The sequence below is a fragment of the Mobula birostris genome, chromosome 13 (assembly GCF_030028105.1).
Source record: "Mobula birostris isolate sMobBir1 chromosome 13, sMobBir1.hap1, whole genome shotgun sequence".
In the NCBI taxonomy this organism is placed as follows: domain Eukaryota; kingdom Metazoa; phylum Chordata; class Chondrichthyes; order Myliobatiformes; family Myliobatidae; genus Mobula; species Mobula birostris.
The window spans coordinates 78,008,284-78,077,287 of record NC_092382.1 but is presented as its reverse complement, the minus strand read 5'-3'; the positions used below and the strand labels follow the sequence as shown (position 1 = coordinate 78,077,287).

At 42.7% G+C, this 69,004-nt stretch overlaps 1 protein-coding gene across 1 annotated transcript; it reads left to right on the top strand.

Moving 5' to 3' along the window:
• Positions 1-15,762: 15,762 nt before the first annotated feature.
• On the top strand, positions 15,763-43,077 carry LOC140208013 (scavenger receptor cysteine-rich type 1 protein M130-like). The gene is made up of 6 exons (XM_072276545.1): positions 15,763-16,147; positions 20,933-21,247; positions 36,189-36,287; positions 37,671-37,982; positions 41,829-42,143; positions 42,755-43,077. The coding sequence occupies exons 1-6, from the start codon at positions 15,763-15,765 to the stop codon at positions 43,075-43,077; spliced, it is 1,749 nt and encodes a 582-aa protein (XP_072132646.1).
• Positions 43,078-69,004: the final 25,927 nt, after the last annotated feature.

Sequence of the window (69,004 nt, the reverse complement as noted above, 5' to 3'; positions counted from 1 at the left end):
GCAGGAGGTCAGTGAACAAGTGGACCGAGTTTCCACTTCCTTTTCTCCACCCCCACCTAGAACCCAAGATGCCCAAACCGCACCGCTCGGAATGGCCTCGCCCCGGGAATCAGCAACACCATCCCCTCGAGAGCCGTATGTACCCGAGCCTGAACCCTATGCCGGGGACCTAGGTAGGTGCCGGGCCTTCCTGTTACAATGCTCCCTCGTCTTTGAGCTGCAGATACGTACTTACACTTCCGATAAATCAAAGATTGCGACATCATGGGGCTGCTACGAGGGGGTGCCTTGGCTTGGGCAACCGCGATATGGGATAACCGGCCAGAGGTTTGTTCCTCCTACTCCTCCTTTGTGGCTGAAACTAGGAAAGTCTTCGAACAATCCATTCGCGGTAAGGACGCCGCGAAACGGTTGCTTACTCTTCGTCAAGCTTCCCGAAGTGTGGCCAGGTATTCCATTGAGTTCCGGACCTTAGCCGCAGACTCCGGGTGGAATGACGAGGCCCTACGGGGGGGGGAATTCGACAGGGTCTCTCGGACAGGATAAAGGATGAGCTGGCCGCGAGGGACGACAGATTGTCTGGACTCTCTGATCTCTTTAGCCATTCAATTAGATTATCGATTTCAGGAACGTCAGAGAGAGAACTAGTCGCCCCGCTCCTCGGGGAAGTCCACACTCCAACTTACCAGTCTCAGCCAGCTCCCCTTCCCCAGCCGCTCAGTGTGGCTCCTGGAACAGACTGACCCTTACCATACTGGGAAAGTATAAAACCTGAACAGTGCGCAAGGATTGATTTGTGTTTTTACACCGATCAAAAGAAAAAGCGAAGTCACTTTCGAGTCAAAGTTAAAACAGATCGCTACAATGTGATCAAAGTCCATTACAAATGTGAAATACAAGATAACTGGTTACCTAAGTATACACTTACCCCCTTCAATATAACACAGAGTCATCACTGGTGCAGCCAATCGGTTTCATAAGGTACATAATCAGTTAAACGGAAATCACCGTCTGCAGTCAAGGTTTTTTTTTAGTTGAATGTAGTAAAAATACAACCGGAGCTGGAAGGTCCAACCACTGGTGAGTCAGTATCCTGGAGGGAAATAAAGGTACACCATGAAGACAAAAGAACACTTCATGCAACTCCGCAAAAAAAACTTTACTGAAAAGCAACAGTCAGGAGATGGATTTAGGGTAATTTCCAAATCACTGTATATCCCTTTGAGTACAGTTAAGTAAATCATCAAGAGATGGGCAGAGCATGACACAGTTGTAAATCTGGCTACAGCCGGGGCTGTCCTGAATATCTGCGTGAGCGTGCAAGTCGGGAACTAGTGAGGGGGACCACCAAGAGATCTTTGACAACACTGGAGGAGTTACAAGCTCCAGTGTCTGAGATGGTAGCGACTGTGCATACAACAGCTGTTGTCCGAGTGTTTCACCAGTCGCATCAGTGGCAAAGAGAAAACCATTTTTGAACAAAAAACTAACATGAAATCTCCGCTGGAGTGTGTCAAAAGGCACGTGGGAGACTCTGATGTTAGCGGGAATAAAGTTCTATGGTCTGATAAAAATAAAAATGAGTTTTTTTTTGCCCACAGACTAAAGGTTATATGTTGCCCGCATCGTGCCGTTCGGATGCTTCACTGCAGTCGGCGCTGGAGAGCTGGTGAATGTAGAGGGTAAAATGATTGTACAGTAATAGAGGGAAATCTTGCAGGAAAACCTGACAAAGTCTGCAAAAGAAATGCAACTTGGGAGAAGATATGTCTTCCAGCTAGACAATGACCCCAAGAATAAAGCCAAAGCTGTACAGGAATGGCTTAAAATAACAGAATTAATGTCTTACAGTGGCCAAGTCTGAGCCCACACCTCAGTCCAATTGAAAATTTCTGGATGGACTTGCAAAGGGATGTTCGCTCACGAGCCCCATGCAGTATGACAGAGCCTCAGTGGTTCTTCAAAAGAGGAATGTGGGAAATTGCAGTGTCCATATGTGCAAAGCCGTTAGAGATCTACTGTATCCACAGAGAATGGAGGCTGCAATTGCTGCCAAAGGTGCATCTACTAAATACGGACTTTAATGTGGTGAATACTTAAGCATTAAAAATCTATGCTTTCCTGGGCTATCTCTACTCCCTTTCTTGAATAAGGGAACAACATTCGCAACCCTCCAACCCTCCATCTCGTCCGTCCCGGTGACTTATCCAACGGTTCTTGTTTCAGTCGAAGCAAGTAGCTGAAGAAGTGAGCGGAAGAATTTCGGGTCGAAAAAGCCGTTTTTTTTTTTAAACACTGCTCGGGGAGAAGGGTCTGCACTGCGCAGGCGCGTGACGTAGCGCGCCAGAGTTTAAAAAGCAGACCACCATATACTGCGGCCATCGTCGGAGTGGACTGAGTCAGAGTGAGACGGCTTTGGCTCAAACAGGCTCCAGCGAGAACAGGCAGAGGCCAGGGTAGGTTCTGGTAAGTTTTTTGTTCAGATTCTTTAGAGTAGAGAGAATGCCAGGCAGGATGTGGGAAGTCAGGGAGCACTCCGGTATCCCTGACAACGACTCCTGCAAGAAGTGCATCCACCTGCAGCTCCTGACAAACCGCATTAGGGAACTGGAGCAGGAGCTGGAGGACCTGCGGATCATTCGGGAGAATGAGGAGATTATAGATCATAGCTACAGGGAGGTAGTTACACCGAAGGAGCAGAGGACATGAAATTGGGTCACTGTCAGGCTAGGGAAGAGGAAAGGGCAGGCAGAGCAGGGTTCCCCTGTGGCCATTCACCTCAACAAAAAGTATACTGCACTGGATACTGTTGGGGGGGATGACTTACCTACGACTAGCTGCAGTAGCCGGATCTCTGGCACTGAGTCTGGCTCTGCAGTGCAGAAGGGAGGGGGGAGAAAGAGGAGAGTGGTAGTGATAGGGGACTCGATAGTTAGAGGTGCAGATAGAAGGTTCTGTTGTCGTGACAGAGAATCCAGGATGGTTTATTGCCTCCCGGGTGCCAGGGTCAAGGATGTCTCTGATCGATTGCATGACATTCTGAAGTGGGAGGGTGACCAGCCAGATGTCGTGGTGCACATCGGTACCAATGACATAACAAGGAAGAGTGAAGAGGTCCTGGACAGTGAGTATAGAGAGCTTGGTAGGAAGTTGAAAAGCAGGACCTCGAGGGTGGTAATCTCAGGATTGCTACCTGTGCTAGGTGCCAGTGAGGGTAGGAATAGGATGCTCTGGAGGAGGAACAAGTGGCAGAGGAACTGGTGTAGGGGGCAGGGTTTCAGATTTCAGGATCATTGGGACCTCTTCTGGGGCAGGTGGGACCTGCACAAGAGAGACGGGTTACACTTGAACCACAGGGGGACTAATATCCTTTCAGGGAGGTTTGTTAGTGCTATTGGGGAGGCTTTAAACTAGATTTGCAGGGGTATGGGAACCAGAGTGCCAGAGCTGACAGTGTGGCTGGGGTGAAAATAAATGAAGATTTAAGCAAATCCGCTGATAGAAAGGTTGTGAGTGGTGGTAAAAATCTTCTGAGGTGTATATATTTCAATGCTAGGAGTATTGCGGGGAAGGCGGATGAATTGAGGGCGTGGATTGACACGTGGAATTATGATGTTGTAGCAATTAGTGAAACTTGGCTACAGGAGGGGCAGAACTGGCAGTTTAATATTCCAGGGTTCCGATGTTTCAGATGTGATCGAGGCAGAGGAATGAAAGGTGGGTGAGTAGCATTGCTTGTTAGGGAAAATATTACAGCAGTGCTCAGGCAGGACAGATTAGAGGGCTTGTCTACTGAGCCCTTATGGGTGGAGCTGAGAAACAGGAAAGGTATGGCCACATTAGTGGGATTGTATTACAGACCACCCAATAGTCAACGAGACTTGGAAGAACAAATCTGCAGAGAGATAGCAGGCAACTGCAGGAAACATAAAGTTGTGGTGGTAGGGGTTTTTAATTTTCCATACATTGATTGGGACTCCCATACTGTTAGGGGTCTAGATGGTTTAGAGTTTGTAAAATGTGTTCAGGAAAGTTTTCTAAATCAATATATAGAGGGACCAACTAGAGGGGATGCAATATTGGATCTCCTGTTAGGTAACGAATTAGGGCAAGTGACGGAAGTCTGTGTAGGGAAGCACTTTGGTTCCAGTGATCATAACACCATTAGTTTCAATTTGATCATGGGCAAGGATAGATCTGGTCCTAGGGTTGAGGTTCTGAACTGGAAGAAGGCCAAATTTGAAGAAATGAGAAAGGATCTAAAAAGCGTGGATTGGGACAGGTTGTTCTCTGGCAAAGATGAGATTGGTAGGTGGGAAGCCTTCAAAGGGGAAATTTTGAGAGTGCAGAGTTTGTATGTTCCTGTCAGGATTAAAGGCAAATTGAATAAGAATAAGGAACCATGGTTCTCGAGATATTGCAACTCTGGTAGAGAAGAAGAGGGAGTTGTATGAAATGTATAGGAAACGGGGGTAAATCAGGTGCTTGAGGAGCATAAGTGCAAGAAAATACTTAAGAAAGAAATCAGGAGGGCTGAAAGAAGACATGAGGTTGCCTTGGCAGTCAAAGTGAAGGATAATCCAAAGAGCCTTTACAAGTATATTAAGAGCAAAAGGATTGTAAGGGATAAAATTGGTCCTCTTGAAGATCAGAGTGGTCGGCTTTGTGCGGAACCAAAGGAAATGGAAGAGATCTTAAATAGTTTTTTTGCGTCTGTATTTACTAAGAAAGCTGGCATGAAATCCATGGAATTGAGGGAATCAAATAGTGAGACCATGAAAACTATACACATTGAAAAGGAGGAGGTGCTTGCTGTCTTGAGGAAATTTAAAGTGGATAAATCCCCGGGACCTGACAGAGTGTTCCCTCGGACCTTGAAGGAGACTAGTGTTGAAATTGAGGGGGCCCTGGCAGAAATATTTAAAATGTCGCTGTCTACGGGTGAAGTGCCGGAGGTTTGGAGAGTGGCTGATGTTGTTCCGTTGTTTAAAAAAGGATCAAAAAGTAAACCGGGAAATTATAGGCCAGTGAGTTTAACGTCAGTAGTAGGTAAGTTATTGGAAGGAGTACTAAGAGACAGAATCTACAAGCATTTGGATAGACAGGGGCTTATTAGGTAGAGTCAACATGGCTTTTTGCGTGGTAGGTCATGTTTGACCAATCTGTTGGAGTTTTTTGAGGAGGTTACCAGGAAAGTGGATGAAGGGAAGGCAGTGGATATTCTCTGCATGAACTTCAGTAAGGCCTTTGACAAGGTCCCGCATGGGAGGTTAGTTAGGAAAATTCAGTCGCTAGGTATACATGGAGAGGCGGTAAATTGGATTAGATATTGGCTCGATGGAAGAAGCCAGAGAGTGGTGGTAGAGAATTGCTTCTCTGAGTGGAGGCCTGTGACTAGTGGTGTGCCACAGGGATCAGTGCTGGATCCATTGTTATTTGTCATCTATATCAATGATCTGGATGATAATGTGGTAAATTGGATCAGCAAGTTTGCTGATGATACAAAGATTGGAGGTGTAGTAGACAGTGAGGAAGGTTTTCAGAGCCTGCAGAGGGACTTGGACCAGCTGGAAAAATGGGCTGAGAAATGGCAGATGGAGTTTAATACTGACAAGTGTGAGGTATTGCACGTTGGAAGGACAAACCAACGTAGAGCATACAGGGTTAATGGTAAGGCACTGAGGAGTGCAGTGGAACAGAGGGATCTGGGAATACAGGTACAAAATTCCCTAAAAGTGGCGTCACAGGTAGATAGGGTCGTAAAGAGAGCTTTTGGTACATTGGCCTTTATTAATCGAAGTATTGAGTATAAGAGCTGGAATGTTATGATGCGGTTGTATAAGGCATTGGTGAGGCCGAATCTGGAGTATTGTGTTCAGTTTTGATCACCAAATTACAGGAAGGATATGAATAAGGTTGAAAGAGTGCAGAGAAGGTTTACAAGGATGTTGCCGAGACTTGAGAAACTCGGTTACAGAGAAAGGTTGAATAGGTTAGGACTTTATTCCTTGAGGCGTAGAAGAATGAGGGGAGATTTGATAGAGGTATATAAAATTATGATGGGTATAGATAGAGTGAATGCAAGCAGGCTTTTTCCACCGAGGCAAGGGGAGGAAAAAAAAACAGAGGACGTGGGTTAAGGATGAGGGGGGAGAAAGTTTAAAGGGAACATTGGGGAGGCTTCTTCACACAGAGAGTGGTGGGAGTATGGAATGAGCTGCCAGACGAGGTGGTAAATGCGGGTTCTTTTTTAACATTTAAGAATAAATTGGACAGATACATGAGTGGGAGGTGCATGGAGGGATATGGTCCGTGTGCAGGTCAGTGGGACTAGGCAGAAAATGGTTTGGCACAGACAAGGACCAAAAGGCCTGTTTCTGTGCTGTAGTTTCTATGGATGATTTCCAACTTTTCCAGCATATCCTCTTTCTAATATCCTTAATATCTATATGCTCAAGATTTTCAGTCCGCTTTAAGTCATCCCCACAATCGCCAAGATCCTTTTCTGTAGTGAGGTGGGTTTCATCAACAGTATATTTGTTTCAAAATTCTCCTGAGTAACTTTAGGTTTTCATTCAATAATTATATGATTACCTGAATTAGCATTGCCCAGTTGCACCAATAGAACAATGTTGCAGGCCTTTAGACACTGGCAATATAATTTAACTCTTGAAACAATATGACTGCCAATGACTTGTATAACCAAGATTCGTACCATTTCAGAATTGAATTATCCGTACTTGCTATGTAGCTCCGCGGCCAGATCAGTAAGTTCTGCTCAATAACTATTCAGAACTCAAGCTAAACATTCGCACAGTGATGGAGAGTCTGGAACAAAAAATAGGCCCATAAACATTTGAGTCAGAATGCAATTACAAAATAAATATAGAAACCGCATATCAGTGTTTCAGAGGAGATGTATTCAAGATATGTGCAACAACAGGTGTTTCCTGTGAGCTCAACAGAAAAGCACTTTTTAGAGACGTTGCTGCAGAATGTGACAAGACGGTTTCTCTACACAGAGAATGAACGAATGAATATTAGGCACTATATTCAATTATTACTGTGCAAATATTCTTTCTGGACGTTCCTAGGGACATGAAGATTCATGACACATATTGAAATGCTATTATTAAAATAGGAGCGGCTACATTACCTTAAAGTCGTGGCAAGATGCCACGAAAAGAGAACACACATGTTCTTACTCTGAAGCAGTTCTTTGTGTCAACAGTGTTAGGGGGAGGGAGAGGAGAAATTGATTACATTGGCACATTTTGAAATCAATGCAATCTTTGCTAACAGCTAGAACAGAAAGTAACTCGAGTGCAGGATCTACCAATAAACTATTAGCTCAAACTGCATGGACAAATGCAGCAGAATTTTTCAAATTGTGAATGTAAATTAACAGATCAATGAGATTAACCTTAAAGATATGACTGAAGACATAAACAGCTGCTGCATTATTTGAATTTTTGTATAGCTCGTTGCCGTCCCAAAGCTGTACTCAGGATTGACAGGTGCGAGAAATACAAGACTATGGTTAAGGATATAACACCAAGAATGTTTTGAAATTGGGGAGAATGCATTTGGTGATCTGGGTTTGGAGTAGCAAAACAATATTCATTGGAATCAGTGGTGACCTATTCCAGATAGATAATACATGTTATGGAAATTCAGTTTTCGAAATCAGTCGAAGACGAGGCCATTGTCATATGTTGTGTGTCCTTAATTCTCAGGGTTATTTTATGATACAGTAGCATCGTGTATACCGGTATGTCAATAGGCTTCATTGTCCATCGATGCACTGCATCCAATCGAGGAGTAAATATGATAAAATCATTATCAAAGAAACTTTGGCATAGGGAAAACACAGCTTGAGTCAGCGTCCAATCCAGCTGGACATTCATCTTTCGTTCTGCACAAACTACTTCCAATTTTCTCGGACTTCCCGGCAGTTTCAGTTTCTAAAAATAGAATGCTAAAGTTTGTAACAAAAAACTCTGTTCTGTTTTTTTTTTCTCTCCACTCTTCACTGCCTTTCTTTAGTATTCTGTACTGTTTTATCTTTTCACTTGGTGCATTGGATCCTTATGCAACTCAGCATTGAGTTCACCGTGCTTAGTCACAGCCCAATCTTTCACATAAAAGATGGTGATATTCATTCTGCGATTTCAGATATGTCTTTCTTTTCCAAATTCCACAATGTTCCTTCGCATTTCCATTTTCATTTCGCATATTCTTCATAAAAATGTACTGACTGACTCAGAAATTTTCACGTTGATCGCAATTTATTTCTAGAAACAGGAATTCGACAGATAAATGCAAGATTGGTTCATAGACTACAAGTTTCGTCGGGTCTGTTGAATGTTTCCAGCTTTTCGCATGTGACTTGTTCTCCTTTGCCTTGCAATAGCGTTTAGTTGCTCATCTTAGCTTTGACTTTGTATTTATTTATGTATTTATGTATGTATGTATTTATTTATTTTGCTGTATTAGAACATACAGCATAGAACAGTACAGCACAGGTCCTTCGGTCCACAATGTTGTGCCGACCCTTAAACCACACCTCCAATATAACCACCCACCACCATTTGAAATTCCTCCATATGCCTGTCTAGTAGTCTCCTAAAGTTCACTAGTGTATCTGCCTCCACCACTGACTCAGGCAGTACCACACTCTGAGTAAAAAACCTTCCTCTAATATCCCCCTTGAACTTCCCATTCCTTATCTTAAAGCCATTTCCTCTTGTATTGAGCAGCGGTGCCCTGGGGAAGAGGTGCTGGCTGTCCACTCTATGTATTCCTCATAATATCTTGTATACCTCTATCATGTCTCCTCTCATCCTCATTTTCTCCAGAGAGTAAAACCGTAGCTCCCTTAATCACTGATCATAATTCATACTCTCTAAACCAGGCAGCATCCTGGTAAACCTCCTCTGTACCTGTTCCAATGCTTCCAGATCCTTTCTATAATGAGGCGATCAGAACTGGACACAGTATTCCAAGTGTGGCCTAACCAGAGTTTCATAGAACTGCATCATTACCCCGCGTCTCTTAAACTCTATCACTCGACTTATGAAAGCCAACAACCCATAAGCTTTCTGAACTACCCTATCTACCTGCAAGGGAACTGTCAGTGATCTGCGGACATGTACCCCCAGATCCCTCTGCTCCTCCACACTTCCTGTGCACCTAACGTCCAAGTGAGATTGCTGCTATCAATATGATTCCAGGACATGGGGAGGATCGGCCATCTTCCAGTAAATAGTTTCCCACTATACTCTGGAGACCACTTTAAATTACGAAACGTGGAAACATACAAAAAAAAATCTTGAGATACATGCATGTCATTATGTCTCATTAAAAACACACTCTGATGAGGGCATAGAAAACAGCAAAAACTTTAAAAAACGAGAATAGCAAGTGCCTTAGCCGGAGAAAATAGAACCTAAACTCGTAGACAGTAGGAACAGATTCTTGCGCCAATGATATCTCTACTGAAATCCCCACAAAATAGCACACACCATATCTACCAGCATATTTACAGTCAAACCAGCCGCATCATGTTCCTGATCCCATCTGAAAGTCTACGGAACGCAACTATCGTATCTGCTTCTAGCGGTAGATTTAGCAACCTGTTAGACGTACCTCTCTTTGTTAATTAAACAGCTTCCCCTGCACATTCACTGTAAACGTTTCTTCCTTTCAGACTAAAGTTTAGCTGCTGTGGTCTTGACCTTTTTAATGTGGGCGTTCATGATGGTGGTCTTGTCATGGCTTTGTACAAAGCGGAGAGGGAGAGAGAGAGAGAGTGAGAGAGAGAGTGGGGGGGGGGAGAGAGCGAGAGAGAGCGAGCGACTGTGACTGTGTGGCGCGCCACTCCTCACACAGACATTTTCGCAGTATTTTCGCTTTATTTTACGAGGTCAACCTTGCATGTACGCGGGAGCGGAGCCGACTGCTTTCTAACCCGGGAAGCTCCGCTCCCGGGTCCGGCGGCGATGTCATTGCGCCACCAGCCGACCCGAGATGCCCTTTTCCACAAAGAAACCATACCGGTTTGCCACTCCCATCCTATGTGTATTGCAGACTGTAATTAATCCTAGCCCTCACAATCCACCCACAAAGTTCAGATCACTGATCAGAGTCTCATTTGTCTCCTTGATTTCTTAGTCAAGGGATAAACATTGTGCTCCAGTTCACTGGCAGCTTAGCTGTCTGGACAGTAAATACAGCAATCTTCGTCTATTCCCCAGCAATCTGCCCACGTTCATCTCCTAAAGGTCGGATAAATCCTATCAGGTCATGGGAATTCAGCCATCTCACCACCATCTCTCCTTTCAGCCTAAAGTTAAGCTGCCCTGTCTCTCATCTTTCTAACAAGCAACACATTTCTGTTTCGGGATACTAGTGTCTTCCCTGGGTACACTATCTCAATTTTTTCCCGGTTGAACCATATTTAAAATCCCTTCAGCCATCACTTTTAATGATATTCTATTGAATGTTTTGAAGATCTTTCTCATTTTTCAGACATTCGCCATTTTGTATCATCCACAAATTTAACCACAATGTTTATGTTATTTCAAAGGAACAAACGGCCTAACACAGCCCCTTGCAGAACACCACTAGGCACGGTCTCCAAGCCAGAATTTCACGCTGCAACCTCCATAGTCTGTCGAGTTCTACACCCAAACTTCCAAGTGGCTCGACATCCTGTGTATCTAAATCTTCATGTTCAACCCACCATAGAAAGCATTAACAGATGCAACGCCAATCAGCATGCCGAAGTCACCCAAGACGAATACATTAAATCACTGAACTCGCTTTCTACAGTTCTAAATTCACTTTTTTCCCTGCGATCACCTCTTCCACACAAAACAAACATGCTGATTGCCACTCCTACCCTATGTTGTTGTTTTTTTTTTCTGTAATCAATCTTATCCTTGGCAATCTACCCCACTAATTTCACAACACTCATTGGGGACTCAATTGTCTGTTCGCATTTGTAGTCACGGGAACAACATTGAGATCCAACCCACTGGTAGCTTGGCTGAATGGACAGTAAGTACAGAAATCTTCATCGATTCCACAACATTCTTCCCACTTGTATCTCCATTAGGTAGGATAAGTCCTATCAGACCATGGGAATGTGTCCATCTTAATGTCCTTCAAAGCATTTAATAAAATCGACCTCTTTGCTTCACAATTCAGCTGCTTATTCTAATAGCACACTTTGATCTCACTTTCCCTGTATCCTTCTCCTTCGTGAATTTAAATGCAGAAAACTGATTTAGTACTTTGCCGACATCCTCTGACTCCTGACACAAATTAACTCCATGCTCCTTCAGCAGTAATAGCTCCTCCATAGTCTGTCTCTTGTTCTGAAACTGCGGCATATGTAGTTAGGATTCTTCTTGAGCAAGCTGTTAAGATCGTTCTGAAACCTTTGGAGTTTCTCTTCCTTGATAAAGTTCTCTATATATCTCTAAATACCTTGTCCGATTTCATGAGCTATGTTTTCCTTTCTCTCCCTTTAGTGACTAGAACTACAACTTCTTCTGTCACTTAAGGCCCCTTCCTTTACCATCTTTATATTTCAATCTCACTGAACGTGCCTTATCTGACCTCTGGACTAAGTCAGTGAACTGGGGCATATGAGAAACTTGAATCGGGTGAGTGACTGATTGAGCGAGACCATATCCGTGAAATAAACTACCGGGAAATTACGCACCTTGATGAAAAGGAGGGAAATTGAGAACTCAATGTCATGGGACTCACAATCATTTTAAGACGTGAGAAAAAGCCTGATAAGTTCTGGAGTGCGTTCTAATATTCCTGGAGATTTATGAATTCCTGGAGAGATATGTTTCAGATAATTCGATGTATCATCAGAGAATGGTATACAGCACTCTTTTGTTATTTCTTTGCTGATTTTGCGTGGAAAGAACATAAACTATTCTGCCTGAAATCGAGAGACATAGATGGACAAATTGACGACAGCATGAAGCATTTTTGTATTGCAAACCCCTACCCGCATTTCCGCACCGAAAGCTGATCAGCAAGGACCATGAATTAAAGGAGCATTCAACAAGGCGCGATACTATCATGCTACTAATGATAGTGTGAGTCGGGACAGGGTCGCTGAGCAAATTATCAATGAGCCGAACAGCATGATGTTGGGAAAATGGAAGTTGAGTAATCTGGTCTCAGAGAAAGCTCACCAGATCTTAAACAAAGTTACAAGATAGGATATGTTTCGATGCACACATCGGGTCGGTGATTCATGGCCTTTCCAGTTTCTAACCGCTCATTGGTTTCTCACAGCCAATGAGAGAAGATGGCCCCATCATGTCCATTAAAGGGCAAAGTTTATCTCATTGGTGCGTTTCAGTGAATTGCAGTTCACAACTCAATATGCTGAATTTGACAGTTCAGAGAGAAATATTGAGTACTCGGGGAAAAGAAAAAAAGTTCAGATCAAGTGGAGCGTGAGAAGGTTTTGGAGAGATTCTTAGCTGTCTGCAGTACCGGCTCCTTTAACATTCTGGAGAAACCTTTCTAAATGACCACCGCTACAATGCTGCACACTGTCGTGGCACTGACGATGATGCATATCTGGACCAGTGAGTATATTAAGAATATGGAAATTATTGGGCAAAGAACAGAAATTATCAATAACCTGTTCATTTGCGCACGTTTATAGCAATCTTGCTGAATATTACAATCTTATTGGAAAGAAGAACACAGAAATAACATTATGATTAGACAATATTGAAACATATATTTCCCCTCCGAATTTTCCGTGTAAAGGAAAGCTTAATTTGTTTGTATGATTAGAGTATAGTGGCTGAATTGATTAGGAATCAGGCAGATTTGTTCGCAACTCATGACGATGAAAATAGAACACTGAGATTTGTTTACTTTGCAGTTTCATTGAAAATGTTTTTTTTTATTCCATTGCTTAAGCAAGTTCTCGTTTGAATCGCTGACGTTAGAGAACTGTTTCCATTAATTACATGGACTTACACGTTTGAACGTCCTATTGAGGTCTTTGTGAAATGGCTCACTCTGAATTTGCACCTACACTAAGGGAGGTGTCTCGTCTCAGAAATTATCCCTCTGCAAACCAGCGGCTGTTGTCAAATTATATTCCAAACAGATTATAAATTGGGATTGACTAGAACTGGAGATAAATTGATGTTAGGAATCTACGCATCGGGGTCCGGAATGAATATCTCAGTGAATGTGCGTAGCTGCCAAAGCTGCAGTTGCTCCTGGCTGAAGGCTTGTGCACAACTTTCTTGCTGTTACGTATTAGCTACAGCTCTTTCTGCCACCATGTGGCATATTCAAGTGAAGGAATTTGAAAAATGTACTTCGATTTTGTAAACGTTTCACATCTTTGAATGTCATTCTGCAATACAGTGAATACATCATTCTGGAATCATTCTGCAATACAGTGAATACTTACTAATAATTTTGGTTTTATTCTTCAATCATTCGAAGATTTTTAGTTTTAATCCACCATACAGTGATGGAATGAGATTCGTTATCTACGATCTTATATTACATTATATATCAAATTTTACATTTAACTTTCACTTTATTGCGCGTCAGGAGAAATGCAACTAAACATTTTGTTTTGCAGTCCATATTCCTGTGTTCCAGTGCATGGATGCGACGAATCACAGCTGGTGACATGTTGAAATTTATATTCTTATTCCCTGTCTTGGTTTAAATTATGATTTAGATTCTCAAGGAAAATGCGACGATTTTTTTTTATCTCCTTTGAAGTATCTGGATAAAATGTTTAATACTTGGCTGCCGTATGAAATGGAAACATCCAGGGAATCAGGGACACCAAAGAAATGGGAAATTCACTTAACATTTAGGCAGAATGTGCAATATCTATGAAAATTAAAAAAAAAAATACAAATAGCTCCCGTCCGCAGATACAGCTTAATCCGTCTTGCGATTTTTGACTTTATTTCTCTTCTGTTGAATATCCCGCCTAACATCCTATGACCACACAACCTAATCCCACTACTTCACAAACAAATCTAATTCTGCATTTCTCATTTCAGGTCGCTTCGGGGATTGTCAGCCAGAACCGTCAGGTAACTTTGCTAACTTCTCACTGCGCGGGGGGCTGGGCAATTACAACTAATTGCTATTGAAACTCCAGCTGATAGGTGACTGCACCATTAGACTTCAGAGCAGAATTAGTTCATTTAACCTATCGAGCCTGCTCTGCCGTTCCATCATATCTGATTCTAGATCACACTCGACCCCATACACCTGCCTTCTCGCTATAACCTTTGATGCCCTGACCAAACTGGAAACTATCGGATTCCGCTTCAGATATACCCATGATCGGCCACTGCCGAAGTCTGTGGCAGAGCATTGCAGAGATCTACTACTGTCTGGCTAAAAAGATCCCCCTTACCTCTCTTTTAAAACGTCACCCCTCAATATTTGAGGCTGCGTGCTCTAGTTCTGGAAATCTCACTACAGCAGCCAACCTCTCCTCGTCCATCTTAGCCCATTCAACATTCGGTAGGAATCAAAGAGATTCTGCCCCTCCGCATTCCTCTCAATTCCAGTCAGTACAGACAGAAATCAACCAAACGCTCCTCATATGTTAACCCCGTCATTCGTGGGGAGTCACCCTCGTGAACCTCATCTGAACTCTCCCTAATGACAATACGTATTTTCTGAGGTATGCGGCCCAAACTGTTGACAATACCCCAAATGCGGCATGATTAGTGTGTTGTAAAAACTCAGTATTATTATTTTTTTTTAATTCTAATCCCCTTGAAATAAAGGCCTATTTGCATTCTATACCGCAGACTGGGTCTGTAATTTAATCTTCTGGGAATCTTGCACGAGTCTTGCAAAAACCACTGAGTTTTGAGTTATCTCACCATTTAGATAATAATTTGCACCATTGTTCATTTTACCAAAATGCATTTTCATAAAATAATGTCTCATCAGCCACTTTTTTTTTTTGCCCGATTTTCCAATTTGTTTGCGTTCTTCTGCAATCGCATTGCTTTCTCGGCACTAACTGCTCCTCATACTATCTTCCGATCATCGGCAGACTTTGCCGCAAAGTCATAAGTTCTATTACCTAATTCTTTGCCAAACAATGTGAAAAGTAGCGGCCCCAATACTGACCGACGAGGATCACCAATGGTCACTGGCAGCCAAAAGAAATGGCACCTTTTATTCCAAGACGTTGCCTCCTGCCTGTCAGCCATTCTTCTGCCCATGCCGGTATCTTTCCGGTAAGGAAATAGGATTTTATTTCTACTTGGAATGATAATCAGTCATCTTTAGGCAGGGCAGTTAGCAGATAAGGTATTCTCCCTGACCTTATTTTCCCCAAGCTTAAATAAGCTTTCATTATTAAATTCATCCTCTTACTGCTGATGCTGACGACACGTGAAGTCTCAGTTCGACTCTTTCCAACAAATTTTGGTTTCGATATCCCAATAAATGAGGACTGTGTGCAGTAGGACAATGACAGAATGGCAGATCTGCCGCTCTCCGAAGAATGCATATGACCTTATCTTCTGAGGAGCTGCCCAATTCTTCTCCTGGGACGACAGGCTTCCTCTAGTTCTCAGCCGTCCACTAGTTTCTTGTCTTTTTGTCACGTTAAGCAGCTCAAAAGGGATTTCCCTATCCTGACCTCCCGCTTAATCAAACGTTTTGCATGAAGAATTTTGAATTTTCAGGCGTCGTTTGGTAGCGTACGCGATGCGCCGAGCACTAATGGCCTCCAGCTTAAACCGCTGTTTACCGAGGATCGTTATTTTCTGTTATTTTCCAGAAAGCCTGAAGTTGAGGTTGGTGAATGGCGGCGGTCGATGCGACGGGAGATTGGAGATTCAGTACAAAGGAAACTGGGGGACTGTGAATGCTCGTTCTTGGAATATGCCGAAATCGAATGTAGTGTGTCGACAGCTGGGCTGTGGCGCTGTATATAAAGCCTTAGCTGGTGGCTATGGGGAAGGATCCGGACCTGTTTTCACGCCGAATGTTAAGTGCGGTGGGAGCGAGGCCGCTCTCCAGGAGTGTAAATCAGAGCCATGGGGTGACACTGGCTATTCACACAGTGAGGATGTTGGCGTTGTTTGTAAAGGTAAAAGTCAGGTTTTTATATCTGCGGTGCCGCGAGTTTGATGTCCTCCTGCATATCACTAATGCCAATACTCGAACAGAACGCCCTCGGCGTCAAACTAAATCCAATTTGTGTCGGGATTATTTTCGTCATGTTGGAATTACTATTCATGTTATCGTATCTTGTACTGATGATAACCAACGTAAAAATACTTGTCAGTCTGCACAACTACTCAGTCATATGACCAGGTCGAACAGCATCTATGTTGGGAGAGAGATTCTCCGTAAGACAATGAGATATCGGAGCATAATTAGACTATTTGATCCAATGAGTCTGCTACGCTTTCAGTCACGCTGATCATTTCCCCCTTCCTCAACTCCACTCCCAGGACTTCCCTCTGTAAATTTTCTTGCCGTACCCATCAAGAGCTTATCAAGTTCTTCGTTAAATATCCCCAACGACCTGGCTTTCAGCGCAGTCTTTCGTAATAAATTCACAAATTTACCTCTCTCTGGCAAAAAAAAAAAAAAATCTCAGCATCCCTGTTCTATATGGACGTCCCCCTTTCGTGAGGCTGTTCCCTCTTGTCCAAGAATCCTCCTACACGGGAAACATCCTTTTCACATGTTTTCTGACTAGGCTTTCAACATCCGAAATTTTCTCTGAGATCCCCTCCCCATCCTTCTAAATAACAGAGCGAACAGATCCGTGGTATTAAACCTTCTTCTGTGAGAATCCTTTCATTCGTGGACTCATCGTTGTAACTTCCTCTGAACCTTTCTTAATACCAGCGAATGTTTTTCTTAGAATGGGAGCACAAATCTGTTAACAATGCTCAAGGTGACGCCTCACCAGTAGCGTATAAATCCTCCGCAACATTTGTTTTCTAGTCGTCTGGAAATGAAGATGCTGGAGAAAAATAATGCGTTCGCCTTACTCACCACCGACTCAGCCTGCAAGTTAACCATTCCGGGTGTTTTGCACCAGGACTCCCAGGTCCCTTTGCAGTTCAGATTTTGTTCTGAATTTCTCCCCGTTTAGAAAATAGTCTGTACCTTTATATCTATTACCAAAGTTTATGATCATACATTTTCCATCATTGTATTTCATTTGCCACTTTGTTCCCTATTCTCCCAACATGTCTACGTCCTTTTACAGTCTGCCAGTTTCCTCAACACTACCTGTCCTGACTCCAATCTTCATATCATCTGCACACCTGACAACAAAGCCGTCTATTTTATCATCTGAATCATTGACATACGGCATAAAAAGAAGCAAACCCGAAACCGAACCCTCCGAAACACCACTAGACTCTGGCAGCCAACTGAAATGACTTTTCCCACCCGCTGCTTCCGAGCAATCAGCCAATGATCTCACCGTTTTTCTGTAAGACCATGGCCTCTACCTTGTTAGGCAGCATCATTTGTGGCACCTTGTGAAAGCTCTTCTGAGAGATCGAATAATCGACATCCTCAGCATCCCCTCTATCAATCCTACTTGTAATCTCGAAAAGGAATATCTGCAGATTCACTACGCAAGATTTTCCGTTATGGAGTCCATGCTGAGTTTGACCTGCCGTGGCCGGTGTCACCAAGTACTCCATTACTTCATCGTTAGCGATTGTATGAAACATGTTTCCAACCACTGAAGTCACGCTGGCTGGTTCATAATTTCCTTTCTGCTGCCTTCCTTCTTCCTTAAAGAGTGGAGTGAGTTCTGAAATTTACCATTCATCTGGCACCATGCCAGAATCCAATGTATTATGGAAGATTATTAATAATGCCTGTGCAATATCTACCGCTACCTCTTTCAGAACCCTAGGATGCTGTTCGTTTGGACCGGATGACTGATGTACCCTTCGCTGTTTCAGATTTTTGAACACCATACTCCCTTGTAATAGTAACTGCACTCACTTTTCTTCCTCACTCCCTTTAATACCTGGCACACTTCTATTGCCTTCAACATTGAAGACTGATGCAAGGAACTCATTTAGCTCGTCTGTCATCTCCTTGTGCCCCGTTATTATTTCTCCCGCCTCATTTTATATCGATCCTATATCCACTTCCATCCTGATTTTATTGTTTACGTACTTGAAAAAGATTTTACTATTGACTTTGAACTTGTTGGCTAGCTTGCTTTCATCTTTTCACCTTTTTCCTCCAAATGATCTTTGAGTTCCTCTCTGTAGATTTCGAAACGCTTCCCAATCCTCCAGCCTCCAGATAATTTCTGCGGTGTTGTCTGCCGTTCCTTTTCCTTTAACTTTCACTTGCCTTGTCAGACACGGCTGTACTGTTTTGCCTGTTGAGTATTTCTTCGTTTTTTTCAAATACATCTCGTCTTCACTTTCCTCATTTTTTTGCCCCCAGAAGCGCACGCCATTGCGGCCCTGCTCTCAACCCTGCCAGCAGCTCTTTCCAATTTACTTTGGTCAACTCCTTCCTCAATCTAGTGCACTACTCCACTAAAATATTTCTGCGTCAGATTTTACTTTTTTTCCTGTAGAATTTTAAGTTGAACTCAATCATATTGTGATTACTGCATGCAGTCCATTTACCTCATGCTCCCTGATCACCTCCATTTCATTATGAAACACCCAATCCAGTATAGTTGGTCCCCTAGTAGACTCAACGACAAACTGCTCGAAAAAGCCATCTCGCACCATTCAATAAACTCACTCCCTTGAGACTCATAACTAATCCGATTTCCCAGTCACCCTGCATGTTGAAGTATTCCATCATTATAATGCATTTGCCCTTTTGACACGCCTTTTCTATGTCCCGTTGGTTCACATGCGAACTCCTGTTGGGAGGCCTGTATATAACTGCAACGAGGGTCTTTTCCCTTGCAGTTCCTGAAATCAACCAACATGGATTCAACAACTTCCGTTTCTATGTCACATATTTCTAAAGATTTGATGTCATTCTTTACCAGCCTACCCTGCCACCCTCTCTGCAGCCATTCTTATCGCTCCAATGCAACGTGTACCCTCAGACATTCAGCTGCCAACTACAGCTATCCTGCAGCCATGATTCGCTGATGGCCACAACATCATACCTGATAATCTGCAATGGTGTAGCAAGAACATCCACCATATTTCCTGTACCCCGTGCACTGTTAAAACACTTTGTGTACTGTATTAGCTCCCCTTTATTGATACTGAATCCCTAATTTTATCCTGTCCTCTACCTGACCTTCGTGACAGTCTTACTATACGCTATATTTGGTTTTATACCATCCGTCTTATTCTGAGCCCCTTCACTCCGGTTTTCATCCGCTGTCAACAGTTTAAACACTGCACAGCCGCTCTAACAAACCTAACCGCGAGGATATGGGCACCCTTCGGGTTCAGGTGCAACCCGTCGCTTTGGTACATGTCATATTTCTCCCAGCAGTGATCCCAATGACCCAAGAACCTGAAGCCCTATCCCCTGAACTAGCGTCTCAGCCGTGCATTAACTTGTTGACGTCCGGACTGTACAGACTCGAACCAGAAATGCCTGGAATTTGATGATCAAAGTCAAAATCAATGTGAAGCAGATGATGATTGCTTTCTTATTTCTTCCACATTTCTTTTTCAGTTGCTCCAAATTCCACAATTTGCAGCCATTGATTGTAGTGTCATTCAGCACCGCAACAGTTCTTTTCCCCTAACCTATACAAGAGAACCAACATGATAATCTGATCCGATTTGACACACGGTGTCCCATATCTCTGCGAACATGTTCCATCTTTATATTTGTCGAAGTGGATTTAAAGTTGCGTTTCTTTAACTGTTTCAACTACTTTCTCTCGCAGTTCCGTGGGACACCTTCCACCATGTGGTTTAAGAGGTTGGCCCTCAGCTGCTTTTGATTATTTTTTCTCTCTCATGATACACCTGTGCTTTCAATTATTGATCCATTTTCCTTACAAAAGCATTGTGCGCAACAAATAAACAAATAAATGATAATAAATAATGGTGACAGCATTAAATAAGGGAATAAGCAAGTAAATAAACAAGTAATCATAGAGCTGCCGCGAAATGGGCAGATAGATAGACAGAGAGAAACATAGAAACGTAGAAAGCTTTCAGCACAATACAGGCGCTTCGGCCCACAAAGTTGTGCCGAACATGTCCCAACCTTAGAAATTACTAGGCTTTCCTATAGCCCTCATTTTTTCTAAACTCCATGTAACTGTCCAAAAGTCTCTTAAAAAACTCGGATCCGCCTCCGCCACCGCTGTTTCCGGCAGCCCATTGGACGCACTCACCACTCCCTGCGTAAAAAACGTGCCTCTGATATCTCCTCTGTACCTACTCCCCAGCACCTTAAAACTGTGTCCTCTTGTGGCAACCATTTCCGCCCTGGAAAATAGCTTCTGACTGCCCACACGATCAATGCCTCTCATCATCTTATACATCTCTATCAGGTCACCTCTCAGACTCGGTCGCTCCAAGGAGAAAAAGGCCGAGTTCACTCAGTTTTCAGATATACTAACATACCAATGAATGTGTATATAAAATACTAATTTATCAATTTAACTGCTTATTTATTTGCTTGTTTGTTTGTTTGCTTATTTAATTAATAAATATATATAGTATTTGAATAAGACATATATGGAAATCAACAAACAATCGATGCTTCGGGCTGAGGCCATTCCTCGCCGTGAATAATCAATGTTCGTATTTTGGGTGCTTTGCTCCTCTCGATGGATGCTGACTGATGTGTAAAGATCCGTCAGCATTTTGTGTCTGTTGCTCAACATTTCTAGCCTGTGCAAAAACTGTTGTGTTAACGTTCAATCTTTTTTTTTTAATTCCAGAAAGTATGAAAGTGAGACTGGAAAAAGGAGGCAGTCCATGCGCCGGGAGAGTGGAAGCGAACTACAAGGGATACTGGAGACCTGTCTATGCTTCCAGCTGGGATTTGCAGGATGCAACTGTGGTGTGCAGAGAGCTGAGCTGCGGCGCCGCGCTGAAAGCCCCACACGAATATCACTTTGGAAAGGTTTTTGACTCCGTTATAACGCGTAATGTTAAATGCATCGGGACCGAGGCTGCTCTGCGGGAATGTCAATCAGACGAATGGAAATTCTACACACACTCTGAACCCAACTATGCCGGCGTTATCTGCGCAGGTAAATTGAGCCCCTTTTCTCTGAGTACACCCTGTCTTTATTGATCTGGGCTGTCCTCGAATTAGAATAACACAAACTTGCCGCTTGCTGCGTGAGATCTGGTACTAAATCTACCTGTTTAGAGATTACTACTGCCATGTTGAGATAGCATCCTGATTTCAAACACCTACATAAAAATGTAAATATGTGACAGCCGGCACAGCCACCAGAAGGATTGAACGGATCAAGCGACATCTGTGGGTAAGAAAATGCAGAATGCTGTCGTCAGGACTAGTATAGACCAAACTCGATATTTTAGCAATTTCTCTTGCACCACAGCTGTTGCTGGTTCCCCGGGTTCCGCCTTATTTCGAAGTTGTCGGTAAACTTCAGCTAATTACGAAGTATGAATAAGATGTGATGAGTCATGTCGGAAGTAAGGGATTAGGAAACTGACCTTACATCTCTCAAGGATATACGGTGTATCGGAAAGATGGGATAGTAGGTAGAGCAGGTGGTGTGGTCCTGTGTATATGAAATAATATTAAATCATTAGAAATGGGTGATATGGGATCGGAAGGTGTAGAGTCTCTCTGGGGTGAGTTAAGAAATGGCAAGTTTAAAATGAACCTACTGGCAGTTTCATAAAGACTTCCAAACAGTATCCAGAATGTGGATTACCAATTGCAGCAGGAGATAGAAAAGGCAGTGTCTGAAGGGTAATGGCATGAATTTGCTTGGGGACTTTAACGTGAAAGTGGATTGGGAAAACCAGGTCAGTACCGGACCTCAAGAGAGAGTGAATTTGTGGAATGTCTAAAGGATAGCTTTTCAGAACAGCTTGTTGATGAGCGCACTGTGGGATCGGCTGTGCTGAATTGGGTGTTGCACAATGATCTGGAGGTGATAAGAGAGCTCATGGTTAAGGGACCCTTTGGGAAAAGTGATCAGAATATGATAGAGTTCACTTTGCAACTTGATAAGGAGGAACTAAATCCCAATGTGTTGGTATTTGAGTGGAGTAAATGAAACTACAATGGCATGAGAAAGGAACAGAACAAGGTGGTTGGAAGGGGACACTAGCAGGAAGGACAGCAGAACAGAAATGGCCTGAGTTACTGCGAAAAATGAGAGAAGTACAATGCAGATCTATTGCCAAAAAAGAAATATCCGAATGGAAGAAGGACACTACCGTGGCTGACAAGTGAAGTAGGAGCCAAAGTAAAAACAAAAGAGAGGGCGTACAAAGAGGTCAAAGCTACACGAAGATCAAGATCGCAGAAAGAAACAAAAAGGTCATTAGGAACGAAAAGATGAATTATGGAAGATCGCTGGCGACCAATATCAAAAAAAAACTAAAAGCGTTATTAAGTATAGAAAAGTATGGAGAGTTGATGGTAGATATTTAACCAATAGAAACTGACGTTAGAAGTGTTCTGAAAAAGAATAGTTGAAGAGATCGTGAAGCCTTTAACGATGATCTTTCAAGAGTCGAAAGATTCTAGCGCTGTACGGCATGTCTGGAAAATTACAAATGCTACGTTACAATTTAAGAAGGGTGAGTGGCAGCAGAAAGAAAATCAGAGACTAGTTAGCTGATATCAGTAGTTGGGGAATTTTTGGAATCGATTGATAGGGATGAGAATACGGAATACCTGGAGGCACGTGACAAGATAGGCCAAAGTCAGCATGGTTTCCTGAAAGACAAAATCCTGCATGGCTAAATTATCGCATTATTTGAGGAACTTACAAGCAGGGTAGACAAAGGAGGTGTAGTGAAAATGGTGTACTTGGATTTTCAGAAGGCCTTTGACAAGGTGCCGCACATGAGGTTGCTTCGGTAGATAAGAGCCATCGAATTACATGGGAATTACTAGCATGGGTGGAGCATTGGCTGTTCGGCAGAAAACAGATCTTATTCTGGCTGGATGCCGATTACCAGTAGAGTTCCACGGGAGTCGGTGTTGGGACCGCCGCATTTTACGATGTATGTCAATGATATGGACTGTGGAATTAATGTATTTGTGGCTAAATTTGCCGATGATGCAAAGATAGGTGGAAGAGCGTGTGGTGTTTAGATATTTAGATAGTTTCGGAGAATGGGCAAATACGTGACAAATGAAATTCAATGTTGGAAAGTGCATGGGAAACAAATAAACGGGCAGACTATTATTTAGATGTGGAGGGAATTCAAAATGCATAGATGCGAAGGGACTTGGGAGTCCTTGAGCTGGATACCATGAGGTTACCCTTCAAGCGGAGATGGTGCTGAAGACGGCAAATGCATTGTTGGCATTCGTTTCTAGAGGTAAAGAATGTAAGAGCTGGGATGTGATGTTGAGGCTCTGTAAGGTAGTTGCAGACCGCACGGTGTCTTGTGTGCCGTCTTAGCCTCCTTATTTTAGAAACGATATACTGACATTGGAGAGGGTTCGGAGAAGATTCACGAGAATGATTCCAGGAATGGAAGGGCAGCCCCTGGACTGTGCTCCCTGCAGTTCCAGAGAATGAGGGAAGTTCTTATAGAAACATTCGAAATATTAAAAATCCTGAACATATTAGATACGGCAAAGATGTTTCCCATGGATGGGAAGTCTTTGACAAGAGGGCACGACTTCAGAGTTGAAGGGCGACCTTTTCGAACAGAGATACGGATACACTATTTTCGTCAGAGGGTGGAAAATCTGTGGAATTTGTTGCCCCGAGCGGCTGTGGAAACCAAGTCATTGAATGCATTTAAGGCAGAGGTAAATAGGTTCTTGATTAGTCAGGACTCAGAGGGTTTGGGGGGAAGGCAGAGGAGTGGGGATGACTGGAAAAATTGGATCAGCCATGACTGGATGGCGGAGCAGACTGGATGGACCGAATGGCCTACTTCTGCTCTCATAACTTATGTTCTTATGGTCACACTCATGGCATTGTGAATGCCAATGTCCCTCCGGATTAGATTCCATATTCATTCCGTGAGGAAATATGAACATGATTTCAGACCATCGCTAATGCTTGGTACCATTACATAGAATCGATTGCATTTTTAGTGATAACGAACTAACTTCGACCTCAGAACGCGCATGTACTACCCTTTGCATTGATAACGCGGTCTGTGTGCCTCTGTTTTCTTTCCTATTTGGTTCAGATTTTTGTTAACTGCAGCGTTGCATTTTAAGTATCAAATCCAAGCAAATGTTGCCGTTGTATAACTGCCATTGTCTCGCAGAACCAGTAATTGAACCTACGGTGTATGAAAACAATCTGGAAAAAAATAAGGTTAATGCAATTCCGAAATTACTGTTCCATATAAAATTATTTCAACACATTGTCACACTTGAGAGGATCAAATGCTATCGGGACTGCAGGAAACCTGAATAAAATTAAACCGCTGGATGAACTGAACTAATCACCAGTCCTGTATAGAGAAAATAGGAACAACACCGTTCCGTTCCGGGACATTGTTGTAGATTGCCTGAACAGGAAAAAGAGGGCAAGGGATTCAGAGTGAGTTCTCTACCCCATAAAACTGGAGATACGGCCGAAAGGGGTGTCTACTAACAGCGGAAAAGATAAGTGCACCGTAGTACATGCTGCCGTTTCTAGAGAGGCTACTGCTTCGGTCATCGGGTTTCCGGAATCAGACTCGGAATTAATATTACCGGCATTTGTCGTGAAGTATGTTAACATTGTAGCAGCCGTATAATGCAATACGGAAAAATATAGAAAAATTGTGAAATGCATTAGGTATCTATATATATATATACACACACACATACAGACACACGCACACACACACACACACACACACACACACACAGATGCATATATATATGACATGACATGTGTGTGTGTGTGTGTGTGTGTACATTTCACACACACAAATAGCTAATTTAAATAAAGGCTGCAAAAACAGGAAAAAAAAGAATAGTGGGGCCCTGATCATGGGCTCAATGACCATTGAGAAATCGGATGGCAGATGGAAAGAAACTGTTCTTGAATCGATGAGTGAGTGCTTTCAGGCTTCTGTGCCCCCTTCTTGATGTTACCGATGAGAATTGGCATGTCCTTGTTGGAGGGAGTCTCTTTAATGATTGAGACCGCCTCTTTGAGGCACCGCTCCTTGACGTGTCCTGGATATTACAGAGACCAGTTCTCATAACGGGACCGACAACATTTACAACTTTTTGCAGCTTACGAGATCCTTGCAGTTGTCTCGCTGTAGCAGACGGCGAGAAGGACTTACTGGTTCGAAAGTTACTCAAATCAAGTCTTCATGACTGCGGTCAAGCAATTCTCTCTCCGTCAAATCTCATGAAGCAAATTCGGTTTACACAGTAGCAATTTATACAACTGAGCCGTACTATGGTTTACATATTCGGGTTTAGCTGTGATTTCTCTGTTTGACGCGGAGAATCTGTTCTCATAAAATACATACAGCATACCTAGTATATATTAATATACCGCCCAGCGATAACATTTTTAATCTGATTCTTCGATTTTGGTAACCTCTATTTAGTTAAATTTAACAGTCCTTAACAATTAAATAACTTTTACTAAAACAGGTTATTGTATTGGCTTGCTGGGATTCTATCGTCTGGAACCATTTCTGACTTTTCTTAACGTCATCAACTGACAGGAACTCCACAGGACGAGATCTGTATTCACTAGGGAAACAAAGGATTACTGGAAAGGCAGGGTCTGATTCTGCACAGTCTGCATAACGTTGTGATGGGGTAACCTCGTGTTTCTAATAAACTTGATTAATTGTTCCAGTAATTGCAAATATTCTTGATGGCACAGCAGTGCGCATTAAAAACATTTTGCACAAGGTTTCGCATAACGGGCTTTCGTAAAGATGAGGCACACGGGTTGCAAGGCAGGCTGAATAATTTTGAAATTACGCTGCACTGCAGGAGACAGAATCCAAAGATAGAACAATGCTTGTCTTATTGTTAATCTGTGACCAATTTTGCATCCAAAGGGCGGTGCTTCAACTTCTGTTGTGTACGATGTGTATCAATAACTAGGAAATAAATGCTTGTCGTTTTGATTATCAATTGTATAGATGAAACGAAATTGATAGATATCTAATATATAATACAACAGGATATAGATTAAAAAGAGAATATTTTCATTATCCAGAACTTTATACAGCTGTGGATAATCCACACTTGAGATAGAAACATAGAAAGATAGAAACATAGAAAATATGTGCAGGAGTAGGCCACTCGGCCCTTCAAACCTGCACCGCCATTCAGTATGATCATGGCTGATCATCCAACTCAGAACCCTGTACCAGCCTTCCCTCCATACCCCCTGACCCCTTTAGCCACAAGGACCATATCTAACTCCCTCTTAAATATAGCCAGTGAACTGGCCTCAACTGTTTCCTGTGGTAGAGAATTCCACAGATTCACCAGTCTCTGTGTGAAGAAGGTTTTCCTTATCTCGGTCCTAAAAGGCTTCCTCTTTATCCTCAAACTGTGATCCCTCGTTCTGGACTTCCACAACATCGGGAACAATCTTCCCGCATCTAGCCTATCTAATTCCTTTAGGATTTTATACGTTTTAATAAAATCCCCGCCCCCACCCTCAATCTTCTAAATTCCAACCAGCATAAGCCTAGCCGATACAGTCTTTCATCTTATGAAAATCTTGCCATCCCAGGAATCAATCTGGTGAACGTTCTTTGTACTCCCACTATGGCAAGAATGTCTTTCCTCAGATTAGGGGACCAAAACTGCACACAATTCTCCAGGTGTGGTCTCACCACGGCCTTGTACAACTGCAGTAGTACCTCCCTGCTCCTGTACTCGAATCCTCTTGCTATGAGTGCCAGCACACCATTCGCCTTTTTCACGGCCTGCTGTACCTGTATGCCCACTTTCAATGATTGGTGTATAATGACACCCAGGTCTCGTTGCACCTCCCCTTTTTCTAATCGGCCACCATTCGGACAATAATCTATTTTCTTGTTTTTTGCCACCAAAGTGGATAACCTCACATTTATCCACATTAAATTTGCCCACTCACCTAACCTATCCAAGTCTCCCTGCATCTTCTTAGCATCCTCCTCACAGCTAACACTGCCGCACAGCTGCGTGTCATCCACAGACTTGGAGATGCTGCATTTAGTTCCCTCATATAAGTCATTAATATATATTGTAAACAACTGGGGTCCCAGCACTGAGCCTTGCGGTACCCCACTATTCACTGCCTGCCATTCTGAAAAGGTCCCGTTTATTCCCACTCTTTGCCTCATGTATGCCAACTAATTCTCTATCCACATCAATACCTTACCCCCAATATCGTGTGCTTTAAGTTTGCACTCTAATCTCCTGTGTGGGACCGTGTCCAAAGCCTTTTCAAAATCCAAATATACCACATCCACTGGTTCTCCCCTATCCACTCTACTAGTTACTTCTTCAAAAGATACTATGAAATTTGTCAGACATGATTTTCCTTTCACGCATCCATGCTAATCATGATCATACTGAATGGCGGTGCAGCCTCGAGGGGCCGAATGGCATACTCCTGCACCTATTTTCTATGTTTCTATGTTTCTAGCTTTGTCCGATGATTTCACCGCTTTCCAAATGTGCTGTTATCGCATCTTTGATAACTGACTCTAGCATTTTCCGCACCAACGATGTTAGGCTAACCGGTCTGTAATTTCCCGGTTTCTCTCTCCTTCCATCTTTTTTTTTTAAAAAGGGGTTACATTAGCCACCTTCCAATCCTCGGGAACTAGTCCAGAATCTACCGAGTTTTGAAAAATTATCACAAATGCATCCACTATTTCTTGGGCTACTTCCTTAAGCACTCTGGGATGCAGACCCTCTGGCCCTGGGAGTTTATCTGCCTTTAATCCCTTCAATTTACCAAACACCACTTCCCTACTAACATGTATTTCCCTCAGTTCCTCCATCTCACTAGACCCTCTGTCCCCTATTACTTCCGAAAGATTATTTATGTCCTCCCTAGTGAAGACAGAACCAAAGTAGTTCTTCAATTGGTCTGCCATGTCCTTGTTCCCCATAATCAGTTCACCTGTTTCTGTCTGTAAGGGACCTTCATTTGTTTAAACCAATCTTTTTTCTTTTCACATATGTATAAAAGCTTTTACAGTCAGTTTTTATGTACCCTGGCAATTTTCTCTCATAATCTCTTTTCCCTTTCCTAATTAAGCCCTTTGTCCTCCTCTGCTGAATTCTGAATTTCTCCCACTCCTCAGGTGAACCGCTTTTTCTGGCTAATTTGTATGTTTCTTCTTTGGAATTGGTACTATCCCTAATTTCTCTTGACAGCCACGGGTGCACTACCTTCCCTGATTTATTCTTTTGCCAAACTGGGATGAACAATTGTTGTAGTTTATCCATGCGATCTTTAAATGCTTGCATTTGCATATCCACCGTCAACCCTTTAAGTGTCATTTGCCAGTCTATCTTAGCTAATTCACGTCTCTTACCTTCAAAGTTACCCCTCTTTAAGTTCAGAACCTTTGTTTCTGAATTAACTATATCACTCTCCATCTTAATGAAGAATTCCACCATATTATGGTCATCCTTACCCAAGGGGCCTCTCACGAAAAGATTGCTAATTAACCCTTCCTCATTGCTCAATACCCAGTCTAGAATGGTCTGCTGTCTAGTTGGTTCCTCGACATGTTGGTTCTGAAAACCATCACGCATACATTCCAAGAAATCCTCTTCCTCAGCACTCTTACCAATTTGGTTCACCGAATCTATATGTAGATTGAAGTCACCCATTATAACTGCTGTTCCTTTATTGCACGCATTTCTAATTTCCTGTTTAATACCATCTCCGACCTCACTACTACTGTTAGGTGGCCTGTACGCAACTCCCACCAGCGTTGTCTGCCCCTTAGTGTTATGCAGCTCTACCCATATCGATTCCACATCTTCCGGGCTAATGTCCTTCCTTTCTATTGCGTTAATCTCCTCTCTAACCAGCAATGCTACCCCACCTCCTTTTCTTTTATGTTTATCCATCGGGAATATTGAATATCCCTGAATTTTGAGCTCCTATCCTTGGTCACCCTGGAGCCATGTCTCTGTGATCCCAACTATATCATATTTATGGTCTCGTAACATTTTCTCACGTTATTAATAACAATCTGCACTTTTAATTCATCCACCTTGTTAAGAATGCTCCTTGCATTGACACACAAAGCCTTCAGCCTTGCTTTTACAACTCTCTTCATCCCTCTCTCGCCCTCTGGTAAAAGTCCGCGAAAACAGCTGCTTCCAGAAACACAAGACACAGCGACAATTTCTTATTGGCTAGTCACTGAATTCCAAAGTCCCGTTATCTCTAGTAATAACAGAGACATTGCTGCTACACAGAAGCCATTACCTTAACAGTGGAACATTACACAGAAGCCTTAGCAGTGAAATCGTACAGCGTGTTACATGTGCAATATTGGAAGTAGATTCTAAGTGAGGGTTTGTATGAATTTCATATAATGCGCTTTGCCGTTTTTCCACGAGGAATCATCTATCATGAAACTGAGGTTTTCGAAAAACTAAACAAGAGAATCGACGAGGCAACACGGTAAACGTTTCCTCCATGAAATTTATGGAACTTTGGTCCATAAAGTTAACTCACATGGTGTCACTGTTGTGGTAGCTATTTCAATAGTAAACTTCATTGTTGATAGGACACAGAGAGTCGTACTGTGATAGCACACAGAGAGTCATTGATAGGTTGCAGAAGTGGGCTGAGAAGTGGCAGATGGAGTTCAGTGCGGAGACGTGTGAGGTGGTACACTTTGGAAGGACAAACTCCAAGGCAGAGTACAAAGTAAATGGCAGGATACTTTGTAGTGTGAAGGAGCAGAGGGATCTGGGGGTTCATGTCCACAGATCCCTGAAAGTTGCTTCACAGGTAGATAGGGTAATTAAGAAAGCTTATGGGGTGTTAGCTTTCCTAGGTCGAAGGAGGCAGTTTAAGATTCCCGAGGTAATGATGCAGCTCTATAAAACTCTGGTTAGGCTACACTTGAAGTACTGTGACCAGTGTCCATCTAAAATTTGAGAGGGAGAAGGGAAACTTGGAAGTGTCAGTATTACAGTTGAACAAAGGGATCTATGCTGCTATGAGGGAGGAGCTGGCCAAAGTTCAATGGAACAATACTCTAGCAGGGATGACAGTGGAACAGCAATGGCAAGTGTTTCTGCGAATACTCTGGTTGGTGCAGGATCAGTTCATTCCAATGAGGAAGAAAGATCCTAAGGGGAGTAAGGGGAGGCCGTGGCTGACAAGGGAAGTAATGGACAGTATAAAAATAAAAGGGAAGTATAACATAGCAAAGACGAGTGGGAAGCCAGAGGATTGGGAAACTTTTAAAGAGCAACAGAAGGTAACTAAAAAGGCAATACGCAGAGAAAAAAATGAGGTACGAAGGTAAACTAGCCACGAATATAAAGGAAGATAGTAAAAACTTTTTTAGGTATGCGAAAAGGAAAAACAATAGTTAAGACCAAAATTGGGCCCTTGAAGACAGAAGCGGATGAATTTATTATGGGGAACAAGGAAACGGCAGACGAGTTGAACAGATACTTTGTATCTGTCTTCACTAGGGAAGATACAAACCATCTCCCAGATGTAATTGTGGCCGAAGGGCCTAAGGTAATGGATGAATTGAAGGGAATTTATATTAGGCAGGAAATTGTGTTGGATAGGCTGTTGGGTCTGAAGGCTGATAAGTCCCCGGGACCTGATGGTCTGCATCCCAGGGTATTTAAGGAGGTGTCTTTAGAAATCGTGGTCACATTGGTAATCATTTTCCAATGTTCTATAGAGTCAAGATCAGTTCCTGAGGATTGGAGGGTGGCTAATGGTGCCCTTCAAGAAGGGAGGAAGAGAGAAAACAGGGAATTATAGACCGGTTACCCTGACGTCGGTGATGGGAAAGATGCTGGAGTCAATTATAAAAGATGAAATTACGACACATCTGGATAGTAGTAACAGGATCGGTCCGAGTCAGCATGGATTTACGAAGGGGAAATCGTGCTTGACTAATCTTCTGGAATTTTTTGAGGAGGTAACTATGAAAATGGACAGGAGAGAGCCAGTGGGTGTAATGTACCTGGACTTTCAGAAAACCTTTGATAAAGTCCCACATTGGAGATTAGTCGGCAGAATTATGGCCCATGGTATTGGGGGCAGAGTACTGACATAGATTGAAAATTGTCTGGCTGACAGAAAACAAACAGTAGCGATTAACGGCTCCCTTTCGGAATGGCAGGCGGTGACCAGTGGGGTACCGCAGGGTTCGGTGCTGGGAACGCAGTTGTTTACAATATATATTAATGATTTAGATGAGGGAATTAAAAGTAACATTAGCAAATTTGCCGATGACGCAAAGCTGGGTGCCAGTGTGAAATGTGAGGAGTATGTTATGAGAATGCAGGATGATTTGGACAGGTTGGGTGAGTGGGCAGATGCTTGGCAGATACAGTTTAATGTACATAAATGTGAGCTTATCCACTTTGCTGGTAAGAACCAGAAGGCAGATTATTATCTAAATGGAGTCAAGTTAGGAAAAGGGGAAGCGCAACGAGATCTCGGCGTTCTTGTACATCAGTCATTGACAGAAAATATGCAAGTACAGCAGGCAGTGAAGAAAGCTAATGGCATGCTGGCCTTCATATCAAGGGGAATTGAGTATAAGAGCAAAGAGGTCCTTCTGCAGCTGTACAGGGCCCTGGTGAGACCACAGCTAGAGTACTGTGTGCAGTTTTGGTCTCCAAATTTGAGGAAGGTCATTCTTGCTATTGAGGGAGTGCAGCGTAGGTTCACAAGGTTAATTCCCGGGATGGCGGGACTGTCATATGTCGAAAGATTCGAGCGACTGAGATTGTATACGCTGGAATTTAGAAATTTGAGAGGGGATCTTATTGAAACATATAAGATTATTAAGGGACTGGACACGCTGGATGCAGGAAACATGTTCCCGCTGATGGGTGAGTCCAAAACCAGAGGCCACAGTTTAAGAAGAAGGGGTAGGCCATTTAGAACGGAGTTGAGAAAAAAAAACGTTTTCACCCAGAGAGTGGTGGGTATACGGAATGCTCTGTCCCAGAAGGCTGTGGAGGCCAAGTCTCTGGATTCTTTCAAGAAAGAGATGGATAGAGCTCTTAAAGATAGCGCTCAAAGGTTATGGGGATAAGGTAGGCACTGGATACTGATTGTGGTTGATCAGCCATGATCACAGTGAATGGCGGTGATGGGTCGAAGGACCGCATGGCCTACTCCTGCACCTGTTGTCTATTGTCTATTGTCTATTGTCAGTTCTGGTCGCCTCACTATAGGAAGGATGTGGAAACATTGGAAAGGGTACAGAGAAGATTTACGAGGATGCTGCCTGGTTTAGAGAGTATGGATTATGATCAGAGATTAAATGGGCTAGGCCTTTACTCTTTGGAGCGAAGGAGGATGAGAGGAGACATGATAGAGGTATACAAGATATTAAGAGGAATAGCTAGAGTGGACAGCCAGCGCCTCTTCCCCAGGGCACCACTGCTCAATACAAGAGGACATGGCTTTTAGGTAAGGGGTAGAAAGTTCAAGGGGGATATTAGAGAAAGGTTGTTTACTCAGAGAGTGGTCGGTGCGTGGAATGCGCTGCCTGAGTCAGTGGTGGAGGCAGATACACTAGTGAAATTCGAGAGATTACTGGACAGGTATATAGAGGAATTTAAGGTGGGCGGCGGGGTGTATATGGGAGGCGGGGTTTGATTGTCGGCACAACCCTGTGGGCTGAAGGGCCTGTAATGTGCTGTACTATTCTATGAAACTGAGATTTTAGTAAAGCTGAACAAGAGAATTGACGAGGCAACGCGGTAAATGTTTCCTCCATGAAATTTATGGAAGTTTGGTCCACAAAATTAACTCAGGTGGTATTGCTGTTGGGGTAGCTATTTCAATACTAAACTTTATCATTGATAGGACACAGAGAGTCATAATGAGGTATTGTTTTTTTTTTCTTTCAGTTTTGCGACCGAGGAAAATCATTTTCCTTGCTTCTGTCGTATCGCTTAAAGAATTGTGTTGAATCCAAATATAATGATTAATAGGTCCGTCGATGACATCAAATTACTGATGCATTGGTTTGTTAAGAATATTGCCTGCAGTTACGGCTGGAATTGGATCAAATGGTAATGTGCGGAAAGGAATGCCTTTAAGAATTTAACGCAGATTCATGGTGTTACATGTTACGAAATTAAAAGAGATCCGAACAGAAAGGATTATTATCTTGATCTTGAGATCTTTTGCTGAGCATAGAGAGCCCGGGGTGAGTACTTTGCTTCCCGGCAATGGCATGCCAATCAAAATTGGTAGAGGATATTTGCATCATTGGCCAAGGATTCGAGCGTGATTCTGTTGAGCTAAGGCTGTACGCAATCTTCATGCCAATGCGCATTTAAAATTTTATGCAATTATAATCGACGTGATACGTGAATGCTAATATTATTCTTGACAGGGTGCAGAAAAGCGTCGGAATGATATCGCACGGACAGCTGGAGATCTGTGAACAATAGATAAAACTATTTTTCACTAAAGCAGACTGAGATGTTACCTTTTAGCGTATATAAAAATAATGACTCGTTGCATAGACAAGAAGTTTGGCAGCTGGTTAACTGCCGTGCATTGTCTGTCCGAAAATCAGCACCTTTCTGCTACCGAATCAGCTCGGGAAGAACGACGCAACACACTTTTACAATCCTAAGTCAACGAGTTGTTTTTTATGTCCTCCTCACACTGTGAAACGGGGACACTTCTTGTTCCCTTATTAGGGAGAGAGCGAGCCTGTGATATGACACATTATCGGGTGCACGTCGTTTTTGGGATACTGCAAGTCTGGGTCTTAATTGATAGTTTGCTGCACGCTTGACTGGTTGGCAGAGGTTGCTGATGTTTTTTTGTTGGTGGGTGGGGGTTATCGCTGCGTTGCAGCAGCTTGTGCGTGGGAGGGGGAGCTGGATGTGTTTCGGAGTTCAAACGTTTTAACTGCTACTCATACTTTGGGGCACTCCTCTGTTTTCGTCGGAGTTTGCGAAGAAAAAAATAATTTCATGATACATATTGTTTTCATTTCTGTGACATTAAAATTACCCATTAAGGTAACGGAAATCTAAAGTCTCCAACAGAAACGCTGCAGGAACTAAGCACATGGTCTGTGCGTCCATGCAAATGAGTAAACGATTCGGCGAGCCCTTCATGGAAGAGTATGGAAAGGGCAGTCACCTGAATGGAAAGATGGGAGGTGGTGAGGAAACACAGCTAGAAGTTGATAGGTGAGAGCAAGTGGGTGGGGAAACTATAGAGATGCATAGAAGGAATCTGACATGAAAGGGAAGTGTCACTTCAGAGAAATGGAAGTTTTTCGGCTCAATATCACAAATGACCTGACTTAGTCCAAACAAGCAGAGTCTACTGCCAAGAAGGGTCACCACCGTCTTTACGTCTTTACTTCCTGAAAAAAAGCTAAATAAATTTGGCCTGTCCTCTAAACCCTTCACTAATTTTTATACATGCACAGTAGAAAGCATTCTTCTGGGGTGCATCACAACCTGGTATGCAAGTTGTCCTGTCCAAGACCGAAAGAAGCTGCATAAGATCGTGAACATGGTGCAGCACATCACACAAACCAATCTTCTGTCCTCGGAGTCACTTTACACCGCACGCTGTCGGAGCAGTGCTGCCAGCATACTCAAGGACACGACTCACCCAGCCAACACACTTTTCGTCCCTCTTCCCTCCGGGGGAAGGCTCAGGAGCTCGAAGACTCGTACAGTCAGATTTGGGAACAGCTTCTTTCAAACTGTGATAAGACTGCTGAACGGATCCTGACCCGGATCTGGGCCGTACCCGCCAAATATCCGGACCTGCCTCTCGGGTTTTCTGCACTACCTTACTTTGCCTTTTCGATTTATTATCTATAATTTATTGTTTTATTGTATTTTCTATCGATTTGGACTCCAGGAGCATGAAGGGCAGAAACACATATCGCTGTGATGATTGTACGCTCTGGTATCAGTTGTTTGGCGAAAATAAAGTAAAGTAAAGAAAGAGGAGGGATAGCAAGGGACGCGTTAGGTAGGTGAGAAGCCATAAGAGGCTAGAATGGGGAATTGAAGACGAGGGGAGGGGAAGCGACGTTTTTTAACTCAAAGGAGAAATCCATATTTACCTTCGGCATAAAATCTACAAGATCGGCAGACAAGGTTTTGTTACTTCACCCCGAATGTGTCCACATCGTGGCACAAATGGACCGTCATGTTGCAATGGGAATTGGAATTAAATTGTTGGCCTATCGGGAAGTTCTGCTTGTGAGACAGAAAAATGAGCTGCACATTGATGAGGTCTCACTGATGTAGCGGAGGCAGCAGAGAAACAATAGTTACAATAGACGACCATAGCATTTCGTAGGTGAAATGTTACCTTACCTGGAAGGACTCGTTGCAGCCTTTAATGGAGGGGAGGAAGGAGGTGAATGAACAAGTGTTGAATTTTGGCTGCTTGCAGGGATAAATGCCCAGAGAAAGATTAGAGGGGAGGGATAACTTGATAAGGGAACTACGGGGGGAGCGATGTCTGTGGAAAGAGCCGTGTACAAACTTAGGACAGGAGGCATAAAAATTAATTTAGTGCTAGGGTCCCTTTAGAGATAGAAGAAGTTACGAAAATCATATGTTGGATATGAAGCCTCAGCGCTACCTGATTTCATCGGTAGACAGCAGAATCACGGCATTTTTTTCCAAGGTAAGGGCCACTGTATATATAGAACCCACGTATAAGATGACAGAGGGACTGGTAAAAATGTACAGATGGACGAAGTACGAGAATCTTTTGGAATGGCGCTTTTATAGAATAGGTTGAGGAAAATGGAATAAATGTAAACAAATTGACAAAATTCGCCAACCATTATTTCTTTGAATAACAGTGCAGTCGGATAAACAGGCGATTCTTCTTCCCGTCAAATCCAGAACAATGGAGAAGGAGGAGAAGATGGCGGCGCGACACAGCTTGCGCGGCCGCTCCGGTGAATGATATCTGTAATCTGTCAAGTAGGATGCCGTGCACAATCCTTATTTGATGGAGACAGACGTGAGAGAGCGGAGGAACATCTGGAGAAAATTCCGAAATTTCTTCTTCGCTGCCGCTGCTACTGTGTGATCCAGAATCTCCAGAGGGGAAGGCCCCGAGTCATCGGCTTTGCTTATTGCTCGGCGGCCGGGACGGGGTCCAAGCTCTGGGCAGAGATGGTGCTCGGTGCTCGGTGTCGAAGGGCTAGTCGGAGTCTCGAAGTTTTCGGACGGACGCAGAGTCGGCTGTGGTCAGGTGCTTCCAACGCGCCAACAGTTGTCGGTGCCTGTAGGTTTCTGGCAGGGAGAGTTTCTCCCTTTTTCCGCCTGCTATCGGGGACTATCGGGAGTCGATAGGAAATGTGAGACTTTTTTTTTTACCGTTCCCATGGTCTGCTCTTTATCAAATTATGTTATTTTTTTGCACTGCTGTAACTATATGTTATAATTATGTGGTCTTGTTAGTGTTAGTCTTTGGTTTGTCTGTTTTTTTTTGTGATATCACTCTGGAGGAACATTGTATCAATTCTTAATGCATGCATTTCCAAATGACAATAAACGAGGACAGTGTGTGCTCATAATCTAATGCAATAATCTAATCTAATCTAATGCAGTCAGTCTTGACTTAACTTAATTACCGTGTTTGCATTTATCACCTTTGTAGAATTCTAAATAAGAAATATTGAAAGTGGACTGCTATTTTTTAGCCATAGTCTCTTCGTCGAAAATCTTAACTTAATTTCATCAGATTTATTTCATGCTTGAAGTATTTGTCATCTATATATAATGATTACTTCATTTTTTTCTATACACGTTTTTCAGTGAATACTTGGCTCCACCATAGCGTGAAGATGGGGAAGTAAAAGTATTTCTTTTAATTCATTTTCCCTGCATTCTCTTTGAGAAAAATGAATGATGCTTTTGGAATTTCGATGCAAACGTCACCGTATCTGGAATTAAAGATGATAATGATGATGATGATGATGATAATAATAGTAATAGCAATAATGTTCTTACTTTTTTCCCTGAATTATAATAATATTTCATGCCTTTGGTATCATGCCATAAGAAAGATAATATAATTTCCTCTGGTTAAAAGAGGATATAAAAATAATAGGAATAAACGTGTTAAGAATCTATTATCTGGCCTTAATTAACCAGCAAAGAGAGAAAGTAATTTTGATACTCAGTTCCGATATCCCATTATGAAATTTGGACGTGGAAAACAATGTCATCTGTTTGAGAACCAATTGGGACTTTATATACAATGAAAGCAAGAGGAGTTCGCTGCATATTGCTCAAATGTTCTTTTTGCTAACTGTGCTTCATATCTTCCTCAGACCACCGAGTTCCAAGATTGGTGTCCGGAAATGATGACTGCTCTGGAAGACTGGAAGTGCAGCTTGGAGAAACCTGGAACACGGTGTGTGATCTGCACTGGGATATGGATGATGCCAGCGTGGTGTGCCGACAGCTTCAATGCGGAGTCGCTGTTGCTGTGCGGGGAGGAGCTTATTTTGGAGAAGGAACAGAACATATATGGACTGATGCCTTTGAATGTCAGGGTAATGAGTCGGGGCTGTGGGACTGTCCATTTTCTTCAGGAGCTCATCGTTGCACCCATGAGAATGATGTCAGTGTGATCTGCTCTGGTGAGTACCTAGGATCCAGGTATTTCTTTTCGACATTTTTCCCATTAGCGATTTGCAAATTGCATCAGCAGAGGACAGTTCGATATCATTTTCATTTGACATTGACGGACAGATTAAGAGGGTGAAATTGCTTGAAGAATAAAATAACGATTGACTTCAATTTGGGTTTTGACGAAAGAAATTAACATATTTTAAGGCTTCAATAAGTTGAAACAAAAATCACCAACAAAAGCGTAGCATGCAGCGGTATTATAAATTAAACAATACATTATTGCAATAGGAAATATATAAAAAATGCGAACTGGAATTTTCCTTTAGAAATTGAGTGCGAAGTACATGCCGCAAAATTTCTCAGCACGCCTTTCAAATTATATCATACACCTTAACGTGAAAATTAATAATTCGAAGAAATTTAATGATACTGAATTTTGTCATGTGTCGAAATACAGATATAAAGTTGATTAAACGTTAAAATGCGCAGCAGGCTTTGTAGCTATATAACGGCTATTTCTATTAACAAAAAGCAATCAAATATTATGTATTTTAGTACTGATACTTTGCTGGATTATTGAATATTCCCGAAACGTTTCCCCTTTCTTCTGAAAGGAACCACACAGATGAATTTGTGCGGAACTGTAGATGAATACAAACCATTGTTTTTGCAGCACAACTTCCAAGCATGCATTTGCACCACTATAGAATATACATGATCAGAGAGAGATAACTTGTTGCAATAGCGTCGGATTTTACTGCTACAAATTTAGCCATGACGACTGTAAAAATGACAAAAACCCCAGCAGAAGAGTAATTAAAATAACAACTATATAGCTGTTAGTTGAACGACAGATGGCTTGTGAATTCCCCATAGTTTAAAATCACCACTGAACACTTTGTTGGCCCCAAGGTGAATAACAGCTTGAAAGTTGCTTAGGAACCTAAGAAATAAGTCATCAGTGAAGGAGACGAACAGAATTAAAGAATTGAATATACAGTTGGACTAACATGCTAACTGTCCTGTGCTGTCACCAGTCGGATCATCAGTTGATCTGCCACTTGTCTTCAGGAGTTTCGGCCCGCTTATGATCAAGACTCCCTCGAGGTGGTGGACCAGCAGTGCTAAAGCACCACCTCCCACTGGTGAGCTTAAAAACTTGGCATCTGCCTCTATCAGAGTTGTTCCATCCAACAGATAGTCTACTCTTCGGGTGCCTATACAACTACTGAAGGGTTTGCAAAAGATGTATACCATATAACCATATAACCATACAGCAATTACAGCACGGAAACAGACCATCTCGGCCATTCTAGTCCGTGCCGAACTCTTACTCTCACCTAGTTCCACCGACCCGCACTCAGCCCATAACCCTCCATTCCTTTCCTGTCCATATAGCTGTCCAATTTAACTTTAAACGACATCATCGAATCTGCCTCAACCACTTCTGCTGGAAGCTCGTTCCACACAGCTACCACTCTCTAAGTAAAGAAGTTCCCCCTCATGTTACCCCTAAACTTTTGCCCTTTAACTCTCAACTCATGTCCTCTTGTTTGAATCTCCCCCACTCTCAATGGAAAAAGCTTATCCACGTCAGCTCTATCTATCTCCCTCATAATTTTAAATACCTCTCTCAAGTTCCCCCTCAAATTTCTACGTTCCAAAGAATAAAGACCGACTGGAATAAATACGCTGTCCGACTATCTGCCCCTCTGGACCTTTGCTCCACACCCATGCTGATCCTGTCTCTGCTGCCTCAGCTACAGCCCTGCTGGTTGCCTTGATCTCTCTTCTCGTAAAGCCGAGGTCACGCAGCCACTTCTGTAAAGTGAACGCAATAAAGCCACGGCAACCTACTTCGAATGGACAGCATGAGACATTCCCCCGTCTGTCGCTGCACTCTGACATTAATTCTGCATACTTGGTTAACTTGTGCTCATGGGCTTCAACGATGTTGTTTTCACAGTGGACTGTGAGTTCACCAATAACCACTTCTCCACTGGTGTGAGACCATGAGATTATACCTGGGCGCAATGTGGTGAAAGCTATTTGCCCCTGGAAGCTGCCTTTCCCATCCAGGTCGGCATTGACAGACCAGCCATTGGCTGAATAAAGTATGCTTGATCGTGGGCTTGCGCTGTACACCCTGGACTTGGAGCCTTCTTTCACAAATGATATGCGGTGTTCTGTGCAGCATGGGGCATGAGATAAGTTGTGCTGCAGTACTCTCTGCTCAACCGCTTCTGCTGCAACTTTGAGAACGTTGTTAAGTCTCGAAGTGTACATGGCGCAGGAAGGATTAACTCTGCATGCAATCAAAATATGTTGAAGTGTTCCCTTCTCTCCCTCAAGCAAGTCAATTGTCTGTCTTATCTTCAAACCAGGTGCTGAGGTTGGCAGGTGTTGGGAGCAGATCGTACTCTGCTCTACATAGAAAAGAAACGCGGAGCGGTTCCATCTGCCACAGAACTTTCCAAGATAGATGTCGTTGTTCAACACTTTCTCATCAGGTCCAAGCCCCCTGTTTGGCCAGGCCAACTGTTTTAGCTAACCTCTTCTCCTCTTCTACCTCTCGTATTTCTTGTGTTACAAGCTCACGGCGCTCCTCACCTGTAGAAGACAACCACCACTTGTGGGCTGTCCAGCCAAGTCCCTGGCGGCCTAGCTGGGTAGCCCCAACCACCTCCTTGTGCTTCAATCTAGACTCTGCCTCATCAATTGCTGCATGGGCTGACAACTTCCTGCCTGATCTCACAACCGGCTGGGTGTTGTTGATGACAGGGTCTTTTGAGTCTCGAAGCATCATGAATATCTTACCTTGGATACCTTGACCTCTTCAACAAGGGATTACACTAGGATGGTAAGCTTTGTCTGGCTACTATGGATTGCAGAATTGGTGAGGCTGCTCGGTACGCTAAGCCACTTCTTCACATACTTGTTGATCTTCGTTCCATTGCATAACGATTGTAAACATGATAAAAACCTCAGCAGAAGAATAAATAAAATATCAACTATATAGCTGCTAGTTCAAAGACAGATGCCTTGTGAATTCCCCGTAATTTATAATCATCAGCGGACATTTTTGGGGGGCCTAACGTAAATGACAACTTGAAAGTTGCTTATTAACCTCAGAAATGAGTCGTCAGTGAAAGAAACAAACATGAAAATAGACAATGGAAAATTGCAAAGAAAATATACATCACAAGCAAAGACTAACATCAACTTAATCGCCAATAACGAAAGAGAAAATCGAAAATGCCCCGTCTGAGTGCACAATATCTGATTGCACGAAGTATCCTCAAATATCACATGTAAATAGATAGATAGATAAATAGATAGATAGATAGATAGATGGATAGATAGATAGATAAATAAATAAATATGATGCATATACATATGGTCCACTGAGTGGGCAAGAACAGCATGGGTGGAATATGGTGCTGAATAATGGTAGTTTCAACTTCGACAAAATATAACATTTAGAGTGATGGGCATGAAACCGTGAACAATCAACAAAATCAGGAATACTGAAGAGAAATCAGGCGAGGAAACACTTTTTCACCTGGACGGCCCAATGTTTGAAACAATGGCATTGATTCTGTTATAAACCTACAAAAACGCGAGATTCCTGTCGTGGTGTATGCAGATTATTCACAACAATTTAAAAAATGCATTGTAAAAAATCATTGTGTGTCAATCAGTTAAAAAAAAAATACCGGTCTGCATTGTGCCATACCTTACTTTCGCGAAGCTATGCCGAGCAGATGCTCTGGATAGCGATCCGATCCTGTGAAAGTTCTTTTAATTAGTTTATGTTGAGATTAATTAACTGAATTCAATTATTAATACAACAGGGAATTCTGCAGCACGACTCGTTGATGGGGACAGCAGATGTTCTGGCCGGGTGGAAATTCAGCACGGGGACCAGTGGGGAACACTTTGTGATGAGTACTTCAGCTTGGAAGATGCTGCCGTGGTCTGTGAACAGCTGCAGTGTGGTGCAGTAAAGGAAATTCCCAGAGATGCATACTTTGGCACAGGAAACGGGCCGGTGTGGAAAGATAACTACCTTTGTTTGGGCAATGAGTCCCGACTAGCTGATTGCCAAGTCTCAGCGTGGAGTCGGATCAGCTGTTCGCATGGAAATGACGCCAGCCTGATCTGCACCGGTGAGTTGTTGAAACATTAGTCTGAATGAAACCCTTCTTTGGTCGTAGAGATATCCATAACAGAGACAAAAAAAGGAAAAGGAAACAATCGAATGTATCCAATGTTTTCTGGCAAAACTATGTCACGAATCTAAATTTTTGTGGCAACAGTCTGCTTTTGCAATTTGGACTGTTTTATTTTGGATACACAGACCTTGAGTACACAGTGAATAAAACTAAAATTTGAGGAGAAATTATTGGAAAGTGCAGAGAATTATGTCAATTGGTGTTTCACGATAGTAATTTTTGTACCATTTTAAAATCTGCAAAAATAAAGATGTAATATTTGCAGGTGAGTTAAGTCATATTATAAACAGTTGAAAAAGAATAATGAATTATAATAAAACTTTAAATGACTCTCCTTATGTTCGGCGAGTAAGAATAATGCTTGGGACCGCTACGTGTGCGTCTTTTTTTTATCCTGCGGAGGGAGAAGAGAGGTTAAATGGCTTTTGGGATGATGCCTTGTAGGAAATCAGTGTATAACCTAATATTTGCCGCTAATAGCTGAAAGTATCTGGGATACATTGAGTAATTATTAACTGTTTTACACAATCTCACCCACATTGTAGATGAAATTTGGTCTCTGCGGCTGACCGAAGGGGGAAGCCGCTGCGACGGCCAGGTGGAGGTTTATGATAATGGCAGATGGAGCAGAATACAGGATAACTTTTGGACTATCAATGAAGCCAACGTCGTCTGTAAGCAACTGCGTTGCGGTGTGGCCACATCCTCCTACATCGCCTCGGGGTACAGAGGGAAAGAAGGGCCCGTGTGGGTGACCGACCTTCAGTGTGAAGGAAGCGAATCTCATCTCCAAAACTGCAGTGCTTCCATATTCAATCGGTCTTCCTCTGACTTCATCGGCGTTAGCGTTCTGTGTTCAGGTGAATAGCATGAAAAGTGGAAATTGTAATTTGTAATATAGTGTGACTATTAATTATATAGAGAGCTAAATTTAGAAATACTGAGACTTGCAGGTATTTATATCTCCATTTGTCTCATCAAATCGGCGTTGACAATCATATTTCCCCTTGCAGGGTTTCCAATTTATATACCCTCCCATAGCTCCTACGGCAGCTCCACTCCTAAAACGTACAAGCGAATTTATTGTAATCAATTTACCTACTAGCTAGTACAAGTTGGGAAGGTGCATAGAAAACTGAACACGATGAATAAAAACGCATTTACCTGGGCAAAATGTGCAAAATTCGCATAGAAATTCAGCATTTATTCTACTTCGCTGGAACTACAAATTTACTGCATAGGCTTTCAACGATTCATTCATAATTTAGGATATATACTGAAAGGGATCGTCCTGGCAGTTCGACAATTTTGCTATTGATTACAATTAAATACTGGGAGTTCTACCTGCCTTCTCTCTCTCTCTCTCTCTCTCTCTCTCTTTCTCTCTCTCTCTCTCTCTCTCTCTCTCTCTCTCTCTCTCTCTCTCTCTCTCTCTCTCTCTCTCTCTGTGCTACCCCCTCCCCCCCGCCCCTTGCTTATTCCCTCCGTATTATTGCTAGTCTCCTAGTTTATCATTTTCAAAATCAGACTTCCATTCAGGTCTGAAAATATGATGACTTAAGTTAAAGCGATGGCACAATCAAGAGCCGCGGGGTACTGTTACAGCTTGGCCAGACCCCGCTTGGTCTGCTCTGTTAAGTTCTGGTCACCACACTGCAGAGAAAATGCGGAAACTATCGACAGAGTGCAGAGGAGATTTACGAGGGTTTTGCCTGGATTGGAGACTGTGCCCTGTGAGAATAGGTTGCGTGAACCCGGCTTTTTCTTCTTGGAGTGACGGGGGATGAGAGGTGACCTGATAGAGGTGTATACAAAGATTAAAGGAAATATATTTTGGGTCATTTGTTCGGAGTTAAATGGTACTACAACCGGGTATTGTTTTAAGGTTCTTTGGAAGTAGATACAGAGGGGGTGGAAGGGGTAGTTTTTTACAGAGGGTGATGGGTGCATGAAATGCACTGCCGGTGATGGATAAAATAGGGTCTTTTAAGAGACTCTTAGATAGGTACATTAAGTTTAGAAAAATAGAGTGCTATGTGTTAGGGCATTTATAGGCAGTTTATAGAGAAGGTTACATTGCAGGCACAACTGTTTTCTTCGTTCTGTGCTTTAAAAAGAGGAAATTGAGCATTTAGTTGCACAAGGAAGGGATTCTGGAGGGGGAATTTGAGAGAGGAAATTTGCGAAGAAGTGTAAAACGAGGCGATGGAACTGACGCCTGGCATTATTTCTGATCGGAACCATTAGGGATAAGGACTCAAATAAATGTTCAAATATGACGGAAATAATTATATTTTACTTCTAATATTTTTCGCTACATCTCTTAATGAAGTAGTTTGGTGATGTTTTCGTCCGTGCACTAATACCATTTTTCATGTAATATTTTTTTTCTCTGCATCAGTAAGTCTAGTCACCAGGAGTGTTGGAGAGAGATCGATTTTGTGATATTAATTCAAGATTAATTGTCTGTTATATTCTGTAGATTTTCTGGGAACAACATCATTTATAATAGAATCCAACACGTTCCAAACCACTGACGATCGGTAAACTGGACTATAATTCTCTTTCCTTTGCCTTACTCCCTTCTCAGAGTGATACTTCCCGTCCTCCAGGACCATACCAAGGTAGATACTTTAGAGAGAAAATAGGTGCAGGAGTAGGCCATTCGGCCCTTCTAGTCGGCACCGCCATTCAGTATGATCATGGCTGATCATCCAACTCAGAAATGCTTTCTCTTCATACCTCCGATCCCTTTAGTGACAGGGACCATATCTAACTCGCTCTTAAATATAGCCAATGAACTGGCGTCAACTGTTTCCTGTTTTAGAGAATTCAAGAGATTCACCACTCTCTGTGTGAAGAAGTTTTTCCTCATCTCCGTCCTAAAAGGCTTCCCCTTTATCCTCAAACTGTGACCACTCGTTCTGGACTTCCCCAATATCGGGAACAATCTTCCTGCATCTAGCCTGTCCAATCCCTTAGAATTTTATACGTTTCAATAAGATCCCCCCTCAGTCTTCTAAATTCCAACGAGTATAAACCTAGTTCATCCAGTCTTTCATCATATGAAAGTCCTGCCGTCCCAGGAATCAATCTGGTGAACCTTCTTTGTACTCCCTCTATGGCAAGATTGTCTTTCCTCAGATTAGGGGACCAAAACTGCACACAATACTCCAGGTGTGGTCTCACCAAGGCCTTGTACAACTCCAGTAGTACCTCCCTGTTCCTGTACTCGAATCCTCTCGCTATAAATGCCAGTGTACCATTCGCCTTTTTCACCGCCTGTTGTACCTGCATGCCCACTTTCAATGACTGGTGTACAATACACCCAGGTCTCATTGCACCTCCCCTTTTCCTAATCGGCCACCATTCAGATAATAATCTGTTTTCCTGTTCTTGCCACCAAAGTGGATAACCTCACATTTATCCACATTAAATTGCATCTGCCATGAATTTGCCCACTCACCTAACCTATCCAAGTCACCCTGCATCCTCTTAGCATCCTCCTCACAGCTAACACTGCCGCCCAGCTTCGTGTCATCCACAAACTTGGAGATGCTGCATTTAATTCCATCGTCTAAATTATTGATATATATATATATATATATATATATATATATATATATATATATATATATGTGTATATGTATATATATAAGATGAAGTGAATCTTGAAAGGACAGGACCAAAGGATCTGTTATCTCTTCTGCAACCAGTCTCCGAATTCCGGGATTTAGTCCATTTGGTCCAGGTGACTTCAGACGTTTGAGTTTGCCAAGCATTTTTTCTTTGAAATAACACTCTCTCCTGCGAACTGATATTCACAGGTTACTAGCTCACAGCTGCTGCCTTCACAGTGCACCCCAGATACAAAGTACATATTAAGCTCATCTGCCAATTTTTATCTCAAATTCCCACCTCATCAGTGTCATTTTCCCGTGGTCTAATACGAGGGTTCAGCTCCCTTTCCCTCTTCATACAACTGAAAAAAAAAACACGGTATCCATTTTTTCATATTATTGGCTAGTCTGCGCTCATATTTCAAGCTTTTTTGGGTGCGTTTTGTTGGAATTTAAGAATTCCCAATCATCCAATTTCCGACTCAATTTTTCTACTTCATATACCATTTCCTTGGCTTTTATGCAGTCCATAACTTCTTTTTGCCAGACACAGTTGCCTACTCCTGCCAATTGAGTATTTCTTCCTTTGTGCGACATATCTATCCTGGCTGTCCTGCCCTGAAATTTCAGCCTTTTCTCATCTGCTGTCATCGCCGCCAGAACATTCCTCCGATCCATCTGCGCAATTCTTAATTTGTCGTTCGTGTAATTTATATATTCGGATGTATAACTGAGGAAAACTGTCGTTGCATGACCAGACCGGATTTCGGTAAATCTGATTTCTTGGTCGCCCTTCTCGTACCTGCAGACGAGCAGACAATCTCTATATATTTGGACAGCAAAGGGGACGTCGGGGAAGGCAAAAACGACGGGTATCGGATGCTTCTCTTCGGAGGACTGAGCAGAGTTGAAGAACATATCTATGCATCTGAATGAAAACACCGAGGTTCTCACATACTTCATATAATTAATTATAGACGAGTGTGGACGTACAGAATCACTCAGAATCTTTCGCAAAACGAAAATTTAGATGAAACATGAGATTCGCAATAAGAGGCATACAAGACCGGTGAACAAGAAAGTTACAGGTGGCCGTGGTACTTTATGCAGGAAGAAATGTAAAAGGAGAAGGGGATTTCCACACTAAGCATGAACCATAGAAACATAGAAACATAGAAAAGCTACAGCATAATAACAGCTGCTTCGACCCACAAAGCAGTGCCGAAAATGTCCTTACCCTAGAAATTACCTTGAGTTACCTATAGCCCTCTATTTTCCTGAGCTCCATGCACCTGTCCAGGAGTCTCTTAAAAGGCCCTATCATTTTCGTCTCCACCAGCGTCGCCGGCAGCCGATTCCAAACACTCACCACTCTCTGGGTTAAAAAAAAAAAAAAAACACACAATTTACCCATGTCATCTCCTCTGTAACTAGCCCAGGCAACATCCTTGTAAGTCTCCTCTGCACCCTTTCTATGCTTTTCACATGTTTCCTGTAGTGAGGCGACCAGAACTGAGCACAGTACTTCAAGAGGGGTCTGACCAGGTTCCTATATAGCCACGACATTACCTGTCGGCTCCCAAACTCAGTCTTACGATTTATGAAGGCCAATGCACCGTAATCTTACTTAACCACAGAGTCAAACTGCCCAGCACCCTGATTGTCTAATGGACTCGGACCCCAAGATCCCTCTGATACTCGGCCCTGCCGATAGTCTTACCATTAATACTTTATTCTGCTATTGTATTCGAACTACCTAACAAAATGAACCATCTTACATCTATCTAAGTTGAACTCTATCTGCCACTTCTCAGCCCAGTTTTACATCCTATCAATGTACCGCTGTAACCTCTGACAACCCCCCACACTATCCACAACACTCCCAACCTTTGTGTAATCAGCAATATTACTAACCCATCCCTCCACTTCCTCATTCACAGCATTTATAAGATTCACGAAGAGTAGGGGTCCAACAGATCCCTGAGGCACCCCGCTGGTCACTGAATCCACAAAGCAATGTCCCCTTGGATCCCCTGTCTGCTTATTTTCCCATTAAACCTTTCATCGTGTACTTTTTTAAATGCCTTGCTGAAATCCATGAAGCAAACTCGACCATTTTGGACGGGTTTGCACAGTGTAAAATCAAGCGACGTAGTGGAAAAAGCTTCGCTTCCAGATGGGTTCAATCCACTTTATGCCCGCTTTGACTGTCAAAACATGGACGAGCCATCAAGTATTCCCGGAGCCCCCGATAATTCTATGATTCAAGACTGTGAGGCTGACATGCAATTAGCGTTCATGAGGGTAAACTCACCAAAAGCATACGGCCCAGAAGGGATGGCTGGCCAACCAGTTCAGAACTGAGCTGATCAACTGCCTATCGTGCTCTTTCGCATCTTGCTTCGGCAGTCTGATGTGGCCACCAACTTCAAGTATACTTCACATACTGGTTTCCTAGGAGAACCTGATGATCTGCCTGAATAACTATCTGTCAGTTACAATGGCAGCAACAATGAGGAAGTGTTTTAAGAATTTGCTAATGGGACATATCAACTTCTGCCTCAGAGGAGACTTGTCCGGCCCAAATTTTCCTACCGGAGCAATAGGTCCACTAAAGAGGTCATCTCACTGGCTCTTCATACTATCCAGGATCATCTGGACAGCAAAGATACACACATTGCAGGGTTGTTTCTTCACTGCAGATCAGCATAAAATGCCACCATCCCCTTAAAACTGATCAAAAACTCGAAGTCTGTACCTCAATAACTACTTATACAATTGTATCCTGGACTGCAGACCCGGTCAATTTGTTCCCAATGGCAAAAACATCTACTCCAAAATCTCCATCAGCACAGGTTCTCCAAATGGTTGCGAGCGCAGCTCCGTGTTTCCTTCGCGTTACACTGTATGACAAAGTACAGCACCTCTGCCATACTCAGATTTGCTGACGACACCACTGACAAATTTGATGACACAATAGCATTTTGAAGGGATATTAAACATCCTGAGGAGCGGTGTCACAGCACCAACCACTTTCTCAAAGTCAGCATGACAAAGAGGAGGTATTGAGTTCAGGTGGAGGAAACCACCGGTCCATGGGTCAGGCCTCAACGGCGCATCAGATGAGGAGAAGGTCAGCAATTTCAATTACCTGACGACCTGTCCTAGACTCAACACAGAACTGCAATTATAGCGAAAGCACAGCGGAGTCCAGAGTTTCTTGGAAGATTTGTGTATCGGACCGCAAAGCGTTCTAGCGTGTGGTCAAAACTGCCCAGCGGATTATCGGCACGCAATTGCTCACTGTTGAGAACATCTACAATGAACGCTGCTTGGGCAGGGCGAAAAACATTATCAAGGATGCATCTCACCCCGACCATGGACTTATCGCTCTCCTCCCAACCGGTAGGCGCTACAGGAGCCTCCGTTCCCGCAGTTATTTTGTAAATAACGCTATTCTTTGCATTTCAGGTGAAATGCTGAATGCATTTCATTGGCTTTGTATCTGTACTCGGCACAATGACAATAAAATTGAAACTAATCTAATCTAATCTAGTTTCGAAGATTCGGCATGGTATTTATTCTGAATTTTGGTGAACACAACCCAGAGCCGTCAAACGGTCTTCTTATGAAAAGACATTCTAGTGAACCTCCTTTGACGCCCTCCTTGTTCAGCAGATCCAATCTAAGATAAGGGGCCAAAAATTTCACTGATTACTACTTGTGAGGTGCTTCACATAGTCCCAAAATTACATCCATTACACTTGTCTTGTTATCCACCGGCTCACACCAGTAAACTGTCGTCTGGAGAATCCTGCACAGGGGCTCCCAAGCCCTTCTGCGCTTCTTTTCTTTTTGTATTTTCTCTCCAGTTAGGAAACAGTCAAACCTTTCTTTTTTTTCTACCAAAGTGCATGACCATACACTACCCAGAACTGTATTGCATCTGTCATTTTTGTCCACTCTCCTAATCTATATTTGTATTTCTGTATCGTATCACCTCCACAAATCTAACTGTCCCTCCAGCTTCCTTCATATTGTCTGCAAACCTCTGAACAAAGTCATCAACACAATCATCCAAATCATTGACACATAACGTGAAAGGAATTGGTCCAATCACAGACCACTAAAAACACCACGTGTCACCGGCGGCCAATGGGAAAAGGTTCCCTTTATTCCCGATCTTTGCCTGCAGCCAATCAGCGACTGCTCTGTCCATCCTAGAATATTTCCTTTAATACCACGGGCTCTAACTCGGTAAGCAGCCACATGTGCGGCAGGTTGACGATGGCCGTTTGAAGATCCAAGTACCGCAAAATCAACCGCTTCTCCTCTGTCGATCCTACTTATTATTTCTTCAAATAATTCCAACAGATTTGTCAGGCAAGTACATTTGTCAGACATGTGTTTGTCTTCTGCATTCTCATTGATAATAGATCCCAATATATTTCCAAACACTGAGATCAGGCTAACTAGTTTCCTCGTTTGTGCGAAAGGCAGGAAAATGGAATAGCAGCAGATGTGGGAAAACGTCCAACTACCAGACTCTGAGTTCCCTCCTTAATGATAGAAGCAACTCTGCGTTTCTTCATATGTTGTATTCATCCAAACTTTTACATTTTATACTTGGATTTCAAACATTTTCAAATTCTGGAATAATTGTTACATCATGGCACAGCTCTTTTTAAGAGCAATAATAATAATCTCAGAATCATCTTTAGAAACGAGAAGCCGGTGATGTTTCTACTTTCCAATGTATTGATTTACTTTCCATATTACTGTTCGATAGGCCACTTGCAGTTACGACTCTCCGGAAGTGAAGATCCATGTGCTGGTCAGCTAGAGGTTTATTACCGTGGATCTTGGGGCATGGTTTGTGACGACTCCTGGGATCTGGTCGACGCCAACGTGGTCTGCAGACAACTGGGTTGTGGATATGCTTTGGAGTATAAAACTCACGGTTACTGCGGAAGACGCGCTCCCCCAGTTTGGTTAGATGATGTGAGATGCTCGGGTAACGAAACATTTCTCTGGGAATGTCCATCAGCACCATGGGCCGAACATGACTGCAGTCAAAAAGAAGCTGTGACATTGACATGCTCTGGTAAAGAACATTTCAATTTTCTTTAAATTTACTTTTCTTTGTCTGTGCAGCACGCCATGACTACGGAGATGTAATAAATAATGTAAAACTGGACAGGAGACGATTGGGCCAGAATGAACTGTCTAAATGTTGATAATGCGTGGAGCACACGTACGCAGAAGCAATAAACTTATTCCCTATGTATCTGGAATGTTTATATTTCCCATTACTAATGTCATAACATTAATCATCCTGATTTCAGTATTGATTCTGTCTGATAATTCTTCTGCCGTCGCTCAAGTGCTTCCCCGTTTTCTTTACTCAAGCGAGGCAAATAAATAATCTCCAGTCTATGTATCGGTGTAGTTTGATGGTTGACTGACTGTTCACCAACTCGTTACACTACTCGAGGAGCTGTGAAAAAAAAAATACTGCTAGGCGTTCTTACAAAAGATAGATTCAAATATTGATCCAAATTCCTTCGACCCGTAGCAAAGTGTTTCAGACTAAAATATGCAAGCGATTCTTAAATACCCGATCTCATGATGAAATTCAATTACTTAGCAAAGCAGTAGTAAGTTGCTGTGAACATGCGAGTAAGCAGGGCCATCTAGTGACTAGAAATAACATAGCAGTCCAAATCAGGAGAGACAGAATAATACAATTTATCAAATCGGATCGATGTAAATTCCGTATAATAAAATCCCAAAAAAAAAAGATTCAAAAACATAGCATTGTTTTTCAATTCCCATTGTTTCTTTTTCCCCATGTTTCTTTACCTCTCCTTCTCACTTACTGAATTAATTGGGAAAAAAGTCAGGAGTAAAATAATATCTGTAAACAAAATCAACTAAAAGAGCCAACGGTAGAAATTTGATACCGAGACTAGAAGGCTGTAGTGTGTCCAGAGAAGACGAATATTCTATTGAGTTGTATTGCCGCAGAAAGGAATAAAAGACAGATAACACAATCAGAGTAGCTGTGGCTAAATGAAGTGGCAAAAAGCCAGAAGCTAATGTGAGGTCAGCTTTTCCGAATTCAAAACAAGGTGATTTGCATGCGATTAAATAGTGTAGGTGATTACATTAGAATCTCCGAAGATAATGCCTGGAATATATATTATATATATACACAAATAAATCCTAAAATCAGTTTTAAACACTCTTATCGAATCGGGGGATAGAATAAATGAAAATAATATTGTAATTTCGCCTTTATTTCATCACAGTCTGTTACTAGTCTGGATTTAGTAGGTGCGGTCTTAAGAATGAGGTACTGAGGGACAGTCAAAACACTTAACCACGTTTTTTTTTGCCCTGAAGAGCAAGTGGCGGTTTCTGTCGGTCAACATATTTCCAATGTCTCAATTCATACTTTTCGTTAAGGACAGAGGATGGACAGATTCTCCCTGCTCTTCATACTTCTTCCTTAAATGAATTCAAATATTTACCATTCTCAATTGTTGGTGAATCCGATAAGATTCCAGTATCAGACGCTCGATCTTCTATTCCTCAATTTTCCGTCACTAACCCATACCCTCCTTTCAGTAATTCAGCACAATATATCACTCCGTGCTTCCTGGGTTCGTTTAATTTTGCTAATCAATAACTTCCTACTGAATGTGCTCATTTTATTTTTTTATCTTTGTTCTACACACACACACACACACGGCTAATTTCTGTTGCAGAAGTAGAAAAAAACGCGTTTCCCATTGTATGCTAATTTTGCGACAACTTTTGTCTTCAAATGCATCCTTATCAGAGCACAAAAAGTTGCGCCTGCAGGACGGAGGTAGTCGATGCAAAGGACGAATTGAAGTGTGGTACAACAGGACCTGGGGAACAGTCTGTTCCACGAACCTTTATGGCAAGTCTGCAGAAGTGATTTGCAAACAAATGAAATGTGGACCAATGAATTCTATTTATCCTGGCTCATATCAATTTGGAAAGGGACGTGGACCTATATGGTTGGATGAGATTGAATGTACTTCACACGAATCGACACTTTGGCAGTGTCAGTCGCAACCGTGGGGAAAACACCAGTGTGACCATACTGAGGATGCAGGAGTTGCTTGCGAAGGTAAATAAGACAGTCTTATATCTATTTACGTTTTACATATTTATGTATAAATTCGTCAAAATATTTATTTTGTCAACAGAAACCAATATGACGGAAGGAATCACTGAAAGAGGCTGCTTGCAAGAAAACGCATTCTCCTCTTTCCCTTTAAAAGGTGACGAATTCGAAAACTTCTTTGCTGAAATCAGAAAACCTTGTATTAATGCCGCTATCAGAAAAATAAATTTCGTTCCTCTTGCCCTCTACGAAATTGGGCGCGCATTGACCAGAATCCTGGTTTCCCACGACTCTGTTGAGCACTGCCAAAGGGGAGTGAATTGTGACGAATTCCATGTCCAGACAGAAGATAGAGGGAGTTAATTGGAATTCATCGGGAACATTTGTTATCAGGCAAGATTATAAATGATATGCAGGAATTGTCTTCTGACCAGCTGGACGGACTTGGGAATCGGTATTACCTTGGAAGGAGGGAAGTGAACGAGGGAAAGTATGGAGATAGTCAAAGGCGAGAGACATTGTTGATTTGGATAAAACAAATGAAGTAAATATATCTAAACCGCAGGATACATAAAGACGGTCGGGTTATTGGGCAATATAGAAAGATGAATAAAGGCTACGATCAATAGATAAAAGATATCTATTTCGTTGGAAATATGAGAAAATGAGAGAGCAAGGCATTCTGTATTACTTAACCAAAATAACACAAGTGGTTAACTAGAGAGAACATAGGACGACGTATATATAACGCCCACAATTTATGGTTGGAGTTGAAAGATGTGCATGAGCTGTATTCGAGTGTTTTTTGTTTCGCCGGTATGAACTGAAGACAAAAAACAAACTGGCTGACAGTGAAATTGGTTTTGTCCTTCATCATGTCTTTCAGCATTTCATGATGAAGTATGAGTTGAAGAGCAAGGTCTGTGACGTAATGCCTTCATTAATCGGACACTAGTGATAAGAATAAGATATGTTGCCTGTTCGTTCAACAATGAATGGACTTCATAAACTATTTGTGGGTATGAAAAGCAATGCTTTTATATCATTTATATTTCCATTCGTCGCATTTCAAGAAGCATGTGGGGTTTATAAAAGAGATTTACTCAGAGTCTGCCTGGATAAGAAGGAATGGAAACACTTGGGACTCATTCTGCACCTAAAATGAGTCCTAATAGATACGTATCATTAGGTGAGACAGGCCAGGTAGAGAGTCTGAACCATTGTAAAAAAAAATCAAATATTAATGGACGTATTTAAGGTGACAGATGACGGATTAAATGAAGTGGTAGAGGAAAACCTTTATTGGTAAATTGAGAATGATATTGCTTGGAGCAGGTTTTGAGGAGTGATAATAGAAATATTTACAGTTATCGTGATTAAAAGGCTTTCAGCTGGAGTAGGCAAGTGTAAGTATTTGAGCGATATCGATTATGTGAGGCAGAAGAGAGGTGGTATAATTTGGCAGTGTTGTATAAAGAAATGGTGGGCCGAGGTGCCTGCCCTTGCGTTCTATAATTAGTTCTATTTTCTCTCTGACGAACTTCTGATTCCCAGACTAATTATTAAATAAATCTCAATTTTATTGTTTCATACCTAGATGTTCCATTGCGTCTTGTTAACGGCAATCGCAACTGCTCCGGAAAGCTTGAGGTCTGGTTTAATGACAGCTGGGGCACGGTGTGTGACGACTCTTGGGATCTGGCTGATGCCAATGTCGTCTGCAGACAGTTAAGGTGTGGCCTTGCTCTCTGGGCTCCAGAAGATGTTAAAATGACCCAGGCAGCCGGTCCTGTCTGGCTTGATGAAGTCAAATGCACGGGAAGTGAATCTTTTCTGTCCAGCTGTCGTTCCTCATCATTTGGTCAACATGACTGTGATCACAAAGAAGATGTCATCGTTCTTTGTTCTGGTATGCTCTATGCTTTGACTGACATTTCCAATTTCCCTCCAAATGATTTGTTAATTTCGGAATGAGAAATATCCAATATAAACACCAATAGAGATGCGTATTCTGAAACTTCTTTGCAATATGTACACAGGTTCCGGACTGACTCCTACTGAACGCAACAATTCAGGTATGGATTTTGACGCTTACATTTCGCATCTATGCTGCAGATATCAAGAATTGATTATTCGTATTTCCTAATTGCTGAGTTCACAATGGATACTTTAGAAACTGTATGGGATCCTGATCGTCTTCTCAAATATTTTAAGCAGGAATATGCAGAATTGTTAAAAACATGATCTCCACTCCCGGTCAGACATTTTCTGTGAATCAACTAGTTGCTCGTCCAATACTCTTGAGAAAGTTTTGGTGTTTGCAGATACTAAATATTAAAGTTCAAAGGAAATTTGTTACCAAATATCCATATATCGTCATATACTGCCTTGAGATTCATTTTCTTACGGCATTCACTGTACATGTATAGAAACGCAACAGAATCTTTAAAGAACTACTCAGAAACAAGCGCGGAAAAATAACAAATAGCAAAAAGCAACTAAGTACGCAAATGCAAAATCAGAAAAAAATGTCAACAAGTTGATCAGTAAAAATTAATGCTGAGAACAAGAGTTATGTAACCCTTGAAAGAAATTATAGGTTGTGGAATCAGTTTACCACTGGAATAATTGAAGTTATGCACCCTATCAGGAGCATGGTGGTTGAGAGGTAATAATTATTTCTGAGCCCAGTTGTGAGGACCCAAGGCTCCGGTACATCGCATCAGTGAGAAGCGAGCATGGTCTGATGATTATTTAGTTATCCTGCGAAGGCGCTGCATATAATGTGTGCTCAACGGCAATAGAGTTGAATAATATGTCGGACCCGAAATAGTATTCGAGATTTGGTGACGATTTGTAACAGTGCAAGTGCTCAGTCTTATTTTTGGACCCTGCATGCACCCGTGCAGGAAGAAATAGTAAGGGTATAAGATCCCATTTCCTCAGTATTGCTCTGCCTTCATAAAGACCAATCTCGCTATGTGGGCCTGGCGTATAAGTGCATAACTGGAAAGAAAATAATTCCGCAGCTGCTGGTTACAAACAGAGTGTCAGTGATACTAATCGGCAGCTTTCCAATATTTTCTGAATTCATTGAGTGTACACTTAACCGTGCACCATTACCAGCTAAATCTCTCTGTGCTGATTAGAGGCGGTTAACAAGAAATGCAAGGATAAGTACGATGAAATATTTTTTTTTTCCTGGAAATGTTTTCTTATAATTAAACTCACCTTCCTTCTTGCTGTTTCAATCCAGCAATGTGCGGGGAAATGGAATTTGAACACGACGTTACTTGGGGTGTTTATCCTGATCTGATACCAGGTGGAGGAGAGAAGGTTTACTGTGCTGGGAAATACTTTTGACATATCAGGCTTTATTGTGAAATAGTCTTTGTGTCTCCGCTCCGCTCTTTCTGTCATGAAATACATAGGGATATAACTTTTAAAAATCGTGATAACTGAATGTATGATTAAGTTCATTAAAGATCGCTCAAAATTTCGTCGCATTGGATGTATAGTGTTTGTTTCGTGTTTATCGAAATACATGTTTTTACTTTTCGTTTTAAGATTTTGGAAACTGGACCCCATCCATCATGGTCACTGTCTGCATAACCCTTGGATCTGTATTCATCATTGAGTTATTGATACTGGTGACGATAGCAAGGAGACGGTCAGCAATCAGTGGTGAGGGCCAATCTTCACATCGACGTTTTATTGTGACGTTTTCAGTTTTTTTGGGGTTTCCCAAAACATGATCTTTGTGCAAACATGACTAAACTTAAATATGTTTTCATTGCTTTTGTTGGGAATTTATTTGCCTTCCGTGGGACATTTGTAATGGTGGTTTTCACTGGCCCTTAGTGATCGTGGAGTTATGATAAATTTTCATTATGTGGTAATGGAAAATGGTTAAATCTGATTTGTTAAGTGGCTACCTTACTGTGTATCTCACTGTAATACATCCATGCTCTGAACACCTGGAAGTATAAATTTCAAGAATCTGCTTTGTATCCTCGAATATTCTGATTCGGTTCTCCCAATCGAAGTAAGAGGAGGCATTTTCCCCATTCTTCATCATCTTATCATTTCATCATTCCATATTCACGATGCTGTTATATTTCTTCAACACAGCCAGGCTTTCTCTGTCATGTTCTGGAGTGACCTCTAAATTTCCATCCTGTCTTCATCCACTACCATTAATGATGGCATTCGCATCTATCTAATCATAATATTAAACTTGTCATCGATTCAAATGTGATGTGTATTCACTATTAAACAATAATCGGAAATATGCTCATTATTCCGTACCCTTCTTTTCATCTTTCTGATGCCAAACTTATTCGGTTGATTGGCCAGAGGCATCATCCACACATCGGTTGATTCAACGATCACGTTCACTAACTCTTCACCTTGACTAAGATCATTTTAATTAATTTTAGTTTAAGCATAATGTTCATGTACAAATTCGTTTATGCTGATGTTCATCCCCACTCTCTCTTTATTAGATGCACTAATGAGTGGCTATGGATCACCTGTTGACTTTTACCAAGCAATTTACGAGGAAATTGAGAATATTCCACCATTCAAGAAATTTACTGAGATGCAAGGTTCAGGTGTGTAGTATGACACGGAATCCGCTATGTACAAATTGATACCGTCTCAATTCATCCAATATTGGTAACAAAATCAAGCAATAATAATAAACCACACACACACACACACACACACACACATACACACACACACACATACACACACACACATACACACACACACACACACACACATACACACACACACACACACACATACACACACATACACACACACACACACACACACACACACACACACACACGCGGCTGTATAGGAACTTCTGAAATGAAATTGTAACAAAAATAATAGTGTGAAGTTATACAATAAACACAAGAGATTCTGCGGATGATGAAAATCTTGAGCAAAGCACACAATGTTCTACTGGAACTCAGCAGATCAAGGTGCACCTATGGTGGAGAATGAACTGTCAACGTTTCGAACCAAAACACTTTATTAGCTCTGTAAAGGAGTTACAGAAGCCAAAATAAGGAGATGGAGCATGGGGAAGGAGTACAGGTTGGCAGGTGATAGGCGAGACCGGATGAGGGGAAAGGAAACCTTATGGCACGTGAGAAATTAAGTCAGAAGCTTCGAGGACATAAGTAGATGCGGTAAGTAGATGATGAAAAGCCATATAGATTGTTCGACGGCACAATAGATATGAATTATGAAGGATGCTGAGAACCAGGTATCAGCTGTCTGAGTGTGGAGTCTGGAGTGGTATGATATTACTCACGATCAACGTACGGAAGCTCAATGGATAATAGAAATCTGAAGCATGCTCTGCCAGCATCTGCTGATATAGTCTCCAATATTTCAGAGTATTAGAGGCATTCCCTTTCTTCTTTCCTGAAATAACTCGCACTTTTCTCAGCAATTCCGAATTCTAAACTTTACTCTGTTCGCCAGTAGAATGCAGAACGGAGAACATTGAACATCGAGCAATATGACACAGTACGGTTCCTTATGCTCACGGTGTTGTGCCGACCTGTTAACTTACATGCGATCAATTTTGCTCTCCCTTCCTACACATTCTTTAGTTGCTTCCACATAAAGCAATGGACCACATGTGGCCACATAAAAGTTTCTTAAATGGCCCTAATATATCTATCTCCAATACCAGCGCGAAAGGGCGTTCCACGCTTTCACCCCTATCTATCTAGCAAAATTACCACTGACAACACTGCGTTCTTTCTTCGAATCAGGTTAAAGGTAGCTTCCTCATATTAGCCACTTCCGATCTGGGAAAGGCCTCTAAGGAGGAAAGGTCCAGCTCGAACAATCTATAATTATAAATTGTTGCCCCTAGTTCGGGAATCATTGTGTTCAATCTCTTCTACACTATCTCTGAGGATTCATACCTTTCTAAAATGAGCTGACCAGAACTGAGCGTGATATTCTGAGTGTGGTTTAAGCAGGTAAATTATGTCGCTGACTATCCTCTCCAATACTTTACCCACCACGAACTATGGCTCACTCTACCAAACTTTCCAAGGACGTACCTACTCACATTCTTGTACGAAGACACTTAACTAGGAACTTGAACTATTTTTCCCTATAAAAATGTTCTGCTAATTGGATGACGACTTTAGTCACTTCAGCTGATTTTATTTTTGCTTAATATATCGACTGAACTGTAACCGATAACATTAACTGTCCCCACTTAAAGGAAGGCCGAGATAAATACCTTTGCATTGTATTACTTTATCAATCTATCTGTCTTTCTATCTACATATTTCCTCATTCTCCTCCAGCAGGCTTGTCTTAGTCACCTTCATCCGTCAATGAAAGCGTTAACAAGAGCAATACACACACGAGTTAGCAATAAAATCGATTCCATAAACACATATCGATTGTTTCATTAGCAATTGAAGGCGGAACACGCATCTTCCTTTTCACTTTCTATTGAACGGTATTCAACGATTATGCCATTTAAGGTAAAGATGATACAGTCATTGACGCGATGATTGAATGATGTGTTCATTACAAAAACAAGAAAAGCACCAAACAAATACCTTGATGATCTCTTTCATTGAATTTTAGTTACTGGATCCATTCCTTCCATTAATGAAGCCGAATATTACACCAACGACTATCTATATAGTGCATGTCATGATCCACAAGACCCTGAAGGGTTGTTTTCCAATATTCATGGTCAGTACACTTATTTTCATTTTGCTCTACTTTGGTTCAATCTGTCTGTAATCATAAACAGCAAAGAAAATTGTCCTACTATGTGCGTATTGATGTGATTGAACAATCTCGTGGTTTTGTGAGGATCTTGCGTTACAGGAAGAGTGTTAATGAAGTCTGTAGTCAGCATTCAATTTAATAAATCATTGATTTCCTCCTTTTAAATCACTTTGAATTATAGTCCTTTAAAAATGAAATAAATGAGCATGTTCGGAGTATGAGAAAATAGTTCATCATCCCAAGTAATTTGCTGTACAGGGGCATTCGTCGGAAATAAAGTTTTATATATGATCGCTCCATGATCTGGTTCCTGATGATCGCAATGATGTTGTGAGTGACATAATTTATTCCTTAGACAGTGTGAAAGTGACGGACAGTGGTTGTGTTGATATTCTGCTACCCTGAATTGCCGATATTGTTCAGAACGAACAAGACGTGTTCTTTCCTTTATTCTAGCCTATCCACAGTAACCAGAAGTATATATTCATTGGTTGCCTTGTATTTTCTGATGTATTTTTGTGTCTGTTTAACACTCTGTTTCCAAAAATACATCAAGTTTCCGTCAGTGGCCTATGAGAAGCTCTGTTTTTATGCGTGCAGAACATGATTTCCAAGGTTAAAGCGAACTATGTGACATTGCACACTCCACATGTTCTTTTAATATACTACTTTTTTAAAAGTCGAAGCGGACTGGTTGTGTAAGCCAGAAATATTGCAGACAATCTGTCGCCAACAATGGCTGTTCCAAAGAAATTGTTTGTTTTGACTCCACATTGAACATTGTCCCAAAAGTTACTTTGTTTGATGAAACTGTGTTTTTCTATTCAATTTGATGCCGCTCATTTTCGCTCGAACAGAGTCCCGGTCGTAGATTCGCTTGCATCTGGCTTTCCATGTTTTCTCTTCGACTGACGACAATGATGAAATGACCGACAGCACACCAGGATTTCCAAATCACTTGCAGCTCGAATCGTCGACGGTTCATTCCCATACTTCACATCAGCCCGTTGAAGACCAAAAAAAAAACTAAATGTGCCCTCTTTTGCTTGCACTTTCTATATGTTATTGTCTGTAAAGTACGCGGTTGTAGAATTGTTCAATATATACACAATAAAGGGTGCGGTGCTCAAATATTAGCGACAGACTATGGAACTAATATAATAAATGCTGGAAGAATTCCATATGATTGTTTTGAATTAAATTGTACATTTATATTGAGGTAGCATAATTTGACGATGCTTGTAATCCATTTTAAAGTGATTGCTACTTTCAGTGCGATTACTTTGCTACTTAAAATCTAGACACCTTAATATATTCACGAAAACAATATTCTTATCGGTGTTGGCATTTAATTGCAATCCCTTTTATACAACAAGAAATAACTTCGATTTATTTGTCAGGTCAAATTTATAAACAAGTGCACAACTTCTACTACTACTGACAGTATTGATTTTACATCAAATAAAATGTATTACACCTGATAACGTCATGTCCTCCTATCCAGAAAGATGAATCTGCAGATTTTCTATTCCCTCTAACGGACGTATTGATAAAAACAGAGAAACACGGAAATCTACGGCACATTATAGGGTCTTTGGCCCAGAGTGTTGTATCGATCATATAAACTGCTGAAGAAACTGCTGAGAATTTTCCTGCCGCATGGTTCTCCATTTTCCAAGCTTCATCTACTCATCTCTCTTAAAAGAACCTATTTAATCAGTATCTTCCACCTTTGCTGGCAGTGCATTCTGCTCACCCGCCGCTCTCTGTGTGGAAAAACATACCCCTGACATTACACATGTACCTTCTTCTAAGCACCTTAAAACTATGCGAACTCTTTGTAGTCACTTCAGCCCTGGAGGAAAATTGGCCTCTGGCTATTCACACGATCAATTCCTCTCACCATCTTTTACACCTCTATCAGGTCACCTCTCCTTCTCCGTCGCTCCAAGGAGAAAAGGCCGGGTTCACTCAGCCTGTTCTCATAAGGCGTGCTCCCCAATCCAGGCAACGTACTTGTAAATTTCCTCTGCACTCTCTCCATAGTATCCACATCTTTCCTGCAGTGAGGTGACCAGAACTGAACGTAGTACTCCAAGTGGGATCCAACTATAGTCGTCTCTTGCTGCAACATTACCCCACGGCTCTTTAATTCACTCAATACCACGGTTGATGAAGGCCATCACGCTGTACGCCCTCTTAACAACACTGACAACCTGCACAGCACCTTTGCCTGTCCTATGGGCACGGAGTCCAAGCTCTCGTCTGTCCGTAACACTGCCAAGACTCTTATGATTATTAATATGTTTTCTTCAATTTTGACCTACCTTAATGAACCGCTTCACATTTATCTGAGTTGAACTCCACCTTCCACTTCCCAGCCCAATTCTGCATCCTATCAATGCCCTGCTGTAATCTCTGACAACCCTCTGATGGGGTGAAGGGGTAGGTAAATAGGGGTATAGACGATGAACAATGATTAATTAATGATCAATCACCTTGTGGGCGCCTTAGCTTACTGTTTTGGACAGTCATAAAGAAACTTTACGCAGCAACCGGTGACGTACTTCTCATTGTTCTCTAAAGACAGGCAAAGGCTCAAATAAGGAATTATCCGATCTTGCAGAAGCAGCTCAAGGTACAGCTAAATATGGGAAGTATAGTGTCGGGGCTAGAATGTTCTGGAGAAAAGGGGAAGGGTCGGAATGAGGAACTGATGGGCTAGCTTTGGCTTAAAATAATTATAACTAACTGACCAATGATTATTTGACATCTAATTGTATCTTAGCATGTGATTGAAATGATTCTAATATTAGCTAAACTTGTAATCGTAAGATTTCCTACTACCTGATCAATGTTATAAATTGTGGAGAACTGTGTCATTCGGGGGCAGTGTCTGGACTGGCTCTTTTGGGAGATCCCCATAGCATGCTATGAGTAAAGAATAAAGGTTTGAAAAATAATTACGTGTGTTAGTGTTTTTATAGTACATTTGTCTTTGCATCGGTCGGTCCAGCAAGGGGTCCAAGACGAGGGTCTCGTGAGACGGTGTCAGCGGTCGACTCGGTGGCGGTGACGTGAGACAGGTGGGCCCAAAAGTTAGGATTTCCCTTGACCTCTCTCATTAACTGCCCACCTTGACGATCCCCTCGTCTGGCGGGTAATTATCGAACGGACTCCTTTCGAAACCTGAGTTGAGGTTCGTCCGAGTACCACAAGTTAAAAGAGAGGTTAGAGTCCCGAACGTATAAGGTAAGGGGTTAGAGTCCCCGACAAAGGTAACGTAAGGGGCTAGAGTCCCCGAAGAAGTATTGAGAATATTAAAGCTGCCGGTGGGAACAAACTGGGCAGCGGATCATTGGTAGTGATCTATTACATTTTTTCTTTGAGTGAGATACAGCAAATTGGTCAGCGGGTTAGTGGCAGTAACCTATTACATTCTGGAGCTGGTAACCATTCTAATTGGTGTGGGGGGTCGGGGCGTGTAGCGCAGTAAATTGACCAGCAGAGGGCAGAGCGGACGTTTGGTCAAACACAGGGGAAGTGGCTCTCCTCTGCAATCTGTCCGGATGCTGTAAATACGTTTTGGGGAAGATTGTGACAATTTGCCTGTCTCAGCACCCTGCCTTAGACCGGTTGTTAAGAGAGGAAATCCCCCACGCGAAGGTCAGGACCCTGAAGTGGGGGTGACAAAAGGAGGCGGCTGACCACCCGGTTAGGAAGCATGGGACAAACATTACCTAAGTCTGTAAATAACACGCCATTTTTAAACTTTGTAAAGATGACTCAGAGAGAGAGAATGATTACCGAAGGTTATCGGCATGCCAAAATAAGAAATTGGGGAGTGAAATTGTCCTCTGAGTGGGACATGGGATTTGAATAAATGTCTAAAGGTAGAAGATGCAATTTGAAAGCGTAGTACCGGACAAAAACGGAAGGTTTTAATGCCCAATTGGAGTAAAACTGCCGAAGATTTAAATAACAGATCTAAGCAAAGTAGCTGGGAGCATAATGCACGTCGCAGAGGGATTAGTGTATGTGACAGTGAGGGAAATTCGAAACCGTGGGAGATATTTAAAAGATTGTGTGAGGATCACGATAAGAATGAGGAAGAACAGGACAGGGGGAAAAAAAGAGATAGGTGGGCTAAGGATAGTCGGAAGAATGATGATGAAGCCGGCAAAAGTAAAACTGAGGTACCTATTGACCTGTCTGGACTGCCCATGCTCTTTAATGATAATGAGACTGAGGAGGAGGAGGAGGTATTGCATATCCCCGTTGCCCGTGTTCGACCCCGGCCCACGGCGCCGCCACCCCCCTATAACGTTACCGCCGCCCAACCTCCGCTGCTCCCGTCTAATACGCCTTCCCATACAATATCCTCTCGTCCAGTGGCTTCCCGAGCCAGGGCACAACTTCGGCGAAGGGGGAATAATAGGCGCCAGCCTGGGAGGCGACGAAACCTTTTGGTGGGGGACGAGCCCCTGGTAGACCCCGAGACCGTTACTGATTACGACTCAGGTGCTGACAATGAAAATCCAGAATGGGTCTCTGAACCCAGAGGGAGAGGAATCCCGGGGTAATTTCCCAACAGAATCCGAGAAATAGAAGGAAGCTATAAGGGACCATGCCAATTGGGAGTCCTTTTCAACCGCAACCCCGCCCGCAGACCAGGTGGATAAGATTTTTTAAAAGCCTCTGAGGAAAGCTTTACAGCGCCCTGTAGACATCGCTAAGGTCCTTGAGTGCCGCCCAAAGGCGGGAGAAGACGGTTGCGATTTTTGGGAACGCCTCTGCTCCCTTGATGCAGCCAACGCTAGAGGTGCCGCCTATAATGCCGGCAATACTTCGCCCCAGTTTATTTCGATAATATCGCAGTGCCTCCCCGAGGATGTGTCCAAGGCGATTAGAACTGATATGGACTGGCCCGATAGGAATAAGCAGGCCATGAAAAGCGCAGTTGAGCATTTTTGGGGTCATGCAGGGATTCCAAGCCAACCAGAGTAAAGCATGATATTGTGCAGCCTATACATCCGGTCGTCCCTACGATTTTAAGCAATATTCCACCGGATTCCCAAGTTTTCACTATAGTCGATCTGCAACATGCGCTTTTTGCAATACCCCTCGCTCCTCAGTCACACCACCTTTCTGCATCTACCTTTCAAGGCCAGCAGTACACTTGGACTAGGTTACCCCAAGGACTTGTGCAGACCCCACCATATTCTCGCAGATATTGCATAGGCAGCTTAAAGATTTACAATTTCCCGGGGGCTCTACGGTAATACAGTACGTGGATGACCTCCTACTGGCAAGCCCGTCAGAAACCTCAAACGTGCAGGACACCAATGCGCTTCAGAATGCTCTGCATTCATGGGGATACTTGATCCCGCGCCGAAAAGTAAAGAGAGCCCAACAACAAGTGAGATTTCTAGGAACCCCTCTGAGTGCAACCGAAAGGCAGCTCACAACAGAAAGGGTGACCCTAATCCTTGCGACCCCCCCCCCCAACCCCGCCATCTACCCCGAAAGCCATGCGTGCTTTCATTGGGCTGGTAAACTTTTGCAGACAGTGGATTCCCAATGTTGCTCTGTATACAAAACACTTGAGTCCTCTGGCTTCCAGTGCACTTAAGGGGCCCCTAGAGCTAACTGAGCAACAGAACGAAGCCTTTGAGGAATTGAAGAAATCCCTCTTGAGAGCGCCTGCTCTCGGCCGTCTGCTCTAAAACCGTCCATTCCAGCTTTTCGTGAATGTTTAAGATGGCTGCGCTGCTGCTGTGCTCACTCAAACTCATGGGGGTAGACGCAGGCCTGTTGCTTATTATTCCATTATGTTGGACCCCGTAGCGAAGGGATTAACCCCCTGTTCGCAGATGCTCCCGGCCGTTTACTCCCTAGTTACGGCTGCTTCCAACATCACTCTCCAACAGCCGGTTACAGTGTACTCGTCACACACCATTGTAGCGCTACTGACCACCCACCAAACCCAACATCTGACTCAGGCCAGGCTAACCCGATATGAAATAACATTACTTAATAACCCACTCCTCAGTTTTGCATATGGTCATACCATGAACCCTGTTACATTTTTAGAGACGGCACCTGTTGAGTTTTCTGAGCCTCCTCATGACTGCCTGCTATGGAACCATTTCCTCACCTCCTCCGGGACCCCCATCCAGAATGTCATGTATGTAAGGAACATTCTTCAGGCCATACTCCTCCCCGAAAAATTAGCCATTATTAAATGTTGGGCTCACTAAAAGACGAATCTGCAGTGACTAAAGGAAATAACAGGGCCGATTTGGCTGCCAAGCCGGCTGCGCAAGAAGGGTCTTCCATAGTTTTAGCTGCAGAACGACTGGCCGTCACCCAGACTAGAACACCACGAGCGCTGTGTACTGCAGACAGGGCTACAGTTCAAAAACTCCAGGGGGACGCCCCTGATTCAGAAAAACAACTTTGCAAGACACACGGTTGTGCGCATTCGGTGTCCACGGGCCTCTGGCATACCCCAGTTGGCCAGGTCTGTAATCCTGATGCATTGCTGCCTGTGTTGCTCGATTGCTTGCATACGGACACCCACCTTGGCAAGGGGGGAATGAGTAATATTTTGCTCCGGACATGGTGGCACCCGAGGCTGGAGGAAGCTGCTGCAGCAACAATACAAGTCTGTTTGATTTGCCAAAAGACAAACGCAGGAAAGGGAGTAAAGTGTGCCCCAGGGAAAACCCCCTTGCCAAGTCGTCCTTTTGAATGTATTCAGCTTGATTTTATCGAACTACTGCGCGTACAATGTTATAGGTATTTTTTTAGTGATTGTAGATGTGTTCAGTAAATGGATTGAAGCCTTTCCGACCACTAATAATAAAGCTTCTACGGTGGTAAGGTCGTTGCTTACAGAGATTATACTCGAGATTCGGAGTGCCCAGACAAATAATTTCGGATAATGGCTCTCACTTTGTAGGAAATATAAATAAGGAACTATGCGAGGTGCTGAGCATCGAACCGCAGTTTCATTGCGCTGACCACCCGGAGGCTGCAGGAACAATGGAACGGGCCAACGGCACCCTGATAAACAAGCTGTCTAAGTTAATGTCCGAAACCGGACTGAGTTGGCTGAAGGTCCTTCCGCTGGCTTTATACCATATGAGAATTACCCTGCACTCCACTACAGGGGTATCTGCAGCTGAAATTGTTTATGGGCGCCCTGGAAGGACCCCGTGGGACGCTGACATGCAGCCTCCCACCCAAATTGATCTAAATATCATGGGGGACGAATTGCAGAAGTACTTTCGCCAACTAATAGCCTCTCTAAAGTTTCTTCACTCCCAAGTACAGAATACCCTTAAGGAGCCTGGAGGTCAGGGAACAGAGTGGCCGGAGTTGAAAATTGGAGATTCGGTACTGATCCGGCATTGGGAGCGCTCCAAGCTTGGACCCCGGTGGAAAGGGCCATTCCAGATACTACTGCAAACACCGACGGCCGTTAAGGTTCGAAAGCACAGCCGCTGGATCCACCTAAGTGATTGCAAACTATGGGCTCCGCAGGTGGACTAAAGACTATTACTGGAATTTTCGCTGTTATAATTGCCCCCACGGTATTAAGCCTGGAGGACAATTTATTTTAAAAGACTCATATGCGTCTGCATGGTAACCGTACTGCATGTTATCCTTTGATAAAATCTGTAGAAGCATTGTTTGTTGCTAAACCATCAGGGCTAAATTGGGCGGAGCATGACTTAATAGTGGAAGATAGATCAGGGGCAGAATGTAAGGGGATAAGAGGAAAGTTTAAAACGGGGGTCAGGGGAAAGTGTTTTAAGAGAGTGGGTGGTGAGACTACTGGCGAGGGCTCCGGGGATTATCTCTTCTGTTTTGCAGGAGAAGGGGGAGGGGTGCATCCTTGTCAGGGTTCCCCCAGAGATACCTTGTCTGAAGAAACATTGTCCGGACCGCTGATGTAGGATTGATCAGGGAATATTCCCTTGCAAATGCGTGCCCCTCTTTAAGGGAATTCAGTATGTATGTGGATATTGCAATGGGACTCATGTGTCGGCAGGTTCAGGGACCTTTGAATACTCCTCCCTGTATCCACAACAGCACTTGCGGTATGATAAAATAGTGAGTTATGAAAATACCTGCTACCCGTCCAAGACAGGATATGTGTTATTGTTCAACGGTACCTATACTACACATACCACCACTCTGCCTAACCTCCTTGCAGTAGGAACGATTGGACCACTTTCTGTTCCCTGCCCTCAGGTTGCCCACGTTCGACGGCGACTGACAGATCGAGCCGTGAGTAAGGAATTCTGTGCTGACTGGAGGACTCCCGTTACTCTGGGCTCTTCTGTGGGCTATGGGTTTCTAAGCACTCTGTCTCTAGGGTGTTCGGCAGGAACCATAGCTGCAAAGACCCGCAACTACCTCATTTGTGGGCTGGCGGCACTGGGGAACAGTACGATGGAAGGTCTGGAGGCTGCAAACAGAGAACTGGTGGAGTTGCGACTCTCCGCACAGCAGACCAGGTATGCTGTGGATTATCAGTTGGCCCAACAGGGAGGGGTATCCGCTAGGGGTATCCGCAATAGACGGAGATAAATGTATCACCCATGTTACTGACGAATCATACAACGTGACCCATGCCATTCAGTCTATTAAGAAACAATTGGGTGATTTCAGGCAAGATTCGGGGAATGGGGATGGCTGGCTAGGATGTTTGCAGGGAGGATCATGGGGGCCTTATTCACTGCATGGGTTGATTATTCTCATTGCAATAATTATTGCTTACTGTGTGATAATGACCTGCCTAAATGCTGGTTGCCGACTTTTCACGGAAAGACTAATGGTGCTCTGCACGACCCCCGTTTGATTGGTCATCATGGTATGATGACAGAGGTGAAAGATAGGGTGAAGGGGTCGGTAAATAGGGGTATAGACTAAGAACAATGGTCAATCACCTTGGGTGGGCCTTAAGCTTACTGTTTTCGGACAGTCAAAAAGAAGCTTTACCCAGTAACAGGTGACGTACAGGTGAAATTATTCTCTAGGGATTGGCACAGATTCAAATAAGGAACTGGCTGATCTTGCAGGAGCAGCTCAAGGTTTAGCTAAATATGGGAAGTATAGTGTAGGGGCTAGAATGTTCTGGAGAAAAGGAGAAGGGTCCGAATGAGGAACTGATGGGCTAGCTTCGGCTTAAAATAATTATAACTAACTGACCAATG

Coding starts and splice junctions, on each gene's coding strand:
- LOC140208013 (XM_072276545.1), top strand. CDS start 15,763: ATGCGCCGAGCACTAATGGCCTCCAGCTTAAACCGCTGTTTACCGAGG. Junction 36,288..37,670: donor CAGCTTGCGCGGCCGCTCCG/GTGAATGATATC, acceptor TATCTTCCTCAG/ACCACCGAGTTCCAAGATTG. Junction 37,983..41,828: donor TGTCAGTGTGATCTGCTCTG/GTGAGTACCTAG, acceptor TTAATACAACAG/GGAATTCTGCAGCACGACTC.